Below are 72,089 nucleotides of genomic sequence, written 5' to 3' on the forward strand. Positions count from 1 at the left end.
CATGTTACCTATGGTCATCCTAGTGAAGTGAAGTCTCTGTCATGAACGGTGTTATATAACGAGACGTTAACATTTCGTGGTCAGGTCTTATACAAACTCTTCGTATAAGACACCCTCGCTCGTATGTCCCTAACATGAATGATCAGGATCAGACCATCTGTGACAAGTCACAACACTTGTGACCATTCCATAAAGTGGGCCGCGTCCGTTGCGTTACCAGTATAAGGTTTCCCTCCTTTATCCACTTACTACAGATCATTTTGGTTATCACTCAAGACATGATCCACTTGTATGTCACCACATACATGCTTGAGTCACATACATATAACCAGGGATTTTATGTTTATTGGTTTGTGGTAAAGCAAATAAAACAAGTAACCAAACAAAAACAACAAGATGTGAAGTAAATATCATATATTAACAACACAAGTGTTCGTATATACTGTTTACAAACTATAGGACACGAGACTTTAGGGCATCAATCCCAACAATCTCCCACTTGTCCTACAGCAAAGTAGGGTGTACGAAAACTTAGTACAAAATAATAAACTAGGGCACAAAAGCCCAGTACAATAAAATCTCCCATTTTCCCTAGTCTATTCACGGGCGTTCCTATAGACCCATGCTCCGTAGGTGACCCTCAAACACTATAGCCGTGAGAGCCTTCGTAAATGCGTCAGCAACATCAAAATGGCCTGGGTTAGACTGATTCGTCTCATCTTCTCAACCTCTTGAGGTGTCTTAGGACTCCATGCTTGAACGGCAGTAGGCCCTTCTGGAGTTCTGCATCGAGTACTTGAGCAATATCTTGTCAATGTACGATGTCTGAGACAGTGCTAGCACTTTGTTCTTACGATCCCAAAAGATCTGTATACTAAGAACAAACTAAGCTTCACCCAAATTTTTCATTTAGAATTGGGTTGCTAGCCAGTTCTTAACTACAGTCAGTAGATGATGAATTATTTTATTAAATATGGAAATGGATGATGGGCGTTGATGGAATTACGTTGTGCACTCAAGTTTCCCCAGCGGAATCCAAGTGTAAATTCCTCTGAGTTTCCAGGTAAGTCCAGGATCGATCACAGGGACTTGTAAAAATAGTTGCGTTGATAATTTTCTTATGAAAACTTTGCGGTAACTGGTAAAATAAATAAGGTGGTGGTTTGTTGTTGCATTAATGAAAATAATAATAATTGCGGCAGAGTTCAAAAAGAGTTGGCAACGGGAAATACGATGAATATGCGGTGAACGGGTTGAGAAGGGTTTTGGCTAACACTCCCTAGGTTGCGTTCATGCCTTGCAATCATGCAACATGCATAAAATAGTAAACCACCTCTCGGCGCGAATGCCATGGCTTTTAAGGCTAGAACGCATGCGATAAATATGCGATAAGTCTACAGGGTTTACACATAAACCTCTATTTTTATTTATGCAATGACAACATGACATTCACACAAATATGCGATCGCATAATATCATTCATATTCCTAGGGTGCATACGATGTAAATGACAAACAGAGCTTATCTGTAAGTCCCTATTTCTTGTTTATGCAGGCCTAATCTTGCTCTTTCAAGTCAGATTCTAACCTCGATCACTCGAGACATCAGGTTCTTTCTTTAGATTCTCTCTTGAGCAACTCTAAAGGGATGTTTCGCACAAATAAAACAAGACAATCGCAAGCAATGAACTTCCTAGATCATGTTAGCTTAGTTCCTCTCAACCCATTCAACTAGTTTAGCTACTCATGCGTATTAAGAGAGTGAGCAGATGTAGAATTATAACTTCCATTGAATAGATAAAAGATGAAGTACAGAATAACAATGCAAGTATAGTAAAGAACCTGGGGAAAATTCTTGCCACCAGGTGTTAGACTGTTCTACTCTACTCTAAGGATATTCTCGCTTTCGCGAGAGTCAACCCGCTCTCTGCTCTTACGCCCCAATGTTCTCTCTCGAGCTGCCTTAGATGATCTCCAGCATCACCAGTCTTCTCTATCTCCACCGTGAAATGGAAAAGAAAACTATGAACAGAGGTGTAAACTTGTAAAGTGATGAATTAATCGACTGCTTAACCCCTTCTCTGAAGAATGCACTTGGTATTTATAGGGCATCAAAGGTGAAAGGCGGCTTCTCTCTCCTGGTTGTATAGATGGGATAGCTTTAATTCCTGACTGATGCGCTGGATAGTTGTCATCAATAAAGTTGGTTGTACTTTGTGACTGTTATCGATTGTCAACTTAATTTGGATCTGACTACCATCAACTTTCTGTCCCATCAATCTTAATTTTCCTTTCATCCGGATGCGTCCACCATGTTGCGGTGATTCTTCTTGGGTGGATGTTTGCGAGCACGATCAACGCAAAGTCTTGCGGTAAAGTTGCGCTAGACCGATGTATTCCTATGATCGCATTCTTTGCATTGCGTTAACGCGTATTTTGCACACAAAAAAAAATACAAAAATCAATAGTTCCAATGCGCTGACGCATGCGACACAATATTATAGAATTTATGCTTAATGGACGCAATTAATCATTTTTCATCAACGCAATCCAACATTGTTTAATAACTTAGCACTATGATAACGTGCATTTCTGCCCGTTATCACACCCCCAAATTTAAACAATGCTTGTCCTCAAGCATAAGCTAAAGATTCCTTTAGCAAGTCCACCGCAAAGTTCTTTTCCTAGATTTCTCAAGGATACTTCATTCAAATCCTATATACTAGAATTTTCTTAAGTCTTATTCAAGTCTACTCTTAAAATATTTCTAAGACCTAGGGACTGCAAGTTTAACTTTCAAAAGGACTTTACTAAATTTCGGAACATCGCATGATTTATTTCAAAAAGAAAATTTTCTACCGGGGTGACAAAAGATTTATCCTTGCACAAAAATTTTCTTTATTGCTATTTTTTTTTCTGACCTTGCGCTGATCCGAGTGCCTTGCCTTCGTTTTGGCTTGCCCCCACGGGTGTCATGCGGACATCCAACTACGAGCAATGCACTCTTTCTCAGACTAAACTCATACCGGTTTGGCATTGGAGTTGCGATCATTGATTTATGCATTGATCCTGGTAACTTACTTTCGTTTTGGCTTTCCCCCACGTGTGTCATGCAGACATCCAACTACGGGTAAGTGCCTTTCACAACTTAACTCTTATCAACATGGGTTTCCCTTTTGCGTTGACAGTGGAGTTGTTATTCTCAAAAATGTTTTTTTTTTTTTTATAGAACCGAAAATAGCAAGGTCGAAAATAAATACCTCACCCCCAAATTTAAAATATGGCGATGTCCCCATTGCCAAAAGATTAAAATAAGTTATGCGATGTTCTAGAATACATTGTAAAGAGAGTTTGAAAGAAAGCTAAAAAACCCCTAACTTCTAGAAATATTTTATGAGGTGACTATCTTAAGATTAAGTTGACTCTAATATATACAAAAGAAATAGAAGCATATTTTTCATCAATTAAATCTTACTTAGCAAAGAAATAGAATGCAGTAAACTACTAAATTTATCTACTTGTTAAATGATTGCAGTAATCAAGAAGGATGCGGTGATAAAACTTCGAAAAGAGAAATACAATGTGATAGCGCAAAATTTGAAATAAAGATAAGGAAAGGTACACCCCCAAATTTAGCGCTGTCGCCCGCATTGTATTGACGCATCTACCTTGCGGCGATCATTCTTTGTTGGGTTGCGGTAATGGAATAAGACCAGTGTTGCTTTGCGTACATTCTCGCAATCCAGTGCCTCGATCGTTGTGAGGAAACAAAGAGAGGGTCAAATTATTTTAAACAAAAGAAAAATCGTTAATGCAAATTAAATCTCTCTCTCTTTTTTTTTTTTTTTTTTTTAGAATGACAAATAAAAAGATAGCTGAAATAATAGTGAAGATTCTGAGTTAGTGGGGAAAAGAGTTGAAGACTTGAAGTTTTCCCAAGCTTCCGTCCCTGAGAAATTGCGATCATGTGACAACGCAGGGACCACCTACTTCCTTCTTTATTCAAAGTTTCTTAGTTCCATGGAGTCGACTTGGCGATGCTAGTCTTCTCCATGGTATACCTTGACTCTTTGCCCATTGACTTTGAATATGTTGGTACCATCGTCATTTGATAATTCCACCGCGCCATGTAGAAGTACTTGTCGAATTATGAACGGTCCAGACCAACGAGACTTTAGCTTTCCCGGGAAGAGTCGCAGACGTGAATTGAAAAGCAAGACTTTCTGTCCGACTTGGAGGTTCTTGCCACATATGCGTTGATCGTGCTAGCGCTTGGTGCGCTTTTTATAAATTATCGCATTTTCATATGCCTTGTTCCCCCATTCTTCTAGCTCGACCGATTGAATTTTTCGTGCTTCCCCTGCTTCCTTTAAATCGAAATTAAGTTTCTTGACCGCCCACAATGCATTATATTCCAGCTCCAAGGGCAAGTGACACGCTTTGCCGAATACCAACGCATATGGGGACATACCTATTGGTGTTTTAAATGAGGTCTGGTATGCCCACAATGCATCATCAAACTTCACTGCCCAATCCTTCCGCAAAGGTTTTACTACCTTTTCAAGTATCAATTTAATTTCACAGTTGGACACATCAGCCTGGCCATTTGTTTGCGGATGTTATGCGGTGGCACTTTATGGAGGATGTTGTACTGGCACAGCAGCTCCTTAATACTGTGGTTGACAAAGTGTGATCCTTCATCACTTATGATGGCACGGGGAGTGCCAAAACACGTGAAAATATTTTTCTTCAGGAACTGGGAGACTACTGCCGCATCACTTGCAGCACATGCAATTGCCTCTACCCACTTGGAGACATAGTCAACGGCTAATAAAATATAATGTTTACTGTTTGAAGAAGGGAATGGTCCCATGAAATCAATCCCCCATACGTCAAATAATTCCAGCTCTAGGATAGTATTCATCGGCATTGCGTACTTCCATGAAATGTTGCCAGTGCGTTGACACCGATCACATTTCATTGTGTAGTCAGCAGGATCCTTGAATAATGAAGGCCGAAAGAATCCACTTTGCAAAACTTTGGCTGCAGTGCGTTGTCCTCCAAAGTGCCCTCCATAAGATGAATCGTGGCACTGTGACAATAGGCGTTGTTGAGCAGCATCTGGTACGCATAATCGAATGATTTGGTCTGCACCTCTTTTATACAGATTCGGCTCATCCCAATAATAGTGTCTGCATTCATTCTTGAGCTTCTTCCATTGATGGTAAGTGTAATCTTAAGGAAATTGTTCACAGACAAAATAGTTAACGATGTCCGCATACCGTGGCAGTTCTTCTATGCGAAATAGCTGCTTGTCCGGGAACACGTCACTCACTTCAAATTCATTGTGGTCAACTTCAGGAATCTCCAGTCTGGACAAGTGATCCACAACTTGATTCTCTATCCCCTTACGATCAATTATCTCGATATCAAATTCTTGAAGTAGGAGAACCCATCTGATCAATCTCGGCTTTACGTCCTTCTTTGTCATCAAATACTTGGATCACAACAAGTATGCCCGGAATTTTTCCAACCCAAAAATCACAGCCAGGAGCTATTTTTCAGTGGTGGTGTAATTAAGTTGAGCAGGGTTCAGGGTTTTACTCGCATATGCGATGGGTGCAAAATTGTTTTCTTCTTTTGCGCTAATGCAGCTACCATCACATACCCACTTGCATCGCACATGATTTCGAACGGTAGTGTCCAATCTGGTGCAATTAAGATGGGTGCGGTAATCAGCGGATTCTTTAAAATTTGAAATGCGTCGAGGCAATTGTTGTCAAATTCAAACTTTCTGTCTACCTCTAGTAATGCACTTAATGGTCTTTCTATCTTAGAAAAGTCTTTAACGAATCATCTGTAGAATCCGGCATGCCCCAGGAAGCTTCGTACTGCCTTCATGTTGGTTGGAGATGGAAGCTTTTCAATTGTGTCAATCTTTGCTTTGTTCACCTCTAACACTTCTCTAGAGACCTTGTCACCAACACTATACCCTCTGTCACCATGAAGTGACATTTTTTCCCAATTAAGCACCAGGTTTGTCTCTTCACATCTTTTCAATATTTTCTCCAAATTGACCAGGCAGACTTCATAAGTGTTCCCATAAACGGAGAAGTCATCCATAAATATTTCTACTGAGTCCTCGAGAAAATCTGAAAAGATTGCCATCATGCACCTCTGGAACGTGCTTGGCGCATTGCAGAGGCCGAACGGCATGCGATGAAAAGCGAATGTCCCATATGGGCAGGTGAATGTGGTCTTGTCTTGGTCTTCAGGAGCTATCATGATTTGATTGTACCCAGCATATCCATCCAAGAAGCAGTAAAAATCATTCCCTGCTAGTTTATCCAGCATTTGATCGATGAATGGCAGAGGGAAGTGATCCTTCTTGGTGGCCACATTCAGTTTGCGATAGTTCATACAGATGCGCCATCCAGTGATGGTCCTCTGCGGTATTAATTAATTGTTCTCATTGGGGACTACCGTCATTTTGCCCTTCTTCGGCATACATTGCACGGGGCTGACCCACGTTCTATCTGTAATGGGATAGATAATGCCCACATCCAGCCACTTGATAATCTCTTTTTTTATGACCTCTTTCATCGCAGGGTTAAGTCTACGTTGATTTTCAATGGTTGCTTTATGGTCGTCCTCAAGATGAATGTGATGCATGCAGTACGCACGGATAATTTCTCTGATATCAGCGAGCGTCCAGTCGATTGTTTCCACATGCTTTTTGAGAATGCTCATCAACGCATTCTCTTGATCTGCGTTAAGTGCGGAGGAAATTATTACTGGGAGCTTCTCATTTTGCCCCAAAAATGCGTACTTCAGATGTATTGGTAGGGTTTTTAGTTCAAGGGTTGGTGGCTCCACGAGAGAAGTTTGTGTTATTTTTCTTTCTTCTTTCGGCTTTGATTCTTGCGTTGCGATCGATCCTTCTTTTTTGTTTGTTTTTGCTATGATCGCATTGCAGGCATCTACGGATGCGTCGACATCCTCTTCTTCATACTCTTCATCAGACTTTTCTTCTTCAATCAAATTTACGTCATCTTCCGAATCTGGTAGGTCTTCCTCATCAGGAAATTTCATGGCACGAATTATATTAAATTTGAGCTTCTGTCCGTTTATGCTCAAAGTGATCTCGCCCTTGTGCACATCAATTTGAACACGACCTGTTGATAGGAAAGGTCGCCCCAAAATGATGGGAACATCTTTATCGGCTCATAATCCAGGATGATGAAGTCAGCTGGCAAAATAAATTTATCAATTGTGATAAGCACGTTCTTCACCTTACCCTCTGGATGAACTAGAGATCTGTCGGCCAGTTAGAGAATCATGGATGTGGACACAAGTTGTCCCACATTTAGTTGTCTAAAAATTGACAGCGGCATCAAATTTATGCTGGCCTCCAAGTCACACAAATCTTGCCCAGTATAGAGTCTTCCTATGGAACAAGGAATAGTGAAGCTCCCAGGATCGCTCATCTTCGTTGGGATAATAGATTTTGAACTTTGCATTAATGCCACCGTGGTAAATTTTCCAACGCCTCTTTTCTTGGTTACCATGTCCTTCAGAAACTTGGCATAGGCAGGCATTTCCTCAATCTTCACTGAAAGGAATGTTACCATGTAATTACTTTAACATAGATAGGAAGCGTTGGTACTGTACCTCTTCATTTTTCTTCTTCTTTAGCCTCTGAGGGAAAGGTGGTAATTGGACTTTCATGGTTCCTGTTTCATTTGACTTTGAGGTTGACGCAACCTCAGGTTCTACTGCTTCATTTTCTTTTTCTTCTTCTTGCATTGCCGCAATCGTAGGTTCAGTTGCAATGGAGGTTGATTTGTTCTACTCCTTATTTTCTCCCTCCACAGTCTTTCCACTGCGCAATGTCACAACCTGAATTGCTCCTTACCTGAACCCCTTGGGTTGCGTGGAAGCTCGGTCGAACTTGGCAGCACCCCTTGCGGTATACTTTTGAGCTCATTTGCAATTTGGCTCATTTGAAATTCAAGGTTGCGGATGGACGTAGCTTGACTTTGAAGCACCGTCTCATTTTTCTCTGTATATTGCTTCAATAGGCCTTCTAGGGAAGAAGATTGCGGTGGTTGTTGTGAGCTACTTGCTTGGTTGCTCTGTTGACCGTTGCTGCGTTGAAAGAACCCTGGTGGCCCTTCTTTTTGTGCCACAGATTGAAAGTTTTGTTGTTGATTCTTCAAAGCAAAGTTTGGGTGGTTTTTCCACCCGGGGTTGTAGGTGTTGGAAAAAGGGTTGTTCTTTACAAAATATACAGACTGTGGGTTTTGTGGACAATCTTCCATCGTATTCCCATCACAGCAAATCGCACACCTTGTGGTGTTTTGACTTATTGCATTGATTTGCCCACCTTGCGGTGTTAGGCTACTGATCGTCATTCCTTGAATCAAATTCATCATTGCAGTCATTTGGTTTTGCAATGAAATAATAGCACCGTTATTTGCGTCAGAATCTTTGAGTCTTAATCTTTGGTCGCTCTCCCTCCAGTCTTCATGATTCTTAGAGATGCGATCCAGGATATTCTTTGTCTCATCATAAGTCTTATCAAGCTGACCACCAGCTGCTGCCGCATTGGTAGTGGTCTACGAAGCAGGATTCAAACTGTGGTAGAAAATTTCCATCTAAAGGCAGTCTGGTAGCCCATTATGCGGACAATCTCGGACCAACCTTTTAAACCTTGCCCAGGCATCGTTGAGCGATTCGTCCATGTCTTGTTCAAAATTGGTAATAAGTTCTCTTCGTCTCGCGTTCTCTGTAGGTGGGAAATACTTCTTCATAAACTTCTCCACCACTTGCTCCCAAGAGGTGATCTCTCCTGGTTCGAGTGAGTAAGCCCATTTCCTAGCCTGATCACAGAGAGAAAATGGAAACAGCGTTAGTCGAACCTCCTCAGCAGAGATATTCGAGAATACAAAAGTATTGCAGATTTCAATAAAACTTCGGAGATGACCGTGCGGATCCTCGCCACGCCTTCCTCCGAATTGACATGTAGCCTGGATCATCTGTAGCATCATCGGTTTCATTTCAAAACTACTTCTGTCTAAAGCAGGCCTCATGATTCCCAAAGAGAAATCATAGAGGTTTGGCGATGCGTAGTCCCTAATGGGCCTATTGTGATCGTTGGCCAACAGAATTGGATTTGCAATGACATTGTTGTTGTTTGGTGCTTCATTCGTAGGTTGCTCCGCCATCTCTTCTTTATCGAATTGTGGTTGCTGGCGGTTCCTTAGTCTCCTCCTAAAAGTCCTCTCAATCTTTGGGTCGTAATTCGCCAGAGATTGAGAGTTCTGCAAAGAAATAAAAAAAGAACTACCGTTAACAAACTATTTTGCCGAAGTCCCCGACAACGGCGCAAAAAACTTGATGCGTTATTTTATTAAATGTGGAAATGGACGATCGGCGTTGATGGAATTACGTTGTGCACTCAAGTTTCCCCAGCGGAATCCAAGTGTAAATTCCTCTGAGTTTCCTGGTAAGTCTAGGGTCGATCACAGGGACTTGTGAAAATAGTTGCGTTGATAATTTTCTTATGAAAACTTTGCGGTAACCAGAAAAATAAATAAGGTGGTGGTTTGTTGTTGCGTTAATGAAAATAATAATAATTACGGAAGAGTTCAAAAAGAGTTGGCAACGGGAAATACAATGAATATGCCGTGAACGGGTTGAGAAGGGTTTTGGCTAACACTTCCTAGGTTACGTTCATGCCTTGCGATCATGCAACATGCATACAATAGTAAACCACCTCTCGGCCCGAATGCCACGACTTCTAAGGCTAGAACGCATGCAATTAATATACGATAAGTCTACAGGATTTACACATAAACCTTTATTTCTATTTATGCAATGACAACAGAACATTCACACAAATATACGACCGCATAATATCATTCCTATTCCTAGGATGCATACGATATAAAATTACAAACAGAGTTTATTTGTAAGTCCCTATTTCTTGTTTATGTAGGCCTAATCTTGCTCTTTCAATTAAGATTCTAACCTCGATCACTCGAGACATCAGGTTCTTTCTTTAGATTCTCTCTCGAGCAACTCTAAAGGGATGTTTCGCACAACATAAAACAAGACAATCGCAAGCAATGAACTTCCTAGATCATGTTAGCTTAGTTCCTCTCAACTCATTCAACTAGTTTAGCTACTCATGTGTATTAAGAGAGTGAGCAGATGTAGAATTATAACTTCCATTGAATAGATAAAAGATGAAGTACAGAATAACAATACAGGTATAGTAAAGAGCCTAGGCCAATTTCTTGCCACTAGGTGTTACATTGTTCTACTCTGCTCTAAAGATATTCTCGCTTTCGCCAATTTACGCCTCAAAGTTTTCTCTCGAGCTGCCTTGGACAATCTCCAGCGTCACCACTCTTCTTTAGCTCCGCCGTGAAATGAAAAAAAAAAAACTATGAACAGAGGTGTGAACTTGTAAAGTGATGAATTAATCAACTGCTTAATACCTTCTCTGAAGAATGCACTTGGTATTTACAGGGCATCAAAAAGGTGAAAGGCAGCTTCTCTTTCCTGGTTGTACAGATGGGACAACTTTAATTAAAACTGATGTGCTAGATAATTGTCACCGATAAAGCTGGATGTACTTTGTGACCGTTATCGGCTATCAACTTAATTTGGATCTGACTATTGTCAACTTTCGTGACTCTTATATTATATGATGCATGAGCATGCTCTTACGTAATAAAACCATGTTTTTCTAAATTATAACAATTACAATAAAGAGATGGTGCATGATCCATGCATAACCTAAGGTGGGATTTACTATATGTGCATACCATATGAAATATAAGACATACATCGCATGTATTAAACAAATAGATTAATGGACCTTGATGAGCCTTTAAACCAAAAAGAACCATAATGAAAAACCCTATCTATTACATTTTTCATCGAGCAAACCGGTTCACAGACGAACCGGGTCTTGAACCGCTAGGATGTCTCCATCGTGTAGCAATCTTTAGCAGGTAGACGATCATTCAGCACACACTAGACGATAGGAACTTTAGCAAAGGATCGCGTACACAACGACGAGGCTACGAAGTCTAATGGTCCATGCGATTGTGTAGCGCGATGGTAGTTAAACAATTTACCTTGAGTTACTAAGAGATCGTTTAGTCAATTGCTAAGCGATGAAGCTTGCTGACCTAAACGATACGCAAGCACCTGATCGTTTAACCTAACGTGCAACTTGGTAAATGATTTACCGTGCGATGCTAAGCGATCGTTTAGTTAGTTACTAAACAATGAAGCTTGCTGACCTAAACGATCGTCTAGTGATAACTTGTAAAAATACAAGTTATTTATGCCACCTTATCTAGATATTGCGGCCAAAAGTTAGTAATTATGTGCCAATTGTATGAAAATTAGCCAAGTATTGCAATAATTATAAATGTTTGCGATTGCACCCACTAACGCCAAAAAGATGGAAGACAAGCCGAACTTTACTCTGTTTTGCAGGAGACCAAGTCACCGCTTGCGCTCAAGGCTCACGAGAGACTAATCAATGCATCTCTGCCACATTGTGCTCGTCAATCAACAATGAAGAGACGAATATCGTAATGGCGGCGCAATGCGACAGTCAATCCAAGAGCTGTGTTTCAACCGCAAACACCGCATGCGAACCTATGATCGAAAGATGCAACTGAGAAACGCAAGAGTGGAGGATTGAGACTACTAACGGTCGTGCAGAATTGACGGTCTGATTGCATAACAGAAGGAATAATATCCCTCGATCTTCGAAATTACCATAACCACAAGTGGGGACCACAAGGTCAGAGTCAAAGATCTGCACCTATAAATACACCATTGATTTCAGAGAAAAATATGCTACTTGATATGGGGCTAAGTGCTGCTAGATTATAGAGAGAAGGCTGAGCTGAGTGTTTAAGAGAAGAAATTCGGGAAGAAGACAAGATAAGGCCGAGAGGTGAATCTCAGATCCAACCTATCAAACACCCGAAAAAAAGCTCTGTGCAAAGATCCCTGCTACGGGTAGAGCAAGCCTGAGAGGGAATCTTTTCCTACCATCAAATCCATCCTATCCGGCAAGCGGATGTCCATCGAATCTGTGTCAAGACATTGGCACTATTTGTATCTGTTCTATCTCTCTCCTTCATTGTGTAATCCATTATTTCTTTATCTCTTCATTCACACACCATGTATCAAATGCTTAGTAGAAATATTAAATGTTTCGATAAATTCCATTTACCATTTTCTGTCTATTTCTGTTCACCCACCAATCACTTTCTCCATGATATATTCGTAATCCTCTAATGAGCAATATGAGTTACTAAGAACTTAATCTATATTAAAGATATAAAATACGTTTAGCTAAAGCATGCTAGACGGCTTATTCACCACTAAGAGCAGAAGTGAAGGTGTCATTATAATCTATCGAGAGAAGGTCAGAAGAATGCGTTAACTAAAGTGAGTAATACTTCCAGACATGGAAGCAACCTTGAGTTCATTACGTTAGTCTCTGTTTCACCACAGACATGTGGGAGCGCGGCCGATCACTGAGAGGTGTACGCCAAGAGAAGAGCAGAACAATATTTATACCTTCAATCCAATTAAGAACTTGCGCTGCTTATATTATTTGTGTTTCTCTTTATATTCTGTTCATAAGACTTGGCACCGCATCCCACATCTTTGCATAACTTTCACAGCCAGCCTTACTCCCAGCATCTTGTACATGTAGTCTGTATCCTGTATCATCTAGCTTAGGTTTACTGTCTTTTTATGTTTTTATCACATCTTTACTGTTTTCCTTTATTTTATTGCAATTTATATACCTGTACAAACACAATTTTAAAGATTGAAAACCTGGTCGCATGTATCCTGAACGTACCACAATAACCTAAACCAGCCCCCGTGTTCGACCTCGGATCACACCGAGAAACTTGCGGTGGAATTACACTTGGTTCCATTGTAAGGAAACTTGTGACAACGCATGACATACTACAAGAACATCCATAATTAATGCATAATTAGACGTAGTATCACATCATAGTGAGCAATTCATATCAACCCCCCAACGCGTTACAAGTTTATGGCGTCGTTGTCGGGGACTATGGTTAACGATTTATTGTTTGAGTGTGTTTTGGTATTTTGTTGGACAGATCTCATTGTACTGGCTATTCAACGTGGAGAGTAGCCTAACGGTATGTTATTGATTTTCTGACCAACTTTTAATCCAAAATAATAACCTGGATCAGAGGACAAAGTACAAATTCTTTATTAAGAATGAATTTTGATTAATTTAATAAACAATTCCAAGTTTGTTCAGATAACTTAAAAATTTTAATAATTTCTAATAGGTGACTTGACTTTCTTTACCCTAATGTTATTGATTTTTTTCCCCTAAACTAAGTCCAAAATTAAGTAACAAGTAAAAATGGTCCATTTTTTCCCCTTGAAAACCAAAGTATTTTTAGGGGTATAGAGTTTAGGGATACAAACATCATAGTACATTGACAATAACATCCATAATATTAATTACATGTAACATCCATATTCTACAATTCAGGATAACATCCACAATCCACAATAACATCCACAATCCACCAAATTGCAGAAATTGTAACGTAAAAACAACAAATAAGATAGATGCTAAATGACAATAATCCACCAAATTGTATAAATTGTAACATTCATAATCCACAATTCACAATAATCCACCAAATTGCATAAATTATAACATCATTATACTAAATTAAGTAATCCCTAACCTTAAGTATTAAAAGGAAAAAAATAAGACTCAATCCACAATAACATCCACAATCCATAATTCATAATTCACATTAGATTGCCAACATGCTAGAAATCAAACATTACCAACATTAATTACCAACATTACCAACATGTTAGAAATTAAACATTACCAACATTAATTACCCATCCAACATGCTAGAAATTAAACATTACCAACATTATTTACCAACATTACCAATATGCTAGAAATTAAAAACAATGGCTTAAATTAATTCAAAAAAATAAGAGAAAATAAATGAAATGGATGTGAGCTAACCTTGTTGAAAACTTGAAAAGAACAACAAATTCGTGAGCAATGAAGGGGGCAAGCGGTGGCAGAGAGTGGTGCAAAGGAGGAAGGAGAAGACGGCGGGTGGCGGTGCAAAGAGGGAAGGAGAAGGTAGCGGGCAGTAGCGCGAAGGGGGAAGGGCAGGCGGCGGGCGGCGTGAAGGGGGAAGGGGGGCAGTGCAAGGGAGAGCAGGGCGCAAGGGGAAGGGAAAGGGGGAGTGGGCGCAAGGGGAAGGGAAGGGGGAGCGGCAACGCGGGCGAAAGGGAAGAGGAGAAGAGAGAATGGTGCAGCCAGGGATTTGATAATGAAAAGAAGGGGAAAATGAAGAAGAAAGAATCTGGTTTTTACCAGATCCAATCTCCCGACGCCACCCGACGGACATCAAGAGATCCGTCAGGAGTTCCTAAGGAACTCTCAACAGTCCATTATGGCATCGGGAGAGACTCTGTCTCCCGACAATCGATTTAGGCGTCGAAGGAGATCATTTTTCTTGTAGTAACCACAATTGGTTGTTCGAAGCACCAGACAACAAACTTAAGGTACATTCGAACAGTCACAAAGCCTAGTGTGCTTCACATGTATTCTAGTTGTCATCATATGGTGTTTGTTTTTCTAGAGTCTTCAGACTCTCTTACTATTCTTATATAGGTGAATATTCATGCTTATTATTCACGTTAATGAATGAATATGACTAAATGGATGACTCTATGCCCAAGATGAAAGTAGCTTGAGCTTGAGGAACCTTGTAGATGTACAGACTTTGGACCCATGACTTTTGCACATGGGCTTATTCCCATTCATTTTAGTAGGCTTTAATTATTTAAGATTCGTTTAATCCATATTTTTTGTGAGCTCGGGTTGAAATAGATTGAATCCAATCGCCATATGACATAATTTGATTTGAATTCTTAACTTAGTTTTCACGTCTTAGAATTTAATTTGAATGATACATGTAAATTTAAAATTTGTTTCAAATTTTATACACACATATTTTTATCATTAATTCAAATTATGACGTGACAAATTATGATTAATCCAAATTTCTAATGCAACTGTCCTAATTATTTTGATTTTTTTTTAACAAATTATTCTATTACATACTTTGGCACAAAGAGTTACAACCTTTACTTTCATAGCGTTAAAAGGTAACAGATTCAACTTTTTTTTTTTTTTTTTTTAATTTTATGTGGTCTATAAGCTGTTATTTTAGCTAAATAATAAATAAATATACAAGTGAGTTATATTTAAAACAAGAAACCTAAGTTCATATAAGACACTTATGAAAAGGTAAAAACACCTATTGGTTAAAACTTCCAAGAACTATCCTCTATTATGTAAATAAATAAATAATTAATACTTGAGTGCATCTTGGAGTGCACCATTTTATTTATTATTATTATTATTATTTTGTAGCTTACTCAGATGTCCAATCACAATGCCATGTAGCAAACCATTTTTTTCTTTTTTAAGAAAAAAGATAATAAGGGGATGTATAGTAATGGGGGAGTAAACTTTCATCCTTGCCTATCTCTACTATGAATCTTATATGAATTCTTATTTAAATATATAGACATTTTGATTATGTGGATTATAAATATTTTTTTATTTGACATTATAGTGAAATATAAAACACAACAATGTTAATATGAATATATATTCGTTAAGCTATAAAAGGTGAAATTATAATTATTCATTATCTTTAAAAGTTTATCAACACTACAAAAAGGAAAAAAGAAAACAATAATTTTATAGGTTTTTCAAAGTGTTATCTTTCATTTTACAAAGTTCAAATTCGCTATTTAAAATTTTTTTTGATAACTTTTACAAAAGGCTATTAAAAATATCTAACATTTTATAGCGTTTACAAAGTCTTATAAAAGAAGAATTTTTATAGCAGGTAACTAAATGCTATAAAAAAGTTCGACTTTTTATAGCCTTTTGAAAACGCTATAAAAAACCTCAGACTTTTAATAGTATGGATTGTCACGATTTTGTATAAAATACTATAAATCTTATTATAGCATTTTTTCGAAGCTATCGTAAGTCTTTTTGTTTGTATTGATCTTTTTTTAAAAAAATTTAAAAATTAAAAATAAGGGGATGTATGATAATAGGGGCGAGGGTCTCAGTAAGAAAACATTATAGAAGGGGAAAAAATGTTTGTACAAAATACTTTTCACCTATATTTATCCAACTCACATAAGAATACATGATAAACTCATATGTATTCATTTATTGCTAAAAGAAAAATCTTGGCCATTTCAACCAAGTTGGGCTTCAGTCCACTTAACAAGGCACAGGGTCAACGAGAAGAGATTCGAGAAGAAATTTAGTTCCACTCTCGGCATTTGTGTATTCACCTTCATCCAAATAAAGTAAGTTCACAACTCTCGACAAATTCACTACACGCATTAGAACAGGCATTGGAACATTGATTGGATGAAGACATGCTTCGTTTATGTCCTTCCATGCATCAACCACTTCTTTATGAAGTTCAACACAAGCTTCTTCCTCTGAACAACCATATTGCTCCATATAACATTCAACAGCAGAAGCAACATGCTCCCTTTCTTGCTCAAACTGAAAAACAAAAAGAAATAACTAAATATAGTTTACTCTAAAAAAGTTCATTTTTTGTTCATGTTGTTTTTGAACGGATAGTAATATTAGTTAACATGTTGTTTATCTAAAAAAATAATTGGCCATTAGAGGATGGACCCATATTGTATCCTATAAATACCTAGTGAGATTCCTTAATTTGTTTCGATGTTGGATCCTTAACATACACCCTCAAGATGATGCCTCATTTACCATTCTTGAATCAAGTTTTTTTTTTTTTTCTTTTTTCTTTAAAGGATCTCACATTGTAAAGTTCATGGGGCCTCTATAAGATAGATTGGGGTACTCCACCTCTCCTTTTTTATTGGTTTTAAGATGAAAGCTCGTGTTATCTTTTATGATATCAGACTATAAATTCCAAAGATGTATTTAGTCCAATAAAAGAATAATTAGGATTTGATTCAAGAATGGTGAACTCGAAAGAGACACCATCCGGAGGGAGAATATTAAGGATCCGACATTAAAAAATTCAAGGGATCTCACAATCTTTATCAGATAAATGAATTACTCTTAAATGATGTGACATCCTCTTACCATGCCCCTTCAATTAGATGGTGCCTTTTATTTTTTAGTTTCACCATTTTAGGGCTATACCAATATTTTTTGGATGGAATATTCGTTTCGACTTCACTAGCTTTGATACCATATTAGATATTCATAGAGTTTTATTACAAAACTGATTGACAATATGAAGAATAACCTAATATGTACCTTGTAGGAAACGATGTCGCCCACGAGTCTACGAATGATTGTTGAGGCTTTAATAATTTGAGGTCCTTTAGTAAGTCATTCAAGTACTTCATTGGTAACAATATCACCCATTCCGAGAAATGAAATGGTTATATGCACGGTATAGCCTGTGCTACTTAAAGCCAAGTCCATATGCTCCTTAAAATCTGGTTTGTACTTTTCATTTAACCATTTAGCTTCTTCAAAGTAAGATGCAGATAGCTTTTTCATCTGTTAAAATAAATGATGATTAATTAGAACTCTAAATATGTACAAAAAAAAAAATTATAAAAAATGTAGAAAATAAGAAGGTATTTAAGTGGGCTTTATTGGATTTTTTGAAAAAATTAAAGGCCCAATGGCATTCCTATAAATAATGAACAATGACAATTTTGTAATTTCCCTTTTCTTCTCCACTTAGGGCTTTATCGCGTGACTTTATTAAAATTACATATTGGTGATTTCGTTGATTATCTGTAATTTGTAAAATTCCTTTATTGCTCATTAATAAATTAATTCAAGCTGGTTCTCAAAGTGGATGTAGACCAAACTGGTCGAACCACTATATATCTTGGTGTTTTGTACTGCTTTCGATTTATTTCTGCTGATTGTTTGCGTTCTATTTGGCCATCTAAGTTAGATTCAGAAACTCTCACAAGTGGTATCAGAGTTCTAGTTGATCCAAAGAGGTTGTGTAGTAGTGTGTGCTGGCATATTCTTTTTTCAGGTTTTTTGTTGGAATTAATTTGATAGATGGCTTCGATGTCTACACGGTTCGAAGTTATTAAATTTGATGGGAAGGTGATTTCAGGTTATGGAGAAAAAAGATTAGGGCTATTCTGGTACAACAAAAGATAGCCAAAATATTAGACGAAGATAACCTTCCACGAACAATTACAGAAGCTAAAAAAAGGGACATGGATGAGATGGCTTATTCGACAATAATTCTGTATCTGTCAGATGGAGTGCTTATGCTAGTAAATGAGGCCACTACTACAGCGCAGTTGTGGAAGAAACTAGAAAGTCTTTATTTGACTAAGTCTTTGGATACAAGATTGACTCAAGTAAAGGCTTAGAAGAGAACCTAGATGAATTTCAGAAGATTATAGTTGATCTTAATAACATCGATGAGAAGATGTCGGATGAAAATCAAGAAGTTATTCTTCTGAATTCTTTGCCATAATCGTATCGAGAAGTTAAGGTAGCTATTATATATGGACGAGATTCATTGTCCATGGATATAGTGTTGGATGCCTTAAGAATGAGAAATCTCGAGATTAAAAAGGAACGCAATGATGGATAGTTACTCATGGCCAGAGGCAGAAATGAGAAAAAGAACGGAAAAGGAAAAGAGTCGAGATCCAAGTCGAAATCAAAGGGGAATAGAAAAAAGTTTTTCCTATGTCATAAAGAAGGATACTTTAGAAAAAAATTGCCCTTTGAATAAGAGCAAGAAAGCATCAAATAGCAAGCATACAGGGGATTCTAGTGCACAAATATTACTGATGGGTATGATTCCAGCAAATATTACTGATGGGTATGATTCAGTAGAGTTTTGATGGTGTTCAGCAGGGACATTCAGAATGCTTGGATCATGGATTCAGGGTGCACATTTCCCATGACTCCTAATCGAGATTTCTTAATTGACTTTCAGGAAAATGATGGGGGATCAGTTCTGCTTGGTGATAATGGTGCTTGTGATGTAAAAGGAATTGGGTCAGTTCGAATTGCAACACATGATGGTATGATCAGAATTCTCACAAATGTAAGGTATGTTCTAGAACTCAAACGAAATCTAATTTCTCTGGGTGAATTAGATAGAGCAGGTATTCTTATAAATCTGAGAATTGAGTTTTGAAGATTATCAAGGATTCTTTGGTTAAGCTGAAGGGAACCTTGAGGAATGGACTTTATGTGTTGAAGGGTACTGCAGTTTCAGGTAGTGCTGCTATTGCATCTGAGAAAGAAACAGATAAGTTCATGTTATGGCATAACAGATTAGCTCATGTGAGTAAAAGAGGTCTTCAAGCTCTTTCAGAACAAGGTTTTCTTGGAGGAGTTAAAGAAAATGAACTCCCATTTTGTGAATATTGCATAATGGGAAAGTCTACTAGAGTGAAGTTTGGGAAAGGGAAGCATTCTACCAAAGGAATTTTGGATTATATTCATTCAGATTTGTGGGGTCCTACAAAGATACCTTCTATGGGAGGTTCAAGATACTTTATGTCGATCATTGATGATTTTTCAAGACAGGTGTAGATGTATCCACTGAAACAGAAGGATGAAGCTTTTGAGAAATTTCTTGAATGGAAAAAGCAGGTTGAGAACCAGATAGGCAGGAAGGTAAAGTATCTAAGAACAGACAATGGTTTGGAATTTGTTAATCATAAATTTGATAAATTTTGCAAATTTGAGGGAATTACGAGGCATTTCACTGTTACGTACACTTCATAGCAGAATGGTTTAGCTGAGAGGCTCAACAGAATAATTATGGAGCGTACAAGATGTATCTTGACAAATGCTTCATTACCCTTTAAATTTTGGGGGGAAGCTGCCCAAACAGCCTATTATCTAATTAATCGGAGTCCATCTTCCGCTTTAGGCCTAAAGATTCCTCAGGAGATATGGACAGATAAAGCTCAAAGCGTGGATCATCTCAGAGTGTTTGGATGTTCAGCTCATGCTCGTGTCAAGGAAGGGAAGCTGAATAAAAAGGCACTGAAATGTATGTTTATTGGCTATCCTCAGGGTGTTAAAGGATATAAACTTTGGTACTTGGAAGAGGGCAGAAATTAATGCATTATCAACAGAGATGTGACCTTTAATGAAATAGAGATGTCATTTCATGTCAAAGAGCAGCAGAAACAACAGACAATTGATCAGATTAAGGAAGAGGTTGGAATTGATTCTAAAGCACAACCATCAGTTAGTTCAGGTGATTCCAGTGATCAGTCATCCAGTTTTGATAGTAGACAGCCTCATCTGCAGAGGATTTTGATTGATGAGGGAGCTTTTGGTGAAAAAAGCTCAAGAGGCAGTGACAAACAGAATTATTAGCTTACACGTGACAGACCTCAGTGGGTGAGGCATGCTTCTACGAGGTATGATTATGCTGATTTAGTTACTCATGCTCTTACTTGTGCAGCTGACAGTATTGAAGAGAGCCTCTTACTTTTGAGAAGGCTATTGTATCTGATTCGAAGGAACAGTGGAATGATGCTATGGAAGCAGAATTGTTCTCATTGCAGAAGAATCAGACATGGTCATTGGTTCCAAAGCCTTCTAATCAGAAACTCATTAAGTCAAAGTGGATTTATAAAATCAAGCCAGGTATAGGAGGTGACAGCAAGCCTAGGTCTAAGGCTAGACTGGTAGCCAAGGGCTACACTCAAAAGAAGGGAGTTGACTTTCATGAGCTTTTCTCTTCGGTGGTGAGGCATTCGTCCATTCGATTAATTTAATCTATTGCTGTTCACTTTGATATGTTTGTTGAACAGATGGACATCACCACAGCTTTCCTTCATGGTGAATTGGAGGAAGTGAATTACATGGCTCAACCTAAGGGCTATGAGGTGAAAGGAAAGGAAGACATGGTTTGTCATCTTCACAGGTCCATCTATGGAATAAAGCAATCGCCGAGACAATGGTATATCAGGTTTGACACCTATTTTCTGAAGCAGGGGTTTCACAGGAGCTCTTATGATGCCTGCGTGTACTGGAAACTATCTCAGAAAGGTACATATACTTATCTACTTTTGTACGTAGATAATATGATTCTGGTGTCTAAGGATTATTCTGAAATCTGTGATCTCAAGAAATGATTGAGTAGTGAATTTGAGATGAAATATTTAGGTGAACTGAAAAGGATCCTAGGCATGGATATGAAAAGAGATAGGGAGAAAGGTTTTTCATTTCGCATGAGAGTTATGTGCATAAACTGCTTGAGAAGTATAATATGTCTAGTTGTAAGGTAGTTTCGACACCCTTAGCATCTCATGTTAGGCTTTCTTCGCCTCAGTGTCCTATTACTGAACAAGAAAGGTTAGAGATGGCTAATATTCCTTATTATAATGCTGTTAGAAGTATTATGTATTTGATGATTTGTACTAGGCCTGACTTGGGTTATGCTATGAGTATGATAAGTAGGTTTATGTTAAATCCTGGGAAGGAGCATTGGAATGCAGTTAAATGGTTGCTTCGATATTTGAAAGGTAGTGCCAGTATATCATTGTGTTTTAGCATGGATTGTGATAAATCAGCATTGTTGAAAGGCTTCGCAAATGTAGGTTATGCTGCAGACCTTGACAAAAGAAGGTCTCTATCAAGTCACATTTTTGGTTTGTTTGGTAATGTGGTCAGTTGGAAGGTTGCTCTATAGTCAATTGTTGCCTTGTCTACTACTGAGTCAGAGTATATTTCAGTGGGTGAAGCTGTGAAAGAGGCAGTGTAGTTGAAAAGAATAGCTGGTGAGTTGTTGTCGCAGGAGTTCATTCCTATCGTCCGTTGTGATAGCCAGAGTGTTATTCATCTTGTGAAGAATCCATCTCATCACGAACGGTCTAAGCATATCGATTTCAAATTTCATTTTATGTGGCCCAGAAAGATGTTGAACTGGTCAAGTTCATACAGTTGAGAATTTGTCAGATATGTTAACCAAGGTTCTTCTAGCCCATAGGTTTAAATATCTATTAGATGGACTGAATATTAAATCTGGATGATAGGAAGATTGAAGAATCAACTTGGCACTAAATATTGAGATTTGTAAAAAATAACAAGGTATTTAAGTGGGCTTTATTGGGTTTTTTTGAAAAAATTAAAGATCCGATGGCATTCTTGTAAATAATGAACAATGGCAATTTAGTAATTTCTCTTTTCTTCTCAACTTAGGGCTTTATCGCATGACATTATGAAAAGCAGATAAAAAAAAAAAAAGAAAAACGTAGCCGCCTGGTGTTTTTTGAGAAGCTTCAGCCGTCTGTGAAGGAAGCTGAAGCTGCCGCGCCTTAAAGCTGAAGGAGACCACGAGCCGCCTGAAGCAAGAGACAGCGCCGCAGCCGTCTGGGTTGAGCAGATCGGGAGGCAGTCGGTTCAGGCGGCGTGGCTGTCCGGCGAGAGTGATTTCCGTCCGACGAGCGAGGTCGACAGCGAGGGCGTGGGTTTTGCGCTGGTTCTTGCGTGGAGCGGCAGCGGTGAGAGAGACGCATGAGCCTGAGCGTGGTTCGCCGGTCAGAGGCGGGTAGCGTTTTGGACTGTTTACGTTGTGTGCTGCGGATATTTCGATATCAGTGGATACTTAAAATTACAAATTGATGGTTTCGTTGATTATCTGTAATTTGTAAAATTTTTTTATTGCTCATTAATAAATTAATTCAATTCTCAAAGTGAATGTAGACCAAATTGATCAAACCACTATATATCTCGATCTGCTTTCGATTTATTTCTGCTATTGATTGCATTTTGTTCTAAGTTAGGTTTAGAAATTCTCAAAAAAAAAATTAGAAAATTAGGCGAAGGAGAGTGAAGGAAAATATGAGACTTTACTCCTCCTATTGCAATCTGAAGGTGGAGTGAACTTTCATCCTTGCCTATCTCTTTGCTGATATCCTCATAAAGATCTAACATTGCTACATAAAAAGGTTTCATGAACTCAGGGAGTATATGCACCATGCTTCTATCCACCTGAAAATTCAATATGACATTATTAATTGTTGATAAAAAGTTCAATTTAAATTTGAATATGGAATATCATATATATATATTCATTCATTTTTTTTTTTTTTTTTTGAAATTTGAATGTATGCACGTAGAGCGAACCAAAAGTTTAAGTTAAAAAATATTTTTGATCTAATGTAACAAGTTAGTGCCTGACATTAGTTAGCAAAGATTTATCTTTTGTATTTTTCAATTTTGTAACATGTTAGTTCCTGAATTAACATTAATAGGTTACATTTTAATTAGTTCCTATATTTTCAATTTTTTAGTAATTATGAAAATTATTACTTATACGTAAATATTTTTCTTTTACCTAAGTGGATTTGATAAACAAAATAGCCATGACAAATTTGTTTATAAACTACAAAGATTAAGTTGATGACATTTATTAACAATTTGATAATATACATCAAAATTTAGGGTCGTTTGGATTGTCATTGTAAGTGTTTATAAACATTTTTCTTACACTTATAAATACTTATTTAAATACTTAGAAAACCAATCCAAACAAATCCTTAATTTTGATGAATTACTCTGGATAGAGATTAGTGAATTTCAATTTTGAAAGTATAAAGACTATACGTTAAAGTGTAGGACAACATTGTTACAAACACTAAACAAAATTTAGTTTTAATCCAATATCAAAGGGGAACAATGTCAAACGGGCATTTGACATCGATTTGTTGAAAATATAGAAGCAAAATGGTTAAAGCTAAAGTTTAGAAAAACATACTTTCATGAAAACATTAAAAACCAAAAGTATTTTTTAAAAAAACAAAGCCATATTTAATTATTAGTATTTGAGAAAAAAAATTAAAGCTAATAAAATCTTCATCCATAAGGATGAATGGAAATAACTTTTGAATTGCTGGAGTGAAGACTTGGAGTTCTTCAAATGTTCCATAGGCATCATATATATTATCTAAAAGTGAACAAATTGCAATTACTTTAGTTAACATTTTCCTTCCAACACTGAAATGAAGTTCAAAGTATGCTCCCATTGCCCAAAAGTAGCACTCCACAATTCTATTTCTTCTGAAAGAAAATTTTGTTGGGACTTCCAAATCCTTCCACCACCAAGTCAATTGAAAGAAAGATAAATAGATAATAAATCAATGGAGGGAATTGTTAGATATTTTTTTTCAAAAAAAAAAGTGAAAAAATTTATATTATGATAATAATTTTAATCTTCTTCATATTTTTTTTGTCTGTAGTAATAAATTTACAACATATTTTTTTTTTAGAAAAAACATAATAATTCATAAAATGTGTCCTCTCATGAAATGTATGTACAAATAGGAGAACTTGAAGATATCATAAAATTGATATGAGCTAATATATACATTACATAAATGAGGTGGAAAAAAGAACATGTATGAGTGTGAAAGTTCAAAGCATAACCTTTTGTTGAAGATATTTTTCTTAATAGGATTATCACCGTGTACAGTAAAATTAAGGTACCATTCTATTATTAAGGTTAATTGCTAGGTAGTATTTTTTAAAGATAATAACTATGTATATAACAACATTTTAAATAATTGCAAATATAACAATTAGTTATATGCTATATTTTTTTTAAAGACTTCTATCGCTCATAGACTCTTATTAACTATATGACTTATCACTAATAAACTATCTATATTTTATCATATTTGTAACTTTTTTACAATATGTTATATCTACTAATATTTTGGGTCTGATATATTTGCAATTGGCCATTATATTAGAAAAAAGTGTTCAAATTCAATATTTTACGAATTAGAAATGACTATAAGATATGAAGTAGTTGAACTAAATTAATAAAAAACAATATATTGTTATTTATGTAGAGAATTATCCTTTAGATGATTTGATTAAATAATTTGTGACAATATTGTTTCTTCAAAAACAACTTAGAAAATAATTAGAAAACATTATTATTATCGAAGATCCTAAGCAAAAACATAACAGTAATAAAAATAATAATTGTCGAAGTACCTGCAGATTTCACGTCGCTCCTTTTATATATTGAAGTCTAGTTTTGAGAATGTAAGCAAAGTCTCAATGTGGGAAGGATGTTGTTGGTATATTCCCAAATACTCTCTTGCCTTCATTCTTGGAACATCTTTTCTAATAGGCAATTTCATGGCATTGCTGACTTCAGATGCAAAATGAGGATTATTTGAGTATTCAATATATGATTTAAGATGTGTGGTGGTAAATTCAAGAGCTTCCTCAAGCACAGCTTTTCCATATCTACTCATATGTGATGCTTCATATAGGCTCAAAATTCCTCTTTCATCATTACCCAATGATTCTTTAAATTTTCCACTGATGTCTATGAATTTTGAGAATATATCTGTTTCAATTTAGATTCCAAAATAATTAATAACTAGTTCTTAAAAAATATATAATTATAATTAAATTTTTCGATGTCTAAACTCTTTATGCATAACTTTGATTTTTTCATAAGCCTCCCTCGATAATCATTTAAATCTCATTTGGTAACCATTTCGTATTTAGTTTTTGTTTTTGAAAATTAAGCTTACAGACAGTACTTTCATTTCCAAATTTTTTCATTTATTATCTATCTTTTATCAATGGATTAAAAAACCAAACCAAAATTTGAAAAACTTAAAAAAGTAGTTTTTACAAATTTGTTTTTGTTTTTTTAAATTTGGCTAAGAATTCAACCATTGTACTAGGAAAGATTCAAATCATTGTAAGAAATGGGAAGCAAATAAATTTAATCTTCAAAAACAAAAAATAAAACACAATTGCACTTGGTAACCATTTATTTATTTTGTATTTTATTTTTTAAAATCAAGATTATTTCCTCCCCATTTCTTAACATCAGTTGTGTCTTTCTTAAATACAATGATTGATTTCTTAGCCAAAATCTAAAAGTAAAAACAAATTTTTTAAAGTTATGTTTTTTAGTTTCAAAATTGGGCATGTTTTTTAGACCATTGATAAGAAGTAGATAACAAATAAAGAAATTTGAAGATGAAAATAGTGTCTATAGGCTTCATTTTCAAAACAGAAAACAAAATGATTACCAAACAAGGCCAAAATGGTTACCAAAGGTACATTAGTTTTTTCTTTATAGTTTTTCAAAAGTATGCACGTTTTCTTACAACGTTTTTTTACCACTGATTTAATTTTCATCTTTTTGAATTAAACACGGGTAGTCTTAGCCAAATTTCAATATAACAAAAAAGATACATTTTTGTTTAATTTTCAAAATGTGACTTGATTTTTTAAAACACTCCAATAAAGAAGATAGCATAACAAAGAAATCAATAAATGAAAAATAATATGTATATGCAAAATTTGTAACTTAAACAAAACATAATTTTTAAAAACTAAAAAAAAAAAAATTGTTTGTATATAACTTACCACATGAAATCCTATAACCTTGTTACCTGAGAATTCGAAATAGAAGAGCAATAGTATGAAGATCTTCATCAACATCTTTATTCAATAAAGTGGAATAAGACACATATAAATGTTCTATGATTTGGTCAATCTCATTTTCAAAATGATAAGATACACCTAGTCGTTGGATTGAATCAACCAATGTTAGCTTCTCCAATGGGTTTTCCACTAAAACAACTACCATCATCCGTATTTCTTCTTTCAACTTTCTAGCTTGTTCTTTCGTTCCATCGTTTACTTTCTAAAATTAAAAGAATAAAAATTTAAAATTATTCAAAATAGAAAAGTATTGGAATTTAGTTTTACCAATGCATCATCAAAGTTAGATGAAAGGAAATGATCAGTCCAAATGCTAGGATGAAAATTTGCAATAGAACGCTTAGTATCAGGAATGTCATTGGCTTTCATAATTGAAGTACGCAAATTTGAAATTTGAGAAGACATTATTCCTTTCTCGAAGAAGGGAAAAAAAGAAAAAAAGAAGAAGAAGAAGGATGTATGTTATGCACTTGAGAGTTTGAAATTATTGGTGAGACACCTTGTAATTATAAAGCATGTCTATTTATAGGCTGCTTTCCAATATATAATGTTTGTTGGCCCCAAATTCTTATCCCATGAATTCAAAGGATTTCATAAACTACCACACATTTTTTTGATGATTCATATATTATGTTATTTTTATTTATGGAGATTTGGCATTAGTAAGGAAATTAATATTAGAAACCCTACCATCTTGGACGTACCAAATAATATTGATGGGTCAAAGTGAGTTTAGCTCAGTGATATTGATATACGCTCCGACCTAAGAGGTCGGAGGTTCAGTCCCTCACCTCGTAATTGTTGTATTAAAAAAAATAATAGTGATGTGGATGTGGCCTATATGACATTTTATATATATATTTTTCATCAACATTTCTATAAAATTGAGACATCAAAATTTGTGTTGATGTCAACATTTAAAACTTTAGCTTCTTTAAAAAAGTGGTGGATCGGAAACTTCATGTTTGGGGCCACGAATTTATACAAGGGTCAAAAGTTTCGCAGCCTATTTGTATATCAACAAGAGGTACAAAATAGAATGGATACAAAGAGTGGTGGACCAGAATATCTCAACTAGGTTTGACAGCCTATCATATCAACAAAAGGTACAAAGAGTAAGGGGCCAGAGAGAAGCTCAATTACATGAGAGCAACAAAATTTAAAGAGATAATTGAGGGACTATAATCTTTAAACCATTTAGATCTATAGGACCAGCATCCAGCCAATCTGCAAATGTACTCCCAAGATGTTAAGAGAGTTTCAATAGTTTTATTTGAAGTTCCGATTGGTTCTCTCGTTCCAAATTGTCCATTGTAAACCTTTGTAGATTTATTCACCAAAATATATTAGAACATAAACAAAATTAGTAATTTATCCCAGTTATTTAAAATAAAACTAAATATTTTCATACAATCAATTTTCGTAAAATAATTTATGGGCACGTCAACATACATTTTAAATTTTTTAAGGATTAAGTATGAAAATTTTTCCATATTCCCTTCTTTTATTGTGCGACACGTTAACATACTTTTTAAAATAGAGTGATACCTACTCACTTTAATGTTAGGTTACTAGTATTTATGAAGGTAGATTTATATTAAAAAGGTTAATAAAAGCATCTACGATTATTATGAGAGAGATACTTTCCTATAATACTACATAAGGTTTATGTATATTTTGTACTCACAAAGTATGTGGTTACAACTCTTGTTGTTTTTTGTTTTTTGGTTCTTTGGTATTTTAGTTCCAACATGGTTCAATTATGCTAAATGTGGTTTTTATCATATCTTTTGCAATCTTCATGTGGGATTGAACGCTCCTCTAGCTCACTCATCTTGTCTGGACTCATCATTGAAGTCGACCTATGCAAGCATACTAGCACTAGTTTGGTGTTGAGTTGAATACACTCAGATGCTCAAGTTAGTATAAGAAGTATTTAATTTGGTTAACCACAAAGAGAATTACTTACTCATTAAAATTGTTTTTGTTGGGCTATTTATATACTCATCCTCTAACTCTAGGAATATGTACAATATTGGTGGTGTCAAAATAGTTGTGGCCCTCGAGGTTACAAAGTGCCAGCGATTAGCTTGGTTCAATAATTTCTCCTTAAGTGAAACTCTATGAACTCGACTTTTTGACTCAAAACTCAATGATTTGACTTTCTCTTTTAGGATGTATGCCTTCAAAGCCTCAACCCCTACCTTTCTATTTCAAAAAATGAAAACTGAAAGGGCTGACTAGATAAAATTTAAGTTTTCATTTGGATAAATAAACAAAAATCTTTTTAAAATTTAAAAGTAGCAAAATGGATAAATAAAATTAGAAAATAATGATTCACAATTGTCAAGACTACCCCCACATGGAATTCTAAAGGTGTGAGAATTTCAAAACTATTTGAAAACAATAAATACACTCTACCTAGACAACTATCACACATTAAACATGCATTCTCAGAAAGTTTTTATTAATATGCACGTGTACAAGAAATAAACGGTTTTCTTCAATATAGAACTGCTCATAAAAAGTAAAAACTATTGTAGTGGTAATATAAGAATGAAAAGAATTGAAATCTTCGAAATCAACGATTTCAGTGTTGCCCTAAGGAGGTTGGAAAGAATGGTCAATGTTTGCTAATTTATTATTTAAATACAGTGTATTTCCAGTGTTCAAGGCAACAGACGAGACATGGTCAACCATTACACATAAATCAATTTGGGGGAACTTTGATAAAACTGACATCAACCACAAAGTATCTTTATCTTCAATAATCCTAATAGTATTCAAATTGACAGAATCAATCGGGTACATTGTTAAACGATATATAGTTAACTCATAGGAGGGAAAAATTTTACCTTCGATATATTCCAAAAATTGTTGGAAAGATGAATTTGATGGAATATGCGTCTCAAAATTTCGAAAATCATGGTAGTGAGAATTCGCATCACATCAACCATCAAAGAGGAGTCTAGTCCATTGTAAAGCCATAGCAAAAATAGTAGCTTCTTAAAGAAACCACAACAAAACCTAAATTGATGAACCTTTGTGTGAGTAACAAAGTTATGGCCATTTTGTTATGAAGTGATATTTCTTTGTTCCAATTCGTTAAAATAATAGCAAAAACAATATATAAACTAATTTATTAAGAATATGAGAATGTACAAATAATTTATTAAAAATGTATGTATGAAATTATGGAAAGCAATTGAAAGATTTGAATAAAATTGAATATGTTTAAAGTAATGAAAAATCATTCAAAGATTTGAATAAAATATATATAAAAATAAAATTTAATAATATATGGATATTTATATAAATTTGGTAGAAAAATCTGCATATTAAACTAAGTGAGATTAATTTGAAAAGTGGTTAGACATAATCTAAAATAATAATAAAATATGGAGATCATGTGCAAAATTAGGAGGCAGTTGTTGTTAAGGAATATCAGCAATTACCCCATATACATAACTCAACCATGTTTTTTATTCTACAATTACTACTATATGTAGTTTCATCAATTTAAGGGACTCTGATAAAATTAACATCAACAACAAAATATCTTTGTCTTCAACAATATGGCAGAACCAACCCATTATATTGTCAAATGAAAATAGTTAACTCAGCGAAGTAAAAAATTTTAGCTTGTATATATTCCACAAATTATTGGAATGATGAATTTGATGGAATATGGACATCAAAATTTTGAAAATTATGGTAGTGAGAATTCTCATTCCATCAGCAATCAAAGAGGAGTCTAATATGTTGTAAAGTCATAGCAAAAACAATAACTTGTTAAAGAAACCACAACAAAACCTAAATCGGTGAACACTTTGTGTGAGTAACAAAAATTATTGTCATTCTTTTACGAAGTGATATTTCATTTTTCCAAATCGTTAAAATAGTAGAAAAAACAATAAATAAAACTAATTTATTACGAATATGAGAATGTACATGTAATTTATTAAGAATGTATGTATAAAATTATGAAAAACAATTCAAAAATTTGAATAAAATTGAATAAGTGTAAAGTAATGAAAAATCATTCAAATATATGAATAAAATAAAATTTAATAATAAAATATGGAGATTATGCATGACCAAAATTAGGAGGGCAGTTGTTCTCGAGGAATATCAGCAATTACTCTGTATACATAACTCGACCGTGTTTTTTATTCTGCAATTACCTAGTATTTGTAATTTCATCAATAACAACTACTACAAACCAGACAAGGACAAATAAAAAATTTAGGAATTTGTGGTCATGTGCATGTCACATGAGAAGCCATAAATTTTATTCCTAAGTGCTTTTGCCATTTTTCAGAATGAAACCGTAAATTTTGCCATATGGTCCAATTCCCAAACTAAAACCCTATACAGGTGAGCTTTGGACCTTATCTATGACAACCTTGATTGAGATTCGTATTGTTATAAGCCACTTGATCATTAATCAACCATTGGAAGGAAAGGTTTAACGAAGCAACATAAACATCTCATTCCAGAGTTGTCAATCCGGGTGAAGCCACATTTCTTTTCATTTTTTCCTAAGGTCATTCTAATATATTCTGGATGGGTCGAAGATTCCCTATAAGATGCCAACTTGTACATTTTGTTTTCCGAAAATTACATTGTTAGCCGTTGAAGTTTGATCTAAGCTATATTTGGATCATAGACATTCTGAATTCTATATTTTATGCTATTGACAACTTTTAGTTCTTCGGTTAACTTTATGTTACATAGGGATAATGAAACAATTTTTTTATTATTATGTCTAAGTTGATGGGGGCTAAAATATAATAATTTATTAATTAACTAATTAACATAATTAATATAATTAACTAATTAATTCTAAACGATTAATTAAACGCTAATTAACAATAAAACATATAGGAAACTAAAATATACTAATTAACCTATAATTATCCTCATTTGGCATCTACAATCGTTTTGCTCCTTTCGACCTAAGTTTCTCATTAGGGCTTCAATGAAACCCACAATGCATAATAACGAGTCCGAATTAAGCTAAGTAGATAACATTCTCTTTAACCAATCTTCAATTACAATTTCTTTACATAAAAGGAGAGAACTCTCTTTTTCACTCAAGTGAAACTCAAATTTTTAATGAAGTTATTAAATATTAAAACAAAATGTACATAATCCCACTCATTTTTTTGATATTTTAAATAGGCATAAAAAATTGGCAAAAAGAAAGATAACTATGCATCACAAAAGTGTGACACTACATTAAACATTTACTATTGAAATAATAATCTATATTTCAGCATTAGTAGTGGTCTCTAACTTAAATTTTAGAATTCATTTTCCCTTTGAACCTAGTTCAAAAGATCTCTTACCACAAGGTGAATATCCTTATATATGGCTTACGATACTTATAAAGGTTTCATCCTTGTCCCCCTCAATGTGTTATTGACCCTTTCTTTAGTGAAGGCCTCTTTAATGGATCTGCAAGATTATCATAAGATTTAGTGTAATTAATATTGATGATCTCGTTACTCAAACAAAATCTCACAGTATTGTATTTTCTTCTTATAAGTCTTCATTTTTTTTTACTCTACCAATCGTGGTAATGCTATCACAATTTATCAAGATAAGAGGTATTGGTTTCTCACATATTTGAATTTCATATAATAAATCCCTTAGCCTTGTTTCCCTACCAGATTAAGGCAAAGCAATAACATCTACTTCCATAGTAGAGTTGACAATAATCGTTCGTTTTTTAAGTTTCCAAAAAATAGCAGTATCTCCCAAGATAAAAATATACCCTATAGTAGATTGAGAATCACTTAACGATGTGTTCCACTCAACATAAAAAAATACCTTCGATAAGAACATGATTTTTTTATGAAGCAAGCCTTAATCTTTTTATTCCCAATAAGTATTTCATGACACGATCAATGACATGTCAATGCTCTTTACCTGGATTACTTATAAACCTATTAAAGAACTCATACTATATATGCAATGTTAGATCTTGTACAATCAACTGCATATCATATTTACTAGCATGCTTCTTTTGATCAATGGAAAATAAGTGAACACCTGAATCAAATAGAGTAACACATGTTTACAATCGAAGTAATTGTATTTTTTGAGTATTTTCACAATAAAATGTGATTTTTCAAGAAGAAAACCGTCTGGATTTTTCGTTATTTTCATATCCATAATAAAATTAGCCTCACCAACATTTTTCATATCAAAGTGATTTCTCAACAAAAATTTTGTTGCATTTATAACAAATATATTTAAGCTAAAAATAATCCAATCATGAACATTTAGGCCAATAATAATATGAGAATATTCCCATTGTTTATGATAGATGCGTTTATCACATTCATTTGGTTTGTAGCTATTATTTAGCATGCAAGAATCAAATTTTTCATCTCACTGTTTTGGAGCTTGTTTTAAATTTTATAGAGATTTAGTAAGTTTACACACTTTGTTATCTTGCTCAGCCTGTAAAAAACCTTTATGCTAGTCCATATAAATTTTCTTGTTCTAAATCACCATTTAGAACCATTGTTTATACATCCATTAGATGAGCATTTATATAAAAAATTACAGCAATTGTTATTAACACTACAAGAAATAATGGTTATGATAGTTAACGAAAAAAGCTATAAAATACCTTTTATAGCCTTTTTCAAAGGTCCTGATAGCCCGAGTTTTTAAAGTCTGGGACTTTTTGTAGTCTTTTTATAGAGCTATAATGGATGCTAAAGTAGAGTATGAAGATATAGCATTTATACATGGCTATGAAAACATTCGATAACGTTAGTTATAAAGTTATCTTTAGCATATAATAGCTTGCTCTTAATGTTATCTTTAATGTATAATAGCCTTTTCTTATTACTTTCTTTGACATATGATAACCTTTTTTTAAGGCTATTATATCATATATTTAATTTGCAAAGGAAGGCTATTATATCATATATATAGCTTAATCTTATGTTATACCAAACAACATTGAACTTATGCCCATTTACATTACAAGCATTTGTGTTTAGCTTAATAGACACATGAAATACTTCATAATATATGCATTAAATACATGACTTCCTTTCGTTATTGAAATTTAGTAATCAATTTACATTGGAAACTAAAAAAAATATCCAATAATATAAGAAATACATCAAATGTAATTTGCAACTATACAACCGTCATAAAATACAAAATTCATCAAGTGTCGAGGATTATAACCTCATGAATTGAGCTTCCATCTTTGATATTTTCGCAATTAAAGGTATCATTTCATCTACCCACATAAAATAAAATGAATTAACATCGATTTGACTCCCAAAACCAACATAGATAATATGCTTTAAATGGAGAATATGGTGTCACCAAACTATAGAAAACAAAATCATTCAGTTTCTATAAACAACTTGCCTTATTCATTCCCCCTCTAAAGAAACAAGATTATAAATTGATGAGATAAGATGACATGGTTGTATTTTTTAATCCTGATAAATGGAACTCATATGTTTATCCTAACTCTCCTTTTGTATATGATTATCAGTATCATTTGTAGAGATTAAATAAAAGATATCAATATGGAAGATTTCTTATAACAAAATTCAGATCTCAATAATTTTGAAGAGAACATTATCAAGCAATTTTTAGAAGCATGTGAGCAATGAAAAATTGGCTCAGAAGTGTACCTTAAAATTGCTCTAGTCTTCACATGCAATATGCATCCTCTAGTCTTCACATTCAAATTCACCTCAAACTCATTTATCAAATGTCATTGTTAACACAAGAAACTAAGAATAATGAAGACAAATTGATATAATGAAAAGTAATCAAGGAGATCATATAGATAACTTATTTTGACAAGTACAACAAGGCAAATTGTTCAAGAAAAAAGAGTTACAAAAAACTAAGAATCAAGGCAAATTCATATATAACCAAGTATTACTAAATACTACGTTTACTCTTTATGTTTTCTTTGTCACCTATGTGCATATAGCTCCCCACGCATGAGCGCAGAAGTTAGGTCCGTTGATCCTCTGACCATTCCATATGAGGTTCCTCCCACAGGCTCAGGAACTAGACCTCTCGGTCCCCTGACCATCCCGTGAGGTTTTACTTACGGGCTTAGGCACTAGGTCTATTGACCCCCTGACCATCCCGATCACATAATCTCATTCTCATGCTAGACACTCATTCATAACATAAGGATATACAATTTACTCTAAAAGATATGCTTTAAGATTTAAAGAAAAGTACCACTCACCTTGGTCGTTTAGGAACCTTTCTCTCTAGAAGTTCTATGATCTTCTCGGGCTTCTCTTGAACCATAAATTCCAAATTCAATCTTAAAGCTCAGACTACTTATAGTTCTAGGCTTTATCTCGAGTTACTTCCTTCTACAAATATGCTATAAAATGTCTCAAGAAGCTTACCTCAAAATATTAGCTCATATATCCTCTAGTTTGGCCGGAAATATCAAAATATCAAGACTTGCCTAACTTACCCGATAGCTGAACCTTTCTATCTTTTCCTCAATCTCCAGCCCGATTACTTGGAGCTTCTCCTCCGTCCTACCCTGAAAACTAGACTCTCATAACTTTTAGGTGGCTTTGGAATCACTCCAAACGCACGAGTATTCTAGGAGAACTCCTCATCCCAAGTTGATGCTACTTCTTGTTATTTCTGCTCGACAACATCTCCCCCCTTGGAACCTCTTGACCAACGCATGGTCTTGCTACTAACACATAGTCTTGCTACTAACACATAGTCTCCTCCCAATGAACTATTCTTTATGTCCCTTGAAAAGAATTTGAGTTCTCATCTGAAGTCCTTGGCCCTATTTATAGGTGTCCAAGATTGCTTTAAAGCCGACACCTCCTACTTAGTTGCATGTCCAAGTGTTTTCCTTAGCATCTGCCAACTTCCAGCCTTCTCCACCTTCTGCTTGAGGTGTCTTAATCTCACACCATCAACGCAACCCTTGCATCAATGTAATCTTAAGTGTTTTCCTCCTCCATAGCCAACACTTGAGGCTTAACTTTGCATGTCTACTCGTGCATCCACCTTATTTCCTTAAGGCCTAAGACTCCCTTATAGCAAGCCACATGTCTGGATGACGTCATTCATATGTGTTCATCCTTCATATGGGTTCAACTAGGATGATGACCAAAACCTCTGTCAATGCATACTACTAGCCTCAGATATCCAACGTATAGCATATTACCAACGCATAGCATATCACCAACGCATAACAACCCTTGGGTCAACTTGGTTCTCAATTCAACACCACAATGCATAGCTCACCATCTCCTAGGTTCTTATAACCAACGCAACCCTCCTCATTTACCTTGCCACCGCAAGCCTTAACAACGCAAGGGCAAATCACTATACGTCCACCTTAGCTCGTTACATCGCATGGCTTATACCTTATCAAGGCCGCCATATCCAACGTATCCATCGTGCATGCCATCACATACTACCAATGCATTCCCTCGGTCGCATACGCACACACCATCAGCCGCATACCGTAGGCCACTCCATCACACGCCCTCGGTCGCACACTCTCGCGTAGCAAAGCCGCCACAGACCATCAATGCATAGTACTGCGCACATGTCATCAATGCATAGCTCAATCGCATGACATCAACGCATAGCACGCTGCATGTCATCAACGCATAGCTTCATCGCATACTCTCGAAACCATCGGCCACATACTCTCGCGTCCAACGCATCCATCGCGTCTGCTTCCATCACTGCATGCCATCCATCGATGCATGCCTTGCACCGCGTCATCACATGCCCTCACATCACCGCATGCCCTTTCACCGCATGCCCTTGCACCAACGCATCTCCTTCGGCTGCATGCCTTCGGTCGCATAGATGCATACCATCATGTCCAACACATCCATCGCAACTGTCGCACCTCATGCATTGATCTAACCTCCAAAAGCAGTGGCTGCCGCATGCGTTATTCTTAGCCCTACTTCAATCTCTCTCCATGCCCAAGTAACATCTCAAAACTTTATGGCCAACGTATGGCACCACATTAACGCATTATCCAACACCCTGAAGGAGAGTTGAAAAATGTCGCAATCGCAATTGATAAATTCATCTTGTCGGCAGATTTCCTCATTTTGGATTATAAAGCGGATGAAGATGCGCCCATCATATTAGGACGGCCATTCCTTTCAACCGGTCGCGCTCAAATTGATGTGCGAAAAGGGGAAATTGTAATGAGGATTCAAGGGGAAAAGCTCCGGATTGAGGCAGTAAAGACCTTAGAAGTCAAAGAAAAGAGAGAAAAGCCACCATGGATATGAGCAAACCAGTCGGAAATAAGTGGTCCCTGTGTTATCAAATTATCGCAACTTATCAAGGACGCAAGTTTTGGGAAACATAAATGCTTCAACTCTTCTCCATCGCTCAGAATTTGTACTATCTTTAGCTTATGCTTGAAGACAAGCATTGTTTAAATTTGAGGGTGTGATAACGGGCAGAAATGCACGTTATCATAGTGCTAAGATATTAAAAAATGTTGGATTGTATTGATTAAATATGTTAAATTGCTCCATTAAGCATAAATTCTATAATATTGCGGTCGCATGCATTCAGCGTATTAGAACTATAGATTTTTGTATTTTTTGTGCAGAATATGCGTTAACGCAATGCAAAACTGCGATCATAAGAAAACATCGGTCGAGCGCAACTTCACCGCAAGACTTTGCGTTGATCGTGCTCGCAAATATTCGTCCGAGAAGGATCGCCACAACTTGGTCAACGTAACATTGTGGACGCATCTGGGTGAAAGTCCAATTAAGAGTGATGGGACAGAAAGCTGATGATAGTCGGATCCAAATTAAGTTGATAGCCGATAACGGTCACAAAGTACGTCAAGAATTAAAGTTGTCCCATCTGTACAACTAGGAGAGAGAAGCCGCCTTTTCCATTGATGCCCTATAAATACAAAGTGCATCCTTCAGTTGATCGGTTAACGAGTTGATCGCCTTACATTCAGTGCTTTTGTTCATAGTTTTCTTTCCATTTTTAAGGTGGAGCAAGAGAAAAGCGGTGATGTCGGATATCACCCAGAGAAACTCGAGAGAAGCTTAGGGCGTAAGGGCAGAGAGTGGGCCGACTTTCGCGAGAGCGAGAATATCTTTAGAGCACGAGTAGAAACAGTGTAAACGCCTGGCAGCAAGAAATTGCTACCAGGCTCTTTACTTTACTTGCATTGATATTTGTACTCCATCTTCATATTTATTCAATGGAAGTTCTATTTCTACATCTGCTCACTCTCTTAATACGCATGAGTAGTTAAACTAGTTGAATGGGTTGAGAAGAACTAGGCTAACATGACCTAGGAAGTTCATTGCTTGCGATTGTCTTGATTTATGCTGTGCAAAATACCCTTTAGAGATACTCAAGAGAGAGTCTAAAGAAAGAACCTAATGTCTCGAGAGAGCTAGGTTAGAATCTGGACTCGAAAGAGCAAGATTAGGCTTGCATAAAAAAGAGATAGGGACTTAGAGATAAGCTCTGTTTGTCAACTTGCATCGCATGCATCCTAGGAATAGCAATGATATTATGTGGTAGCATATTTGTGTGGATGTCATCTTGTCATCGCATAAATAGGAATAGTGGTCTATGTGTAAACCCTGTAGACTTATCGCATATTTATCGCATGTGTTCTAGCCTTAGAAGCCATGGTATTTGCGCCAAGAGGTGGTTTACTGTTGTATGCAAGTTGCATGATCGAAAGTATGAATGCATTCTAGGGAGTATTAACCGAAACCTTTCTCAACCATTTACCAACTCTTTTCAAACGCTACCGCATTTTATTTATTTTTAATCAACGCAATCAACAACCCAAACACCTTCTTTATTTTACCCGTTACCATAAACTTTTCATAAGAAAATTATCGATGCAATCTATTTTCACAAGTTCCTGTGATCGACCCTGGACTTACAAGGAAACTAAGGGGAATTTACACTTGAATTCTACTGGGAAACTTGAGTGCACAACGTAGTCCATCGACGATAATCATCCATATTTTCATTCAATAAAATAACACATAAATACTCATTCATAACATAAGCATAAACAATTTACTCTAAAAGATATGCTTTACGACTTAAAGGAAAGTACCACTCACCTTGGTCATTTAGGAACCTCTCTCTAGAAGTTCCATGATCTTCTCGGGCTTCTCTTGAACCCTAAATTCCAAATTCAATCTTAAAGCTCAGACTACTAATAGTTTTAGGTTTTATCTCGAGTTACTTCCTTCTACAAATATGCTATAAAATATCTCAGGAAGCTTACCTCAAAAGCTTAGCTCATAATTTCTCATGGTTTGGCCGGACACATCAAAAAATCAAGACTGGCCCAGCTTACCCGGCAACTGAACCCTTCTGTGTTTTCCTCAATCTCCAGCCCGATTCCTTGGAGCTTCTCCTCCGACAGCCCTACCCTAAAAACTAGACTCTCATAAATTTCAAGTGGCTTTTAAATCACTCTAAACGAACGCGTATTATGGGAGAATTTCTCGTCCCAAGTTGATGCTACTTCCTGTAGTTTCTGCCCGACAGCATCTCCCCTTTTGGAACCTCTTGACCAACACATGGTCTTGTTAAAAATGCATAGTCTCCTCCCAATACAATCTTCTTTATGTCCTTTGAAGAGAATTTGAGTTCTCATCTAAAGTCCTTGGCCCTATTTATAGGAATCTAAGATTACTCTACGGCTGACACCTCCTACTTGACTACATGTCCAAGTGTTTTCCTTAGCATTTGCCAACTTCCAGCCTTCTCCACCTCCTGCTTGAGGTGTCTTCATCTTACACCATCAATGCAACCCTTGCATCAACGCAATCTTAAGTATCTTCCTCCTCCATAACCAACGCTTGAGGCTTAACTTTGCATGCTACTCGTGCATCCACCTCATTTCCTTAAGGCCTAAGACTCCCTCCTAGCAAGCCACATGTCAAGATGACGTCCTTCATTTGTGTTCAACTAGGATGATGACCAACACCCCTTTCAACGCATACTACTAGCCTCGGATATCCAACACATAGCATATTACTAACACATAGTATATCACCAACGCATAGTAACCCTTGGGTCAACTTGGTTCTCAACTCAACACAACAAGTTATAGCTCACCATCACCTAGGTTCTTGCTAATGCATCTCTTATAATCAACGCAACCTTCCTCATTTACCTTGTTACCGCAAGCCTTAACAACGCAAGTGCAAATCACTATACGTCCACCTTAGCTCGTTACATCGCATAGCTTATACCTTATCAAGGTTGCCACATCCAACGTATCCATCGTGTATGCCATCGCATACTACCAACGCATTCCCTCGGCCGCATACGCGCACACCATCGGCCGCATACCTTCGGTCGCATACAATAGGCCACTCCATCGCACGCCCTCAGTCGCACACTCTTGCGTAGCAAAGCCGCCATGATGAATATTAATTTATGTTGTTCCTAAATTTGTGACATATAATTGTGATTCAACCAAACTGGCAAAAAGGTAGATTAGCTTGTTATATTGTTTTAATCACCTTAAGAAGAACCATGATGAATATTAATTTAGGTTGTTCCTAATTGATATTCACCTTAGCATAATCCCTATCCGTAATGCAGTTAGTCTTAATTAATTATGATGCCTTTCATCTAATTTAATCGGCTAATTTTATTAACTCGACTCTCTCCCGCCTTTTCTAGGAAAGTTGGCTAAGCTTAGACAATATAAGAATTAATTTGATAATCTATGATCAAAAAGACTTTCAACCCCCTCCCCCCCTCGACCCACTGCTACCACTACTACATATTTAGTGGAAACGGTTTAAATTATTTGGTCTGAATTTAGACGAAGAAATCCATCCAACCAGATTGATGTCATTCCCGGGGAATTAAGTAGTTTGTCTATTGAAAGGTTTTCAATTATTCATTCGTTCTTGAAAATTTTCTCTCTTTATATGACCCGCTTTTCCCAATGATCTAGTTTATTATATTTTGCAGATTTAGGATGGAAGGAGAGGAGACGAATGTAACACCCGAATCTTCACAGAATTCTTTAGGCAAAGATACAAATTCGAAATTCAAGCCTTGAGAGGAAAAGATACTCAAGTGCCTATGCCTTAGAAGAAATAGAAGTACTTAAGAAAAATTTCTAAATATTGGAGGCACAATAGTATGAGGTAGGATTTTGGATAAGTATGTAAACTATGCTACGAATTAATAGCATAGTACAAAATATAGCTATAATGTGAACTTAGAAGAACTCCAAATTGGTTTAGGAAAGTGAAAAATTGACTAAGTACTAAGGATATGAGGAGTAAAGACTTACCCTTGGATAAGATGTTTCAATTGGAACATATTCTGGAGAAAAAGAAAGACTTGGATGCATATATGGATATAATTGTACATGATGGGCACATTCCAAGGGGACTTCGGACACATATGAAGTGTTTTTGTGAGATGTTTGGGATCAAGTGAAAACCATAGGAAAGAAGTGGTTGTGTTGGAAGATCATGCGTGAAACTATGCACCACCAAGGTAGGAAATTAAGGTTAGACGCATAAGGGAAGATTGGTAGGTGCATAGGGGATCCAAGGGAGAGAAGTTGGCTAAGTGTTGGGCAACATAAGATACCATAAGAGGAGGAAACCCTCAAGAGGGAAGTGTTGGACGCATAAATGGAAGCTTGGACGCTGATAGCATCGAAAATGTGCTATTTTCCTCTTCTTAATTTTAGGTCATTACTATGTTTAATGTGTTTACTTGATGATTTTGTAGTTATTGAGCATCTTGGAGGTAGAATCCATCATTACGAGCTATTCGAGGTTAATTTGGAGCAATTAAGATCTAATTTGAGCAACTCGACTTCAAACGGACGTAAACGAAAGAAAACACCCATGGGCGGAGCGTTGCGCAATGTCGTAAGGCAGTAGCTATCTATTTTGGGCAAAACAGGGCAGCGTTGCAATGTTACAAGTAGCGTTGCAACACTACGAACATCATGATGGACGTGCACACAAGGCTAGGCAGCATTGCGATGCTACGACCAACTTCTATATATATATATATATCTGTCTTCACTTTAGGTCAGAATAATTCGCCCACCTTCGACCTCCAACCGATTTTCCCCTCTCTTCTCTCTTCCACTTTGTGTTTTGGGTGTTTCTTTAGTAATTTATCGAGTAGATGTCATATTGTAGCTGCTCATCCTCCATGGGAAGGTAAGATTTTGGTTTCTTAGCCTACAGATTTGGAGGAAGTCAATGCAATTTTGTGAGATTTTGATTTATTGATGTATACAGACTCGTCTATGTGTTTTAATCTAAACTTACATTTATGACTTGCATGATTTTAATTTTTGATTGATGCCCAATGATTTTATTGTATAGTCTAATGCTTTGTGATTAACTTGTAATATGTGACATATAATTATAAGTTAATCCCAATTGAAGTAATAGGTTAGTTAGGTAAAAAACACTGCTCCTATCAATGTAGAGAAAAACCATATTGATTGTCTAATTAGATGTTTGAAGTTAAACACTCATCTTAGCATAATCCCTAAAAGGCCAGGTGAGATATGTTTATTTTGTTTTCTTTTTTTCTAGTTTTTACATTTTCTTTCTTCTATTATTTTTTCTATATTTCTCTCTTTCTTTTATTTTCTTTCTTTCTTTTATTATTTATTTTGTTTATATTTTTCATATTTAGATTTTCAAATTTCAAATTTTTAATACGTAGATTTAACTATTTTTTTTAATTTTGAATTTTTTTTGTAAGATGCATGTTTATATATTATTCTAATTTTATTTTTTATTTTTAGTACATTCGAAATTGGTTAGATTTTTATAATATATAAATTTTGTTTACTTGGATATTATTTTTCAAACACAACACGTCGACATTTACATGATAATATAATTGAGATGGATTTGAGTCTACATTATTTAAGACAAATGATTTGAGTGATAAATAATATTGCGAATCAAATTTTAGTAATATGTATATGAATGATAGAAGCAATTATATTATCTTTATTAATTTTCAATCGGGACTAATTTGTGTTTGATAATGGAAATGTTAAATAATTTTGTTTCTATATTTGAATGCATACTATATATTTTTATTTTACATAATTAAATTATATTTAAATATGAAAAGGAAGAAAGTTTAAACTATGAAAAAGGAGAAAACATAAGGAAAAAAAATATAAGAAACAAGAAATAACAAATGATTATCTAACAAGTTTTTGTTTCTGTCTTTTTCTTTTTTTTCCTCAAGAAACAAGAATCATAAATAGTTATTAAAGATATTTTTATTTCTAATTTTTTTAAAAAATAGAAAATTAAAAACAGTAAACAAGAACGAAAAATGGGAAATGGGAAACGAAAACGTTATCAAGTGGTCCTACATTTTTCTTCTTCCCTCCTTTTTCTATTTATTAGTACTTATATTGGTTCTCTTAACAAGATTCCATTAATGTAGTTAGTTTGTTAGTATATTTTGTGTACTATAGTTAGTATGTTGGCTGTAGTTAGTTTAACAACCTCAATCCGACGAGAATCAAATTCAACGAGATAAACTACTATTTGTGTTACGAGCATCAAGTTCAACAAGAAGATTCTCAAACCCTTGCTTTCTGGTTTGGTTAGCACCCCTATCACATAAAGCTTCGCTCTATCATGATACAGATAGACACAAATAGTAGTCTATCATAGTCTATCGCATATAAACTGTGAAATTTTGCTATATCTGAAAATATTTTCATTCATCTTCTTATATTTGAAAACAATCCAAAAAATTTCAATAAATAATCCACACAAGAATAATTTGTAGTATAGTTAACTTTTTGAAATAGAAACCTAAAAAACAATAACTTTGAGTTCCACAAGACAGAGGGTAAAGAAAGTAACCTGTTGATTGCTAAAGTGAAAACTTGGAGTTCTGCAAATAATGTTCCATAAGCATCATAAATATCATCTATAATTGTGGTCATGACGATCACTTTAGTCGATATTTTCCTTTCCACATTGAAATGAGATTCGAAATATACACCCAATACCCAAAAGTAATCCTCCACAATTCTATCTCTCGCAAATGGAAAGTTCGTTAGGTCCTTCAATTCATTCCACCACCTATAGTAATTTATTATTTGCATTCATTTTATTTCAAATTTGCCCATGTTGTCAACAAAGATCAACGCTAAATGTAGAAATAATTTGCATTAAGATGTTATTCATGTGGAGAGATAAGAGTGGATCAAATTCGAGTAGATAGCCAAAATGGTCTAAAATATACGGATAAGGCTGGGTACCTTATTTTGGAAACGATATTGGATGTGACTCACTTTGTATTCAGTACAAACGATGTAATCCTAAATCGTTCATGTGGAGACATGCGAGTGAGGCATGCTATACAAAGAGTTTGTATAAGACCAGACCAAGAAATAAGTGACTCTTACTTTATAATGTTGTTTACTGTTTAAGACGGACTATTTCATAGCAATGACCTAAGTAATTTGAATTTAATTCTAAGCTAACTATGAACTCTTATTTTTTTTTGGGAATATCCTTAGATTTGCATAGGTAAGGGTGGACCCTATAGCACTGGCTCATAAGCCTCTCATTTCAGATGTAAGACCAGGTAAATAGTCGGGACATAGGGTGAAAGACGAAATTCTCTCCTACCTGATTTTTGGATAGTAAAGAGGTGGTTTAAAATTAATTATTAATTATTAATTCTTGAATTAATATTATTATTTTTACAATTTATCTTTTTGAAATTTTATTTCAAAATAAAAATCTAAATTTAAATTTATTATTAAATAGTTCTATTGAAAATTGGAAAATACCCTAAGTGGGATTTTACCAACTTTAAACGCTCATTTTACCATTCAAATTAAGTGGGATTTGTGTCAAATTCCTAGAAAATGAAATTGCATGTTCAAGAAGAATAAAACAGAAAAAAAAAAAAAAAAACATCTGCTAAGAAAGTGATGCAATTGAAGGTTGGAAGAGAAGATGTTCTCTCTAGACCATGGACACAAAATCTGGAAAATTTCTCCAAAATCCTTTCACGATTCAACCTCATTTTGGGTTCCACCATTCTATCTAAGTTCCTAGAGAATGGTAGGGAAGATAAAGTGGTGGTTACAAGGTTTTGGTGTGAAGATTTAAGCTGGATTTCAGTAATTGAGAAGTTCAACAAAGGTATAATTTATGAAACCCTATTTCATTCATATGAACATGCTTGCTAGATTGTAAAAAATTGATGAAATTAGAGTGCTTAAGAACCTAATTGCTTCAGCATCATGCATGTTAACTCCAACATAATCATCATACGATCAACATTTATTATTAGATACAAGTAATAAAAAATATTAATAATAGATTAATAATACCTTTTAGTTAAATCATATATGAACATAGTTCCAGTTAAGTAGCTATTTGAGTTTTAGTTTTTCGTTTTTGAAATAGAAGCATATTATACCTATTCTCATCTACAGATAATACCGATAAAGTTAGTTAGAATTATCTTGCTTGATACGAAAATGGAAGCATATTATAATGGTAGGAGTACCTACAGATTTCACATAGCTACTTTTGGTGATGTTTTTGTAATATATTGAAGTCTAGTTTTGAGAATGTAAGGAAAGTGTCATTATGGGAAGGATCTTGTTGGTATATTCCCAAATACTCTCTTGCCTTGATTCTTGTAACACCTTTTCTAATGGGCAATTTCAAGGCATTGCCAACTTCAGATGCAAAATGAGGATTATTTGAGTATTCAATATATGTTTTAAGATGTATGGTAGTAAATTCAGGAGTTTCCTCAAGCACAGCTTATTCATGTCCCCTCATATGTGATGCTTCATATAAGCTGACAATTCCTCCTTCATCATTACCCAATGATTCTTTTAATTTTCCACCGTTGTCCATGAATTTTGAGAATATATCTGTTTCAATTTAGACTTGAAAAAATTAATAACTAGTTCTTAAACAAATTATAATTATAACTAAAATTTCTGATGTCTAAACTCTTTATTCATAACTTTGAATTTGTCATAAGACTCTCTTTGATAATCGTTTTAGTCACATTTGGTAACCATTTAGTTTTTTGTTTTTGTTTTTGAAAATTAAGCTTGTAACATCCCGCACATTTTTTATATAATAATGTAATTTCAGTAATGTTATCCTTGATAATTTAATAATTGTTCGGTCGAAGGATATTTTTGGAATTTGGAAGTTAAGTGTAGTTGCGGAATTTAATTTTTGGCTTTGAATTTATTCAATTTGGAAATTAATGACAGGAATTAATTTCATTTTGGGAAGGAAACTAATTTAATAATATAAAATGGAATAAGGAAAAGAATAAAATAAAGTTTATATTATTTCCTTTTTAGTTTTGTTTTATTATTATTTTTATTATTATTTTTCTTTTTATATAAACAAAACTTAAAATCTTCTTCTTCAACCTCACCACACGCGCCCCCCCTCCCCCTCGAGAAAACCTAGCCGTCGACGACAACTCAGTTTTTCGTCGAACCCGATGCCGATGAGCAGTTGACGATTCGAAGCCCTTCAGCGCGCTGGCTGGTCAGAGCAGACGCCTCGTCCGAAGGCGTCCGCTGTGTTCCGTCAAGAGCCGCTCGCCCAATTTCTCCAGCTCGTCTAGCCGAGCTCCTTTGCTCGTCGCTTGTCCGATCGGTCTTCTCTTTCGTTTGCCTAGCACCGATCGTACGTGAGCACTGCTTCAAACCGCGTCCACCACCCCAGGTTTTTCGCCACCAGTTGTCATCACCCTACCGTGTCAGGTCTATCTTGGTCTTCGTCAGATCTGTTGGGGTAAGATTGTGTCGGTTTGTTTCGTTCTCTTGGCCATTAATATTGTGTTTCAGTGTTATGACTCGCCTTTGCGGGGTTTTGTTTCAAGCTAAAGTCGTCAAGGAGTTTGGAAGTCAAAGGAGGCACCGTCGAGGAAGGTGGAAGTGATTTTCATTCTGTGAGTAAGTTCTTTATAGTTTGGATTTGGACCGGAAATCTTACAATTGTGGCTTCAATTGAAATTGAGAGTTGTTTTGTTGTAGGATCGCTACTTGATTTGCCGTTATAGTTTGGTGGTCTAATTTTTATCTGTGGAGTATCTACTCAAAGTAAGTAATCTTACTACTGGAATTGCCTACGGGCCAGGCTTTAATTGTATGCTAGCGTGATGAGTGTATGTTATGGTAAATGTTAGCATGTTGATTGGCAGTATGACCTGAATCAAAGTATATTCTGGTACGAGTTCTGATTTGTTTACATACACACCTAAGTACTTCATCATTAGTATGTGATAGTATGTGTTTTCATATGTCGATGGCTGATCTGCTGGTGTTGAGGCATACTTGCATGTTGTGGATTTATGATGTAAGTTATACATGGATGATGTATAATATGTTATTAAGAATTATGTGTATGTGATGAAGCCATGGTATCAAGGATTTTTATGTATGTTTTAGAACTGTACAATGTTGAATCTTAGCATGTTAAGACTGTGTGAATATCCTCATTGATTAGTTAGATGTTCACCAGTTTGTGTTTCCTTCGGGATTCACCAGTTTGTGTTTCTTTCAGGATTCACCAGTTTGTGCTTCCTTCGGGATTCACCAGTTTTGTGGTTCCTTTGGGATTCACCAGTTTGTGGTTCCTTCGAAATTCACCAGTTTTGTGTTACCTTCAGGATTCAACAGTTTTGTGTTTCTTTCGGGATTCACCAGTTTTGTGGGCATACTTAACTACAATAGGATAGGACTCAGTCTCTTGTCTGTTACATGTATTTATGTGCCATATGCGGGTATCTAGAGGACATAGATGCCTAGCCTGACCCCAGTGATGGGGCTAACTGAATATTTCATACTCATTCTTTCTCATGTTGATGTTTCAAGTGAGGATAGAGATGCACCGGCGATGGCACAACGAAATTCATGATTGAGCCATTGGGACTAGTTTTTACGCTTCCACACCTTGAAATTTGAGTCCTTATTTTCCTCTTAATATTTAGTTTTACTATTAAAAATTTATTTCTAAGGATTATTTCTTTTGTATACCTTTGTTGGTCTTTAAGAATTTAGGGTACCCTATTATTTGTTTTAACAATTGTATTTAATAAATGTCTTTTGAACTTCTCTTGTTTTAATTAGCATTTATTTCAAATAACTGAGCGTCGTTTTAAATTCTTTGCATGCATTTATTTTAGTAACGACCTTACCTAAGTCCTAGGGGTCGGGTCGTTACAAATCCTATAGACACTACTTTCATCTCCAAATTTATTCATTTGTTATCTATCTTTTATCAATGAGTTAAAAAAAGCATAAATTTGAAAAACTAAAAAAAGTAGTTTTAAAAAATGTGTTTTTGTTTTTTGAAATTTGACTAAGAATTCAACTATTGTACTAAGAAAGATGCAAATCATTGTAAGAAAATGGAAGGAAATGATCAAATTGATCTAGATTTTTTATCTGATAAAATAATCATAAATATTTGCATAAGAATTTAATAAAGTATCAATTTTATAAGTTAGATGCAAGATCTCACTCTTTATTTGTAGTCTTTTTGAACTTACCACATGAAATTTTATAACCTTGTTGTCCGAGTAGCCGAAATAGGAGAGCAACGGTATTAAGTTCTTCATCGCTACTATTATTATTCAATGAACTCTTAAACGCCTCATATATTTGTTCCATAACTTGATCAATCTGCTTTTCAAAATGGTAAAAGAGACCTAACGTTTGAATTGAATCAACAAACTTCAGTTTATCTATAGGGTTTTCAACAACATCATTTAGCATCTTTCTATTTCTTCTTTCAATAAAATTTTGCTATATTTGAAAACAGTCTTATCTAAGTTATACCAATGCATCACAACTTGGTACAAGAAAACAATAATCCTTCCCAATGTCGGTATGAAAAATTGGATGAAAATGTAAATGGTATATCATTTCATTTTGTTCTATCACTGACAACCTAAGGACAACGATGAGACAATAATAAGTTGCAATATGCACATGGTGAAAATATAAGGGTTGAGAATCTTACATTGAAAAAAATCAAGATGAGCTACTTCTCTCGTTGCTACTTGATTTTGATGGAACCTTATACTATCAAATATGGTATCAGAGACCATCAAATCAAAATGGTATTCAATCTAATAATAAGAAATTTTGATCAGATCAAGAATGGTAAACTCAAAAAGGCACTATTTGAGGCGCCCTTTAATAGCATTTTTGTTTTATGTTTTTTGTTTTCATTGGTCTCTTTTATCAATGTTGTAGATATGACAAGATTTCCCTTTCTTTTTTGTTTTAGTGAATAACTGTTAAAAACAAGTTAATATGTAAAGAAATTACAGATGCATCAATATTTTAAACTTTATCGTAAATATAACACCTCTTAAACTAAAATCAATACTTTCAAAGCCTGTTTGTAACCTACATATTTAGTATAATATATAAGTTCAATGTTATTATTTGGATATAGTATCATAGTTGACGTCACTTAATTGTTTGAGACATTATAAATTTCAACAAAAAAAAATATAGGGATCTATTTGGTAGAGAATTAAAAAATAAAAGTTTGAAAACAGCCGATCAAATGAAATAAAGTTGTATTTAATATTTTCAGATATGTGTTTGGTAGCAGAATTCAAAAATTGAATTATAATTTAAATAATTTCAAACTAATTGTAGTTACACACTTTTGAAATTAGATTTGACAAATTTTGCTATTCACATGTTTCAAATAACGATGTAACTCACTACCATTCTTCTCTCTATCCTTTTATTTTATTTTAATTATCTGTTGCTCTTATGATCAATTTTTTTAGTACAACAATTATGGTGGGAGATTAGAACTCCGACCTCTCGAGATGGTCATACCAATACTACTAAGTCAAGTTCACTCTAGCGCTTTTACGATCATTTAACTTCATAAATCATTAACCACTTATTTAGTTATATATATAAATATATATTTTAATTCAACTATAAAGGAAGATATAAGGCACTAATTATTATTTCAAAAATTGATACTTTCATCTTGTCCACTCAATGGTCGAACTAAAAAATATACATTTCATTTTTTTTAACAAGCCTTCCTGTATTTAAATTGAAATAATATTGTTTGATCAAATTTTTTTATAGTAATTTTTTCTGAATCATTTACCAATTAATTTAGAACAAAAGAATGTAATTTTTTTTATTAAATTATATAAAATTTTCAATAACTTACTTATAAACGGTTAAAAAATAATATCAACACAACATTATACATAATTGAAATATTATATTTATATCGGTTATAATATATAAAGTGTGATGATTTAGTATTAACTTATAGAGCACTACGAATTTGTCTTTTCCTAATGCAAAAAATTTGTGATCAAATCTCGTAATCCTATTTATACTTAAAAAAAAATTAACTTTAATTACAAATCAGTTTCTAAAAGATGCAATTTACAACCGTTATTTTGACATTTATAACCATTCCCAACTAAACTTTAATACAGATAACATAACCTAAATCTAATTACTATTCTTTCAACTAAATTATAAATATCTCAAGCGTGAATATACTAATGTCTATTTTAAAAATCGGAGGTTCAATCTTTAACTACAACTATTGAAAGAAAAAAAAAATAGAAATATATGATTCATGATAATTTCCAAATTCAATATTATAGAATTTAAATTTTTTCGAAAACACATTTTTGACATTTTGGAACTATACAAATTTAAATTGGAATTGTTAGTCATTTTTGTTATACTTAAAAACCATTAGATAGATACCTCAGAGTTGCTTATCAAATGTACACATAAAGTTAAGTTGAGTGCTCTAAAGCTAGGTTTTTGACAATATATTAAAATTAATAGTAGTGGCATGTTTTCATATTTGAAAGGTTGAAGAAAATGATGAACCCCATGTATTATAAAAGAAATCTATAGCTTTGATTCCAAACTTTTCGTGTTAAAAACACTTTAATATTGAGTATGCTAACTCGACCTAAACACCCCTTTTCATATTCTCTAGTTTGATAACGAAGCTTTGAGATTGTAGTACTCTTGTAATTAGAATGAGGGAAAAACTGTGATTGTAATTATTTTTTACATAGTACATTTCTGGAAGGTTGTGATATTTTTTTATAGTTTGTTGTTTTCTTTTAATCTCACTCTTTTTTTTTTCTTTGTTACTCTTAGAGTAGTAATGGGAGAGGCACAAAAGAATTTTGGATAATTTATTCAAAAAGTACTACTGTGGGCACTTTCGAACCGTCAATAATGGTCCAAGAAGTTAAGTGAGTTAAAACAGGTGGCATGTGCTTGAAGGCTTAGAATGTCCGATATATTTTAGGAGTGATGTTTTTTTCTCTATTGTGGTCCAAAAAGTTGTGTGGACTCAGAAAGTTTAGAATGTTAGATATTTTAAGAGTTCAAGTTCATCTCTCTCGATCATTGTCCTAAAATTTGAGTTGTCAGAGCGTATCCTCAAAAGTGTGTGCTTAAAGGTCTAGAATGTTAGATATTTGTAAGATATTTTTGGTCTAGCTAGTTACATGAAATTGGTGGGCGAGGGAACTATTTGGGATTTTTGTGTGAACTAATTAATTATGATCTGAATGAACATTTGGACTGATTTGAAATGATTTTAAAATATACTTTACAAAAATCTTTTAGGCTTTTCTTAAAAACGGGCATTTAGATATGTCACTCCAAACGGGCATTTACATATGGATAAACGAGATCTACAAACTTTATATACAAATTCGATCATATTATGAGTAAGAATGGTGCTCTTTCCATAAAATTTTAACACCGCAAATACATATTGGATGTAACACAAAAGGAATCTACTTCGGTGTGTTACATGACTTGCAAAATTACAAGTATATGATGTCATGTTTTAATAAGGTAATTGAGTTTGAGTTTCATCTACAAGATTTGGTCATTAATTTAACTATCGTTGTAGCCAAGCACAGAGTTTTAAGAAGATCACGGTTGTGTATGTGTATTAGCAATGTATTTCTTCCAAGTTAAGTTTCAAGTTCAAGAAGAATTTGATGGTAGACTCAATTGCACGCCTAAGGTCAACTAACATCGCAGTCCGTCCTAGGTTCTGGTGGGGTAATAATTTGGAGCGAGATGTGACAAAACATCTTAAAAAAATGATACTATGAGAAAACATTAACACTAATCCCATATGGCACAATCAATGGATCTCCTCACAATGTGACTAGTAAGTTCTTTGTCTTTACTCTAAAAACATAATGTAATAAAGGATGAGTATAAAAATACTCAGTAAGTGACCCTACTACCGAGGTTAGCTATGCAATCACATATAGTTAGTGCTACTTGAATAATGAGCCATATGCAAAAATTTTAACTAAACCTAGATGACTAAGTGAATAATCTATCCCATCCTACTACGTATATCTAGTGGCCTGAAGGTACACAATCATACTTGGTAATGAATCCATCAGCTCACCGTCATAATATGGAAGTCAATTTGTAGGCTCACAGTACCATAACTTGGTAATGAATCTATTGGTCCATGGAACTATAATATATTGTGGGGATATTCATCCACAAAAATATGACAAATTATTTCAAACAACACATAACATGCTTCTAGAACTTATTCAACATAGGATTATTCTCTTAACTCGGTGCCTAACATGAATACACATTCTAGTAGTAATGCAATTTACCTCGAAAATAATCGCAAGTAACAAGAAAATGAATCTTTCTTCCTAAGTTAGAGTACTCTTGAATCAAGACCCTAACACAAAATATAAAGAAACTTGATTCTAACTTTTTTTTCTCTACTATAAGAAATCTGAGTTTTGATGTCAGTTGCAAAAAATTAAAAAATGGATGTATAATGTCGGTTTCTAAAAAATAGCGGATCTTTAATGTTAGTTTTAAACTGACATTAGTGATATTTTTAATGATGGCTACAATGGCGGTTTAAAACCAATCTTATACCAACCCATTTAATTCTTTCCCCTTTAGTAAAATTTCTCCTTTCATTTCTCTACCCTTCTTCTCTCTCGTTTCTCACAAAATTTCCTCACCCCATCTCTCTCCTTTCTCACAAAATTTTCTCTCTCCAAAAACTCACTCACCACTGCCATCGTCCCTCACTTCTCGCTGTCAATCTGTCGTCGTCGTCGTCTCCCCTCTTAGCCTGTTGTTAATCCGACGTCGTCGTCGTCATGCAGCTCTATTGATTGTCGGCAACTCTGTTCATTAGATTTTGTTTGTGGAGATTCAGTACGTGCAAATCTCATTTGTGGAGACCTCGTTCGTGCAGATCTCGGTTGCAAATCATTGGTTTTCAACACCTCTATTCGTGAAGATCTTCGTTCGTGAAGATCTCGATTGTGCAGTCTATCCGTTGCCAATGAAACAATTTATCAATCTCAAATGTATGAGTTTGACAATAACTTATATGGAAGAATTGATCAAATGGTAAAAACTTGTTTTATAAATATTCTTTACGTCATGAGGTTTTGGTTGTTGTTATTGTCGATGACGAACAAATTTAATGGAATAAAAATGGAGTAGAGCAAAAATTTGATTTCAATTTTTTTGTTGCAATTTGATCAAAAAAATTTAAATGGAAAAAGTTGAGAAAAAAAATTCGTTGAAGATTGATGAACAAATGCTTATTGAAGAAAGAAAGTTTCAGCCTCATGCCTCATAAAGCAAGACATAAGAAAATGGAGGTGGGCTTGGGTACAATCTAACTAAAACGATCCCACATGAAAGAGGATTGGACAATAGCCTTCGTCGAGTAATGGCACTACAAGAATTTTGGGCATTAATGTCGGTTGAAAAATGTGAAATCAGATGTATAATGTCAGTTTAAAAATGTATAATGTTTATGGATCTTTAATGTTGTTTTAAACTGACATTCAAAATGTCTACAATGTCGGTTTAAAACCGGCATTAAAGGCCTCACTTTTTTTAAACTTTATTAGAAAATATCTTCTTCATTTAATATCAAATCTTCTCTCTCCTTTTACATCTCTCTTACCAAATCCTCTCTTCTCCTTAGCTTGCTCGTGTGAATCACATCCGATTGTCATCATCATCGGCGTCGCTTGGATCTCCGTCGTCGTGGGCTTCTTCCGGTGGTGGGTCAATGTCATGGGTGTTCTCCTGTTGTTTTTGTCGTCGCGTGGGCGTTGTTCTTCTGGTTGTGCTTCCATTGGTTGTTCATCGTGGTTGTTTTTCTGGTTGTTCTTTGGTTGGTTTTCCTCGACGCGTGGGTGTTCTTCGCGTGGGTGTTTCTCAAGTGTTCTCCAGTTGGTTTTCGTCGTCGCGTGGGCATTGTTCTTCCGCTTGTTCTCCTAGTGGTTGCTCTTCCAATGGCTGTTCGTTATGGTTGTTCTTCTGGTGGATCAGCTCACCATTCGTCTAGCTGGTTCAGGTCATAGAGGTGGGTCACTAGCGTGGATCTGTAGATTTTGTTGTGGGTTTTTTTCGATCCAATCGTCTATTTTTCCAATCTACTCGTGGATCTTTCGATTCGGTTGTCGGTGTTGTAATTTGGTCACATCTGTCGTATCAACTCTATTTGCAAAGTCCGGTGCTCACTAGCATTCCAATCTTTGAGCTCTAGTTTAGATCCCTTCAACTTTGTGGGTTGTTTAAGTTGTTTGCTTGGAAAGGTAAAATTTTATTTTCATATGAATTTTCAATTCAGTATTTTAAAGTTATTTTATTCATTTTATTTTTATTTTAATGATTAAGCTTATTGAAATTTTGAAATGTTGGAATTAAATTAGTTGAAGAATATATACTTGGTTGGTAGTCTTGCTTTGTGTAATTTATCTTTCAGCTATATATAAACTAATTTGGTTTTACTTGGTTGATTAAGTTTGATTGGTGTGGTTCAAGTATTATTTCATTAATTTTATGTTTTGTTCCAATGATTAAGCTTATTAAAATTTGTTAATGATGGAATAAAATTAGTTCAAAAATATGTATTTGGTTGATAGTCTTGCTTGGTGTGGGTCAAGTGTATATCAAAATCTTTTTCTTTCAATTATATATAAACTAACTTGGTCTTACTTGTTTGATTAAGCTTGATTGGTGTGGTTCAAGTGTTATTTCATTAATTTTATGTATTGTTCCAATGATTAAGCCTCTTGAAATTTTATAATGTTGGAATGAAATTAGTTCAAAAATATGTACTTGGTTGATAGTCTTACTTGGTGTGGTTTAAGTGTAAATATTTCAATTATATATAAACTAATTTGGTCTTACTTGATTGATTAAATTTGATTGGTGTGGTTCAAGTGCTATTTCATTAATTTTATGTTTTGTTCCAATGATTATGCTTCTTCAAATTTGTTAATGTTGGAATGAAATTAGTTTTAAAAAAAAATGTACTTGGTTGATAGTCTTGGTTGGTGTGGTTAAAGTGTATATCAAAACTAATTTGTTAATGTTTTAGGTCTTATTATTGACCATGGTTAAATTTACATGCTTACAGTTATGTAATTTTTCCTTGTTATATTATTGTTTGTCTTTTTTGTAGATTAAGTTGCATATTTTCCAATCATGGATAAGTTATAGATGAAATTAATAGAATATAAGTTAAATATGGTTTAGAGGTTGAGATATTTATTAAAAATGGTCTACAGCATTCAAATATATCGAATGTCATGAGTTGTTGATGCTTGATTTCATGAAGTGAAATTATGGATGATATGCAATGGTGAAATTGTGTTGAGTACTCAAGTTTCCTCAGCGGAATTTAAGTGTAAACTCCACTTAGTTTCTTGATAAGTCAAGGGTCGAACTCATGGACTTGTGAAAACAGGTTGCGTTGGTAATTTTTAGGAAAACTTTGTAGTGACCAAATAAATAAATAATTGTTGGTTTGTTGTTGATTGTGTTAATGAAAAATAAACAAATGCGGTGGATTTGAGAAAAATCAGTTGTATGATAGATGCACTGAGTATGCGAATGAACGGGTTGAGAAGGTCTTTAGCTAGTGTTACTTGGGAATGCGTCAGACTATGCGATCATGCTACAACCATGCACAACAATTCATTTTCAAATGCAAATGCGATGCTCCAAAATCTAGGATGCATGTGTTGAATGCAAAAGTGTCCATAGAGCTTATTCCTAAGTCTCTACTCTTTTCCTATGCGATGATGCAAAATGCATAAAGGCAAAGTGACCGCATACAATCATATCCTATCTATAGGATACATGCGATGCGTTAATAGCAAATAGTGCTTATTCCTAAGCTCCTATCTCTTGATTATGCGTTCTAATCTGGCTCTCACGAACCTAGATTCTAACTTGACCTTCCCAAGTCTAGATCCTGTTATTAGACTACCCTCCCGAGTATCTCTAATGGACGAATGAAGCATACATAACACAAGATAATCGCATAGAATTAAGATTTCCTAGTTGTGCTAGCTAAATGCTTCTCAACCCATTCAACTGATTTAGCTACTCATGCGTAAATAACATAGAGTGAACAGATATAGAGAAGTAGATTCCATTTCGATAAATGAGTGGAATACAAAATAATAATGGAAGTTAGAGGTAGAGAGCCTGGTAGCAATTCCTTGCTGACCGAGGCTTTTACACTGTAAATCTCTATTCGGTTCCAAAGATGTTCCTGCTTCCACAGGCGCCAACCCTCTCTCTATCCTTGAAGCTTCCGGCGCTCTCCCAAGCTTATCGGAACGATCTGTCGGCACAACCTCCTCTCTTGCGTCCGCCTTGAATTAAAAGAAAATCTAAGAACTAGGTTAAACTCATAGGATGGTGAACTCCTGAACTCGTTAAACGGTGGAACACGTTTTCTGAAGGATGCCCTTGGTATTTATAGAACATCTAGGGTGAACGGCGGCTTCTCTCTCATGATTGAACAGATGGGACGCTTTAATTCTGATTGATGCGCCGAATATTTGTCACTGAAAAGCTGAATGTACTTGTTATCGTTAGTGACTGTCAACTTAATTCGGATACGACTGTCATCAGCTTTCTTTCCCATCGTGATTAATTAGCCTTTCACCCAGATACGCCCACCATGTTGCGCCGACCAAGTTGCGGCAAACCTTCTTTAGCAAATTTTTTTGAACACGGTCATCGCAACGCGGTGATGCTTCGCTCAACAAATGATTTCCTAGAATCGCAATTTCTGCCTTGCGTCATCACATATTCTGCAAAAAAATAAAAAAATCAACTGTTCTAATGTGATGAACACATGCAACTGTAATATTATGAATCGGATGCTTTTTGGACGTAATTTAATATATTTTATCAACGAAAGCCAGCATTATTTAAGAACTTAGCATTATGATAACGTGCATTTCTGCCCCTTATCACACCCCCAAATTTAAACAATGCTTGTCCTCAAGCATAAGTTAAAGATTTCTTTTAGCAATCTACCGCAATGTTCTTTTCCTAGATTTCTCAAGGATACATCGTTCAAATCCTATATACCAAAATTTCCTTAAGTCTTGTTTCAAATCTCTTCTTAAAATATTCCTAAGACCTAGGGACTGCAAGCTTAACCTTCAAAAGAACTTTACTAACATTCAAAACATCGCATGATTTATTTCAAAAAGAAAATTTTTCCACAAGGGTGTCAAATGATTTTATCCTTGCATATTTCTTGACATTATTATTTTTCTTTGACCTTGCACTGATCCAAGTGCCTTGCCTTCGTTTTGGCTTGCCCCCACGTGTGTCATGCGAACATCCAATTACGAGCAATGCGCTCTTTCTCAGACTAAACTCTTATCTACTTGGCAGTGGAGTTGAGGTCATTTATTTATGTGTTGATCTTGGTGACTTACTTTCGTTTTGGCTTGCCCCCACATGTGTCATGCGGACATCCAACTACAGGTAAGTGCCTTTCACAACTTAACTCTTATCAACATGGGTTTCCCATTGCGTTGACAGTGGAGTTGTTATTCGAAAAAAAAAAAACTTTACTTTTTTTTTCTTTTTTTTTTTTTTTGAATAGCAAGGTTGAAAATAATACACCCTCAAATTTATGTTGTCGCCCGTATTGTGTATTGACGCATCCATCTTTGCGGCGATCTTTCTTCTTTGGATTGCAGTGATATAGTAAGATAAGTGGCTTCTTCTTCGCCTAACATCTCCACAATCCAGTGCCTTGATCGTTGCAAGAAAAATAGAGACAGGATCAAATTATTTTAAACAAAACAAAATTCGTTATCGCAATCTCCCCCTCCCCCCCCCCTTTTTTTTAGAGTAAGAACTGATAAAGCTAGAGATAGTGTAACGAAAATTCAGAATAATAGAGAAAAGTTGAAAATTCCATGCTTCCCAAAACATGCATCCCTAATGGATTGCGGACGTCTGATAATGCAGGGACCACCTACTTTCTTATTTACTCAAAGTTCTTTTAGTTCCACGGAGTTAACTTTGCGATGCCAGCCTTCTCCATGATATGCCTTCACTCGCTGCCCATTAACCTTAAATGTACGGCTTCCATCTTTAGTGATCAACTCCACCGCACCATGTTGGAATATTTCTTTAATGATGAAGGGTCCGGACCAGCGTGATTTTAATTTTCCCGGGAAGAGCCGTAGATGTGAGTTTAAGAGTAAGATCTTTTGCCCGACTTGGAGATTCTTATCGCATATGTGTTTTTCGTGCCAGCGATTGGTGCGCTCCTTGTAGATCTTTGCGTTCTCATATGCGTTAATCCTCCATTCTTCTAGCTCGACCAGTTGCATTTTTCACGCTTCTCCTACTTTCTTCATATCAAAGTTCAACTTCTTTACCGCCCACAGTGCCTTATATTTCAGCTCCAGAGGTAAATGACACACCTTACCAAATACCAATGCATATGATGACATACTTATGGGTGTTTTAAATGCAGTTCGGTATGCCCACAACGCATCGTCAAGTTTTGTTGCCCAATCCTTTCGCGAAGGCCTTACTACCTTATCAAGTATTATCTTAATTTCTCGATTGGACACCTCGGCCTGACCATTTGTCTGTGGATGGTATGCGGTGGCCACTTTATGGAGAATGTTGTATTTGCGCAGCAACTACTTAACAGTATGATTGACAAAGTGTGACCCCTCATCATTTATGATGGCACGGGGAGTGCCAAAACTAGTGAAAATGTTCTTCTTTAGGAATTGAGAGACTACCGCCGCATTGCTTATAGTGCACGCCACTGCCTCTACCCACTTGGATACATAATCGACGGCTAATAAAATATAATGCTTACCATTCGAGGGAGGGAATGGTCCCATGAAAACAATCCCCCATACGTCGAACAATTAAAGCTTTAAGATGGTGTTCATTGGTATTGCATGTTTCCATGAAATGTTACCGGTGCATTGGCACCGATCACACTTCATTACGTAGTCAATTGCATCCTTAAACAATGTAAGTCAAAAGAATTCACTCTGTAAAACTTTAGCCACGGTGCATTGTCCTTCAAAGTGCCTACCATATGGTGAATCGTGACATTGCAATAATATGCGTTGTTGAGTAGCATTTGGTACGCATAATCGTAAAATCTGGCCTGCTCCTCTTTTATACAGATTCGCCTCATTCCAATAATAATGTTTGCATTCATGTTTGTGCTTCCTCTGTTGGTGGTAGGTGTAATCTTCAGAAAATTACTCACAAACCAGATAATTGACTATTTCTGCATACGAAGGCAATTCTTCAATATGGAACAGCTGCTCATCTGGAAACACCGCACTCACCTCAGACTCATTGCGGTCAACCTCAGGATTTTCCAGTCTAGACAAGTGATCCGCAACTTGGTTCTCTGTCCCCTTCCAGTCAATTATTTCTATGTTAAATTTTTTAATGAGGAGAACCCATCTAATCAATCTCGGCTTTGCATCCTTCTTTGTCATTAAGTACTTGATTGTCGAATGATTAGTATGGATGAGTACCTTTGTTCCAACAGATATGCCCGAAATTTTTCTAACGCAAAAATTACTACAAGAAGCTATTTCTCTGTGGTGGTATAATTTTTCTGAGCAGGATTTAATGTTTTACGCGCATATGTGATGGGATGCAAGATTATTTTTCTCTTCTGTGCTAAAGTTGCTCCAATCGTTTACCCACTTGCATCGCACATTATTTCAAAAGGCAGTGTCCAATCAGGTGCAATTAATACGGGTGCGATATCGGTGCATTCTTCAAAACTCGAAATCCGTTGACGCAGTTGTTGTCAAAATCAAATTTTCTGTCAACCTCAAACAACGCACTCAATGGTCGTGCTATTTTGGAAAAATATTTGACAAAACGTTTGTAGAATCTAGCGTGCCCTAAGAAGCTTCATATAGCCTTCACGCTTGTTGAAGGTGGAAGTTTTTCAATTGCTTTGATTTTTACTTTGTCCACCTCCAATCCATCCCGAGAAACCTTGTGCCCCAACACTATGGCCTCCTTTACCATGAAATGACATTTTTTCCAGTTAAGCACCTGATTCGTCTCTTCGCATCTCTTCAGTATCTTCTCCAAGTTGGTTAGACAAACTTCATAGGCGTTCCCATAAACAGAAAAGTAGTCCATAAAGATTTCAACGGAGTCCTCGAGATAATCTGAAAAGATGGCCATCATGCACCTTTGGAATGTACTTGGCACATTGCAGAGGCCAAACGGCATGCGGCGAAAAGCAAAGGTCTCATATGGGCAGGTAAATGTGGTCTTGTCTTGGTCTTCTGGAGCTATCATAATTTGATTGTACCCGGCATAACCATCCAGAACGAAATAAAAGTCATTTTCAGCTAAACGTTCTAGCATTTGGTCAATGAATGGCAGAGGAAAATGATCTTTCTTTGTGTCCGCGTTCAGCTTACGGTAATCCATGCAAATATGCCATCTAGTTATGGTCCTTTGCGGTATTAATTCATTGTTTTCATTCAGGACTACCGTCATGCCGCCCTTTTTCGGCACACACTACACAGGGATGACCCACGTGCTATCTGCTATAGGATAGATAATGCCCACATCTAACCATTTAATGATCATCTTTTTGACGACCTCTTTCATCGCAGGGTTAAGTCTGCACTGATGTTTGATTGTTGCTTTGTGGTCCTCTTCAAGATGAATGCGGTGTATACAGTACGATGGGTTAATTCCTCTAATGTCTGCGAGCGTCCAACTAATTGCTCGCACATGTTTCCTTAGAATGCTCATCAACGCATTCTTCTAGTCTTCGTTGAGTTCAGAGGAAATGATAACTGGCAGCTTCTCATTCTACCCCAAATATGCATACTTTAAATGGGTCGGTAGGGTCTTTAATTCCAGTGTTGGTGGTTCTACTAGGGATGATTGCGTTGTTTTTCTTTCTTCTTTTTTTTGTTAGCTCTTCTTCTTGGTTTGCGATCATCTCTATTTCCTTGCTTGTTTTTGTTATGATCGTATTACAGGCAACAATGGATGTGCTGGCATCCTCTTCTTCATTCTCTTCATCAAACTTTTCTTCTTCAATCGAATTATGGTCATCAACTGAGTCATGCAGGTCTTCTTCATCCAGAAACTTCATGGCACGAATTATGTTGAACTTGAGCTTCTGTCCGTTGATGCTCAAATTGATTTTTCCTTTATACACATCAATCTGAGCATGACTTGTTGATAAAAATGGTCGCCCCAAAATGATGGACACATCTTAGTCGGCCTTGTAGTAAAAAATGATGAAGTCGGCTGGTAGGATAAATTTTTCAATGGTTATCAGCACGTCCTTCACCTTTCCCTCTAGATGCACCAGAGATCTCTCGGCCAGTTGTAGAGTCACCGTTGTGGACACAAGTTGCCTCACATTCAGCTGCCTAAGGATCGACAAAGACATCAAATTTATGCTGGCTCCCAGGTCACACAAGGCTTTCCTGATGTACGATCCTCCTATGGAGCAAGGAATTGTAAAGCTCCTAAGATCGCTCATCTTTGGTGGAATGATTAATTTTGAACTCTGTGTTAATGCCACCGTGGCAAACTTACTAGCTCCCCTCTTCTTGGTTACCATATCCTTCAGAAACTTTGGGTAGGCAGGCATTTCCTCAATCGCTTCACTAAATGGAATATTAATATGTAATTATTTTAACATAGACAGAAAGCAATGGTATTGTATCTCTTCGTTCTTCTTCTTCCTTAGTCTTTTCGGGAAAGGGGGTAACTGCACTTTCACGGTCCCTATCTCAGTTGGCTTTGAGATCGATGCAACCTCTGGTTCTACTGCTTCTTTTTCTCTTGCTTCTTCTTGCATCACCGCAACTTCACATTCTGTCACAATGGGAGCTATCCGACTAAGCTCCTTCTTTTCTCTCTCCACAGTCTTCCCACTTTGCAATGTCACAACCTGACATTGCTCTTTACCTAATCCCCCCGGGTTGCGTGAGAGTTCTATTGAACTCGACATAGCCCCTTGCGGTCTTCTCTTTAGCTCACTCACAATCTGGCCCATCTATAATTCTAGATTGCGGATGGACGTAGCCTGACTTTGAAGCACAGTTTCGTTTTTCTCTATGTATTGCTTCAATAGGCTTTCCAAGGAAGAGGATTGCGGTGGTTGTGAGTTACTTTCTTGATTGCTCGTTTGACCATTGTTGCGTGGAAAGAATCCTGGTGGCACTTCTTTCTACGCTACGAGTTGGAAATTCTATTGCTAATTCTTCCAAGCAAAATTAGGGTGGTTTCTCCACCCGGGGTTGTAGGTATTCGAAACGGGATTATTTTTTACAAAGTAAACGAATTGTGGATTTTAGGGTCAATCTTCCATCGGGTGCCTATCACCGCAAGTCGCACACCTTGCGGTGTTTTGACTGATTGCGTTGATTTGCCCATTTTGCGGTGTTGGGCTGCTGATCGCAATTCCCTGTATTAAGTTCATCATTGCGGTCATCTGGTTTTGTAGTGAAGCAATAACACCATTACTTACGTCATTGTCTTTGATTCTCAATCTCTGGTCGCTCTCTCTTCAATGTTCGTAGTTCTTAGAGATGCGATCCAAGATATTCTTCGCATCGTCATAAGTTTTATCAAAGCATACCACCAGCGGCTACCACATTGGCAGCGGTCTACGAAGCAAGATTCAAATCATGATTAAAAAAATTCATCTGAAGGCAGTCTAGCAAACCATTGTGTGGACAATCCCTAACCAACCTTTTAAACCTCGACCAGGCATCACTGAACGATTCGTCCATGTCTAATTCAAAATTTGTAATTAGTTTCCTTCGCAGGCGTTCTCAGTAGGTGGAAAGTATTTCTTCATAAACTTCTCCACGACCTGTTCCTATGAAGTGATCTCTCTCGGTTCGAGAGAATACGTCCATTTCATAGCCTGATCACAGAGAGAAAATGGGAACAAAGTTAGTCGAAGTTCTTCGGCAGAGATGTTCGGGAACACAAAAGTATTGCAGATTTCAATAAAGCTTCGGAGGTGGACGTGCGAGTCCTTGCCATGCCTTCCTCCGAATTGTCCTACAGTCTGGATCATCTGCAGCATCACCGGCTTCCGTCAAGGACAAGCCTCATGATTCCTAGAGAGAAATCATAGAGGTTTAGCGATGCATAGTCCCTAATGAGTCTATTGCGATCGTTTGCCAGCAGGATTGGATTCACCATGACATTGTTATCATTTGGTGCTCCGTTTCCAGGCTGCTTCGCCATCTCTTCTTTACTTGATTGTGGTTGTTATTGACGGTCTCTCAGTCTCCGTCTAAACATTCTCTCAATCTTCGGGTCATAATTCACCAGAGATTGAGAGTCTGCAAAGAAATCAGAAAAATTACCATCAGCATACTATTTTGCCGAATTCCCCAGCAACGGCGCCAAAAACTTCATGCTTGATCTTCTGAAGTGAAATTATGGATGATATGCGATGGTGAAATTGTGTTTAGCACTCAAGTTTCCTCAGCAAAATCCAGGTGTAAACTCCATTAAGTTTCCTGATAAGTCTAGGGGCGAACTCAGGGACTTGTGAAAACAGGTTGCATTAGTAATTTTTAGGAAAACATTGCGGTGACCAAATAAATAAATAGTTGTTGGTTTGTTGTTGATTGTGTTAATGAAAAATAAATAAATGCGGCAGATTTGAGAAAAGTCAGTTGTGTGATAGATGCACTGAGTATGCGAATGAACGGGTTGAAAAGGTCTTTAGCTAGCGTTACTTGGGAATGCGTCAGACTATGCGATCATGCTACAACCATGCACAGGAATTCATTTTCCAATGCAAATGTGATGCTCCTAAGTCTAGGACGCATGTGTTGAGTGCAAAAGTATTCATAGAGCTTATTCCTAAGTCTCTACTCTTTTCCTATGCGATGATGCAAAATGCATAAAGGCAAGGTGACTACATACAATCACATCCTATCTTTAGGATGCATGCGATGCGTTAATAGCAAATAGTGCTTATTCCTAAGCTCCTATCTCTTGATTATGCATTTTTATCTGACTCTCTCGAGCCTACATTCTAACCTGACCTTCCCAAGTCTAGATTCTATCTTTAGACTACCCTCCCGAGTATCTCTAATGGACGAATGAAGTATACATAAGACAAGATAATCGCATAGAATGAAGATTTCCTAGTTGTGCTAGCTAAATGCTTCTCAACCCATTCAACTGATTTAGCTACTCATGCGTAAATAACATAGAGTGAATAGATAAAGAGAAGTAGATTCCATTTCGATAAATGAGTGGAGTATAAAATAACAATGGAAGTTAGAGATAAAGAGCCTGGTAGCAATTTCTTGCTGACCAAGGCTTTTACACTGTAAATCTTTATTCGGTTCCAAAGATGTTCATGCTTTCGCAGGCACCGGCCCTCTCTCCGTCCTTGAAGCTTCCGACGATCTCCCAAGCTTACCGGAACGATCTGTCAGCACAACCTCCTCTCTCGCGTCCTCCTTGAAGTAAAAGAAAATCTAAGACTAGGCTAAACTCATAAGATGGTGAACTCCTGAACTCGTGGAACAGTGGAACCCGTTTTCTGAAGGGTGCCCTTGGTATTTATAGAACATCCAGAGTGAACGGCGACTTCTCTCTCATGATTGCACAGATGAGACGGCTTCAATTCTGATTTATGCGCCGAATATTTGTCATCGAAAAGCTGAATGTACTTGTTATCGTTAGCGACTGCCAACTTAATTCGGATTCGACTGTCATCAGCGTTCTGTCCCATCGCGATTAATTAGCCTTTCACCCAGATGCGCCCATCATGTTGCGCTGACCAAGTTGCGACAATCCTTTTTTAGCAAATTTTTGCGAACACGATCACTGTAAAGCCTTGCGGTGATGCTGCGCTCAACCAATGATTTTCTACGATCACCTTGAGTCATCGCATATTCTGCACAAAAATACAAAAATCAACTGTTCTAATGCGATGAATACATGTGACCGCAATATTATGAATCTAATACTTTTTGGATGCAATTTAACATGTTTTATCAATGCATGCCAGTATTGTTTAAGAACTTAGCATATGATAACGTGTATTTCTGCCCGTTATCAGTTGTCCATGTTTGAAGTGTGTGAATGGAAAGACTCTAAATGTGAACACAATAAGAGATCACTTATTTTTTAATAGTATAAATCAAAGTTATCAGACATGGATTTTTACGGTGAATCATTACCGATTAAGAGAAACGATGAAAATGTGTCTATTAGTGAAAGAGACAAAGTTGATGAGGATGATGTTGATGTTGATGACATAATTGGAATGTTTGAGGCTGCATACAACTATTTTAATGAAAAATCCGATAATTTTGAAGAATTTAGATGATACAAAGAAACCATTGTTCCCAAATTGTAAAAATTTTACCAAAATATCTACATTGGAAAAGTTATTTAATTTGAAAGCTAAATTTGGATGGAGTGATAATAGTTTCACTGAGTTGTTGGAATTAATTCATGACATATTACTTAGTCCTAATGAAATTCCAACTTCTACTTATGGAGCAAAAAAGATGTTGGATACTCTTAGAATGAAGTACGAGATGATTCATGCATGTAGCAACGATTGTTGCTTGTTTACAAAAGAACTATATAATACAAATGTATGCCCCATTTGTGGTACATCAAGATGGAAGCTTCATAAAAATTTAAAAGAAAAAGCTAAGAATATCCCAGCAAAAGTCACGTGGTATTTCTCCCCAATTCCAAGATGTGAAAGAATATTTCGAAGAAAAGAAACATCAAGTTTTATTGACGTGGCATGCTAAAAAAAAAGAAACAGATTCTTTATTAAAACATCCCAAAGATGCCCTATCGTGAAAAAAAATAGACAATTTGTGGCAAGAGTTTGGATCAGAACCTAGAAATCTTCGTCTTGCTCTTTTGACAGATGGGATAAATCCACATGGAGATCTTAGTAGTAGATATAGTTGTTGGCTAGTGATCTTAGTGACGTACAATCTACCTCCATGGTTGTGCATGAAGCGAAAATTGTTTATGTTGACTGCACTAATATTTTGTCCTAAACAATCGGGAAATGACATAGAAGTTTGTTTAGCTTTGTTAGTAGATGATTTGAAAAATCTTTGGAAAGATGGTGTAAAATGTTACGATGCATATGAAGAACAACGTTTCATGCTTCAAGCTATTTTATTATGGACCATTAATGATTTTCCTGCATATGGTAACTTGTGTGGTTGTACGGTTAAAGGATATCATAAATATCCAATTTATGGAGAGAAAACTGTTAGACATATTTAAATAATAATATGTTAATTAAAGTATGGGCTATGTATATGGATTAATAATTTATCAAATTGAGTTATTTTATTAGATTGGGCCTTATTATGTGATCTAATTAATTAAGGTCCTAGATTCATTGAGTATGGACTTAATGGGTAGAAACCTGTTCATAGTTAATTAGGGTTTAATGGGAACCTAATTGAACGAGTATAGAGACATTAGGCCTATGGTCCCCAACATACCAAAAACAATAAGCAGTCAGTCTTTCTTGAATCCGCAGTCAGTCTTTCTTGAATCTCATCTAGAGATAGATCCCACTAAGAGCAGAGGAAGACCATAGTCATCTATCATCATCTTGAAATTATCATTAGTTTGTCAATGGAATCCGGTATGTTATTATTCTTGACAATTTGGCATGGATGATCCTAGCGTTTATCTATTCAATATAGATTTAAAGTATTTATGCTATTAAGTGGTGTCAGAGAATAAAATTCATGTTAAATTGTTGGTTTATGTTCATTTTCTATTGATATTGTAGTTGAATTTTGGTTTTGGTCAAAGACTATAAAGATTATTTGAAATTTTTCTTAAAAGAAAATAAAATTCAAAAGCCTCCCTTCACGTCAACAATACCAAAGAAGCAATTGAGGTTCATAAAAACACATAGCCAATAAGGTGTTGCTATTTGTCGATTTGATGGAATTAAGTTGAAGGGTTTGTCGGCAGTTGGTTGAAATAAAGATGAAACCTATTTAAGTCAAAGTTTTGTTTTCGTGGGTTTTATTTTTGATGGATTTGGTGAATTAAATGGCTTTTTGTTGGTTGAAATCCATGTTTTTTCTTAAGATTAAAATGTAATTGAAAATCTAATATTTATCCAACAATCAATCAGTTTCTATTGTTAATTCCTTATTAATTGGGGAATTAGTTGAGAACCTATTTAATTGGTTCAAATTTGATTTATTTTTAAATCTAATTGGTTCACAAAATCAAGTTTAAAATCTAATTTTTAAATGAATAATTTGGTAAATTTAATTTTAAATTTGGATTGATATTTTGATGAATTTAAAATTAAATTTGATTGGTGATATTTGGCCATATTCACATATTTATGTTGCTTTAATTGTGTATTATGTGTATGCATTTTTATTAAGTGAATATTGGTAAAGACTATTTGGTATTCTTTCTCTTTTACAGTAATATTTTTATATTATTGTGTATTATATTTTAGATTGAATTGGTCAAAATAATATGTTACCAAAGTAGCCTCTGTTATCTAGATTAATTTAATTCTAAAATATAAGATGTGCATATTCATGAATTTATGCAGATAATTATCGGCCAAATGAAGATAATTATTTGGCCAAATTGTGGGTATGCATGTGGTAATGAGTATGTGGCAATTATAAGGATTGCTCATGTGAAAAATAGTCGATCCAAAGAAAGACTATTTTTTGACAGAGTTAACTGTTAGTACTTTGATTACTACGTTGAGAGTACAATTTACATTTGGCCTTTTTGTGTCTTTCTGCCCAAAGGCTATACATCAATGTTGTGTTAGGTATCTTGTTAAAGGGACCCACCACATATGTGAAATTATTTTGTTATATTTTAATTGTGAGCATATGTTTTGTTGTTTATTGTTTTAGTTGGTCTTACTCAAATATCTGAAAATCTGAGTTCAATCCCTAACTTGAATGGATCGAACTTCAAGATTTGGAAGGAATGTCTAGAGATACTTCTTGGATATATGGATTTGGACCTTGCATTAAGGACCTATAAACCTACTTCTACTGGAAACAACCAAATATGGTTAATATAGAGAAGTGGGAATGGTTAAATCGCATTTAGGCACTCCATTCCGGAGTCTTTTCAGGGCTCTATCACGGAAAGTGAAAATGTCAATAAGTTCCTTGCTCAAATTGAGAAATATTTTGCTAAAAATGAGAAAGGGGAAGCAAGTAGTCTTTTGACTTCTTTAACTTCTATGAGGTATAAGGGCAATGGAAACATAAGGGAGTACATTATGGAAATGTCCAATCTCGCAGGTAAATTAAAGGCACTTGATATCGAGATAAATGAAAATTTACTCGTGCATCTGGTACTTATCTCTCTTCCTACACAATTCACTCAGTTTAAGATAAGCTATAATACTCAGAAGAATAAATGGAGTATTAATGAGCTTATCTCACAATGTGTGCAAGAAGAAGATAGGATTAAGAGAGAAAGGACAGAAAGTGCTCATTTGGCAATAGGCTCTCGTGATAAGAAGAAAAGGAGAATTGTGGATGTTGCAGAAGGGATATCTCAGCAGAATAAAAACAAGAAACAAGCTACTGAAAATCCTTGTTTTTTCTACAAAAGGAAAGGTCACTTCAAGAAAGATTGTCCCAAGTACGCCAAGTGGCGTGTAAAGAAGGGTAAACTTCTTACTTTGGTTTGTTCTGAAGTTAATTTAGCTTCTGTACCTACAGATACTTGGTGGGTAGATTCTGGTGCTACTACTCACATAAGTATATCAATGCAGGGTTGCCTGTGGAGCCGGCCGCCAAGTGATGTTGAAAGATTCATCTATGTGGGCGATGGCAAAGCAGTTCCAGTTGAAGCTATTGGAAATTTTAGATTACTTTTAAAAACTGGTTGTTATTTGGATCTGAATGAGACTTTTGTTGTACCGTCATTTAGACGGAATTTAGTTTCTATTTCCAGTTTGGACAAATTTGGTTTTTCTTGTTCTTTTGGAAATAATAAAGTTAGTCTTTTTCAAGATTCTAAGCTTATTGGTACCGGTTCTTTAATTGATAATCTATATATGCTTGATTCTTTTTCTTCATTTAAAAGATCCTTGTTATCTAATTCATGTGGTACAAAGCGTAAATTAAATGAGAATTCCGCTATATTATGGCACAAGCGTTTAGGTCACATCTCTAAACAGAGAATTCAGACTTGTGTCAGATGGAATTCTTGATTCCTTTGATTTAAGTAACTTCAACGTTTGTGTGGAATGTATTAAGGGAAAACAGACAAACATAAGAAAATTAGGTGCCAACAGATGCTCAGACGTCTTAGAACTAATACATACAGACATTTGTGGTCCATTCCCTACGGCCTCTTGGAATGGACAACAATATTTTATTACGTTCATAGACGACTATTCAAGATATGGGTACCTATATTTAATTCATGAGAAGTTCTCAATCCTTGGACGTTTTCAAGTCTTTCAAAGCTGAAGTTGAACTTCAACTTGGAAAGAAAATTAAGGCTGTCAAATCTGATCATGGTGGTGAATATTACGGTAGATATGATGGATCAGGTGAACAATGTCCAGGGCCCTTTGTCAAATACCTAGAGGAATGTGGAATCATCCTGCAATACACTATGTCGGGCAAACCCAGCATGAATGGTGTAGCGGAAAGGCGAAATAGAACACTTAAGGATATGATAAGAAGTATGATTAGTCATTCTTCTCTTACTAGAATCCCTCTGGGGTGAGGCACTAAAGACTGCAACATATATCCTTAATAGGGTACCTAGTAAAGCATAGCCAAAACCCCTTATGAGCTGTGGACAGGAAAGAAGCCTAGTATTAGGCATCTTCACATATGGGGTTGTCTAGCTGAGGCTAGGCCTTATAGGCCTAATGAAAGAAAATTGGACTCAAGAACTATTAGCTGCTATTTTGTTGGGTATTCTGAGCACTCTCGGGGTTTCAAGTTTTATGATCCCACTTCTAGATCATTGTTTGAGACAGGAAATGCTAGATTCCTTGAGGATGTTGAGTTTGGGGGGAAGATAACATAAGGAAAGTTGTCTTTGAAGAGGAATTGGTTTCTTTTCCTCATGTGATTATAAATGATGTTTAGGCTCCAATTCCAATTCATTGAAGTCCCCGTTGTTGAACCTGAAGTTCAAACTCAACAACCTCAAGAAGTGCCATTAAGAAGATCTACTAGAGAGAGAAGAAGTGCAATTCCAGATGATTATATTGTGTTTCTTCAAGAATATCAGGATGATGTGGGCGTAATGGAAGATGATCCAATCAACTTCCAACAAGCTTTACAAAGTTCTAACTCTCAAAAGTGGATAAGTGCTATGGAAGAGGAAATAAAATCCATGAAAGACAATGACGTTTGGGAACTTGTCGAACTGCCATCAGGAGTGAAACCCATAGGTTGTAAATGGATATTTAAAACCAAAAGGGATTCACATGGCAATATCGAAAGATATAAGGCTCGTCTTGTTGCAAAGGGTTTTACTTAAAAGGAAGGCATTGATTACAAAGAGACTTTCTCTCCGGTTTCATCGAAAGACTCTTTTAGGGTAATCATGGCACTAGTAGCTCACTTTGATTTAGAGCTACACCAGATGGATGTAAAAACTGCGTTTCTCAATAGGAACACTGACGAGACGATTTATATGGTGCAACCAGAAAAATTTGTGTTTGGTAATTCAAAGTCATGGTATGCAAATTAAGGAAATCCATCTACGTTCTCAAGCAAGCCTCTCGTCAATGGTATCACAAATTCTATGAAGTCATAACCTCATTTGGTTTTAAGGTGAACATAGTGGAAGATTGTGTATATCACAAGTTCAGTGGGAGTAAATCAATCTTTCGGTGTTATATATTGATGACATACTCATAGCTAGTAATTATGTAGGTATATTGCATGACACTAAGAGATTTCTCAAAAGAAATTTTGAGATGAAGGATCTTCGTGATGCTTCTTTTGTATTAGGAATTGAAATACTGCAAGATCGTTCTCAAGATATTTTGAGATTGTCACAAAAGAACTACATTAAAAAAATCTTAAGTAGATTTGGCATGAAAGATTGTGCGCTGAGAGATACCCTGATCACTAAAGGTGATAAATTTCATTCAGGTCAATGGCCCAAGACCACACTCGAGACTAAAGAAATGCAGAAGTATGCATCGGCCATTGGAAGTCTAATGTATGCTCAAGTATGTACGCATCTAGATATTGCATTCATAGTTGGAGTGTTAGACAGATATTTGAGTATCCGGGGATGGATCATTGGAAAGTAGCCAAACGGGTTATGAGGTATTTACAGAGAACAAAAGATTATATGCTCACTTATCGGAGATCATAAGTTTTGGAGCTCATTGGGTATTCTGATTCTGATTATGATTATGTTGGATGTCAAGACACTTTGCGATCCACTTTAAGGCTATATCTTCATGTTGGTTAGAGGAGTTGTATCTTAGAAAAGTGTTAAACAAACACGTATGGATTCTTCTACCATGGTTGCAGATCTTATAACATGTTATGAGGCATCCAATCATGGAATATAGTTGCGAGATTTTATCACTGAGCTACGGATAGTGGTTGCAATAGAAAGGCCACTAAAATTATTTTGTGACAGTAAGTTGGCAATGATATATTCCAACAACAATAGAAGCAATACGAAGTCAAAGCATGTAAAGGTGAAGTTTCTGGTTGTTAAAGAAAAAGTTCAAAATAGTCAAATTTCGATAGAACACATAGGAATAAACTCTATGGTGGCAGATTCATTGACTAAATGTTTACCACCCAAAGTTTTTCATGAGCATGTTGCTCACATGGGTGTTAGTTACTTTTTTGATTCCATGGTTTAGTGGAAGTTTGTTATTGAGGATGTTCTTTGACCATATTTTGTTTATATTCTATATAGAATAAAGTTTATGGTTTATGTTTTATCATCTGAACTCGTTTATCATGCATGCAGTTTTGCATAAAGTTTTTTAGACTTATCTAATTAAGGA

General features: G+C 35.5%; 1 pseudogene; it reads right to left on the reverse strand.

The window, feature by feature from the left end:
- Nucleotides 1-16,383: 16,383 nt before the first annotated feature.
- On the reverse strand, nt 16,384-27,101 carry LOC150032489 ((+)-gamma-cadinene synthase-like; annotated as a pseudogene).
- Between the last annotated feature and the right edge of the window lie 44,988 nt (nt 27,102-72,089).

The sequence above is a fragment of the Benincasa hispida genome, chromosome 11 (genome assembly GCF_027475165.1).
Source record: "Benincasa hispida cultivar pf3 chromosome 11, pf3_genome.v1.1, whole genome shotgun sequence".
Lineage (NCBI taxonomy): Eukaryota > Viridiplantae > Streptophyta > Magnoliopsida > Cucurbitales > Cucurbitaceae > Benincasa > Benincasa hispida.